A 62,425-nucleotide genomic window follows, 5' to 3' on the forward strand; every position below is an offset into this window, starting at 1 on the left:
TAAAGGTACCTGCAATCAGATTATGGAGTAATGGGATCCTTTTGAAATGTGCTTAATTTTATACTCTCGAACTTGGTGTTTTGCAAGCAACAGGTGATACATTAGTTGGGTTGTGAAATCAGTTTAGTGAATCAAGCAGCATGGAAAAAAAATGTAAAGAATAGTATAGTACCAATAATCACTTTCAATAGTTACCAATTCATATCCGATCTAATTTTATCTATATTCCTGTCCACTTGCCTCTCAAGTTATTTTTTTCCTCTCATGTTATTTTGAAGCAAATCTTCTACTTCATTTGTAAATTTTTCAGCATGTTAAAGAGCATCATTTTTAAAATTGTGAAATAGAATTTGTTATTGAATATGCACTGGGTCACAAGATAAAATGTTTATCACTGGTTTTTTTAACATCTCTCTTCAAATAAGAAAGGTAAGTAGGTACTAATGTTATGTATTCAGGTTAATAATACAGATTATCTCATGGAGGGGAAGGTGTGTCTTTGCAGAAAGACCCCACCTGTTTTTCTTCCCCACCCCAGTAAGTATATATAGACTGTATTCAGCTGCCCAAGACGTAAGGGCTTAGTTTCAGCCTCTCCTGTTTGCTCTGGAGTCCCAACTTGAGAGAACTGAGTTATTTTGTGGAAAGGGAAAGGAATAAGGAAAAGTAGCTGATAGCTATTGAGGAGCTTCTCTGAGTCTAGCACTAAGGCTCTTAACATATATAACCCTATTTAATCCTCAAAACACTTCTAACAGAAAGAAAACTTGAGTTTATAGAAAGATGGAAATAACTTAGCAATGACCACCCTCCCTGCCCCAGCCCAACCCAGTCTAGTAGAGACCATGCCAGGTTCCAGCCCAGGTGCCTTGGTTCTGAGACCTGCTTTTCCACTACCAGGCTGCCTTTTGTATGCCTGGCCTTAAAGGCAGGCCTTTGGACCTAAGTGGTAACAAAGATCAAACACAGTAAACCTGGGCCCTAAACAGAACTGATGTTCTCAAAGAAAACCCTGATTCATCACAGCTTTCTGAGAAGGTTCCTGGCCTTGTAGAAAGAATCCAGATCTCTGAGTCTTATGAACATGAGTCTAAATTCTGGCCTTATCATTTTCTGTGTGACTGTGGGTATACTTCTTAACCTCTCAGATAACAGTTTGTGAGTTTCTGTGAGGATTAAAGATGATGGATATGAAGTCTTTATTCCTTTGACATGGCAGATATTCACTAAGAGCTGTCATGTCTGTGTTTAGGAAGACAGAAAAGGTAATGATACACTTTAGGAAAAATGTGTAACCATGGTTAAATTAAAGGGAATAAACTTCAGTATAACTGAACAGTTTATTGACACAGAACACTTCATTCTTCATGGATTGTGAATAAAACTGTTACATAGTAGGAGGTGAACATAACACACACTACGTGTTTGGCACTATTCTGTTTTGTTTGCATTAACTCATTTAGTCCTCACAACAAGCCTTGTGCTAGGTGCTTTTCTTATCCCCATTTTACACAGTCCCCATTTCAGATGAGAAAACTGAAGCAGAGAGAGAGGTTAAGTAACTTTCCTGAAGCGATACTCAGCTGTCAAGTGGTGAAGCCAAAATTCTAACTCAGGCATTCTGGCTCCAGAGCAAGAGAAGGAATAAAACCTGCTCTACCTTGGGGTTGTTATGAGATTCAAAATCAGATAAGCTTTGGGAAAGTGATTCACAAATGCCGAGTGCATTCTAAGAGCTTGTATGGCAGGCCGACTGGGGCTGGGGGTTAAGATATAGACTTAAGGGTGACTGCTTGGGTTAAATCCTCACTCTGCCACCTGATTAGCCTTTTTGACTTTGAGCAGATTACTTATTACTCTGCCTCATTTTCTCAACTGTAAAAATTGGGATTGTATAAGGAAATACTTGATAGGGTTGTTCTGAGGATAAAATGAGCTGGTACATCTGAAAAGTTTAGAATAATGCCTAAGATAGTTCTAGACAACTGATGGTGATGATGACGACGATGAAGAAGATGATGATGGTGGTGGCAAAGAGGAAGAGGAAGGAAAAGGTGAAGAGGAAGCACAGGAAACAAGCCTTGAAGTTTGAGACCACTGGGATTGAATCCTAGCTCCTTGACTTGATCTCAGGAACATTTCTTAACTTCAGACTCAAATATTGTCAAAACAGAGTTGTCTGAGTTGGAGGTAGGGTATGTAAAGGCACTCAGCATAGTGCCTTCCACAGGGTAGAAACTATAAATATTAGTTCCTTCTTCATTTACTCTGCTCTGAGCACCTACTAGTGTAGCAGTGGTGCCAGCATCCATGGAACACACAGAGGTGAGATATTCTCTGTATTTTCAGCTAGAAATCTGAAGAGTAAAACTGGTCATTGATAACTAACATAAGGATTAAAAAATATGTAGTGCTAAATGCTGTGAAAGAGGTACAAATGTAACCTCCAAAAAGGAGAGGTTCCTCCACTGAGGAGATACAGGTGGGCTTCCTGGAGGAAGTAATATTGCCTGTGGGCACAGAGGCTGGGTGGGACTTTAATTCCAAATGGAATTTGACTGGGCTCTGGGCCTATTATAGGAGGCCAGGCTTTTGAGGCCTTGTGATACTCATCCTTGTGAGCCCAGAAGGAAGTTGGCCATCTGTAATTCCCAATGCTGCCAAACTGGGCAAGGCCCTGTGGGCTGAGGGATTTGGGCCTCTAGGTGGATGTAACTGGAATTTCAAGATCCGGAAGCTCTAGCTTTGTGGTCAGATAGGCAGCATTCTTTGGCCCTTGTTGATCTGCGAAGACCATGACATGAATTCTCAGAGAAAGGGGGAAAGGTCGTGTTTCCTCTTCTACCAAGGAAGATTGAGAGAAACTGCCCTGATAATCCTTGAGGCTTCTGCCCTCTGCCCAGGTCTCCCACTCCATTGCCCAGCCCACGTGCAACCACAGGTGGGGTTGGGGGGCCAGCAGCAGATAAAGCAGACAGACCTGGATGTAAGACCTAGCTCCACAGCTTAGTTTCAGGGAAGTCCATTTTCCCCTCTGAGCCCCAGTTTAATCAACTGATGGGAGTAAGTATTTAATAAGATGAAATTAAATGAGAACTTGTGTAAAAACACCTGGCTTAGGGCTTGGCACATTAGAGAAGGGCTCAGACTTGTCAGAATCAGTCACCATTTAGTAGATGCATGATTTGTGTTGCACAAGTGCCTGCAATACAAACCCAGGCCAAAGGGAGACAGAAATGGTCCCTCAGCCACCCTGCCCCATCCTGTTTTCAACCTCCATCCTCTCACAGGAAAGTCTCCAGGGACCTTTGAATCCATCCTTCATGCTGGACTTATAGTGATCCTCCTCAAGACACCCTGCTCCTAGTCCTTAGCTGAGTCTCCTGTGGAAGCCTGCTGGACTGCACTGTCAGGGGCTCACCTTGCTCCAGAGCAGATTCATCTACTGGATAAAGGGAAAATTTTGCAGGCCCCTCGCTGGCGCAGTACAGCATGCCACTTTTGATCCCAGAGTGATGAGTTCAAGCCCCACTTTGGGTGTAGAGCTTACTTTAAAAAATAAAGTGAAAATTTTAAATGCGCATAACCAAAGACAAAATACGCGGTTTCAAAGAAAGTTTGTACTGGAGACAGGCTGTGGCTCCTTCTCTTTCCCACACGTCCCACGGGGGCTCTGGGAAGCAGAAGTCTGTGCACAGCCTCCTGTCCCAGTGCCTTGCTTGCCAGCAGCCTCCACTCCCAGGCCAGGCAGCTCCTACCTACCTCCCTGCTCCCCTACCTGCCACTCCTACAGTCCCAACCCGCCCACCCCATTCACGTAGAGCCCTGGCAATGCAGACTTCTGTACTTAAGCAGAAGGGAAAGGCGTTGGTGACATCATCGCCCCTCGGTTCAGTGGACTGGCTTTAGACTGGGATTGGAGAGGTCTGGTGTATATTATGTTCTAGTGCTGTCACTGGCCCTCTATGTGGCCCTGGGCCTCAGTTTCTCCTTGTGACTAACGATGGGTCTCTACGGCTCTGGACGAGAGTGGGCTTGCCCTGGGACCCCAGGTCCGCTCAGGGAACACCGACGTCCTTGCGGGACTGGGAGGCGCTGGGCCGCGGCGGGGAGGAGCCGCCGGTCCGGCCCCGCCCGCCGGGTCCAGGTGCCGCCGCTGGAGCTGCCGCTACCGCCCACGCCGCCACGAGGGGCCGCCCGCGCCGCGGTTCTTATCCGGCCCGCGTCCATGGCCTTTCTGACCGCCTGGAAGGGGGCGGCCTCTGGGAAGAATGACCGCAGGTAGTAGGCAGGGGCGGGGACTCGGCGGGAGGCGCGCCTGGGACAGAGGGGCGGCGGGCGGCAGCCGACGGGAGGGACGGCTGTGGGGGTACAACTGGAGACCGCAACGCGCTGGCTGCTGGGCGCGGGGTAACGGCCGGAGGGCCAGGGAGGGGCAGCCCAGCGCCTCTCACACCCTCACGTGCCCGCTGCTCGCGTGTCGTGGCCCCCAGCCGGGCTGGGGCTGAACCGGGGGACTAGTGATGCGCCCCCACCCCCCACCCCGGCCGCACCCGAGCCCCGCTTCCGGTGCCGCAGTCTGCGCGCCACCTGCGAGGGTGCTCAGGTGGGCTGGCCCTCGGGCGGGCTGGGAGTCAGGTTTGGGCTGCCGAGTCTCCCCTCAGCGGTACGGCTCACGCACCTGGTCCTCCAGAGCGTTGCGAGAGGGGAGCCGTGGGCACCCTGTGTGTCCCGACAGGTGAGAGCAGGCACAGCATCCACCCCCACCCTGAGTTGTTCCTATCTGGGGGCAGCAGTGTCGGGGGAAATCTTGGGTGCCAGTGCTGGTCAATGGTGGAATTAGGTGCCCCCACAGCTCCTCCAAGGTCAGCCCTTCGGGGATGTGTCATTGTTTCCTGTGTGTCACCTCCACTTACCTAGCTGTCCCCACCTCCTGGATGAGTTGGTGTCTCCAGATGTGTTCCCTTAAGAAAGAGGAGAGGGGACAGTCCTCTCTTTTCTGAGCTTTGACACCCCCTCCCCCCAATTTCTTCCCTTTGCATACTTAAAGTTCACCCTCCTACTCCCTGGAAAAGAGCAATCCAGCTGCCCTCCCAGTGCCTCCATCTGACTGTCCTATGAGAACCTCAAACTCTGCAAGCCCCAAATCACACTTCACATCTTCACCCCTAAACCTGTTCCTCTTCCCATCTCAGTGAATGGCATAGTCATCCACCCAGTTGCCCAAGCCCGGAACCTGGAAGTCATCCCTTTCACCTCCCTCCCTCATCTCCACCCCAGTGTCCAAGTCCTGTTGATTTTCTCTCTGGTGTCTCTCAAAGCTATTCATTCCCCTTTGTACTATTGCAACATCCCCTAACTTTCCCAGTTCCTCCAGTCTTCTTTCCATGCACCCTTCAGACTGAACTTTTCTAAAGCACAGACAGACCATGTCATTTTTCTAAACTTCCATGGCTCTCTATCACTTAGAGGTTAAAGTTCAAGGCTCTTAAGAGAGGTGGTGACCTGCCTAGGCCCGTAACTCCCCAATGCTCACTCTGGTCCAGCAACACTGACTGCACTGTTCCAGGCTTCTCCAGGTTGCCTCTGCCTGGAATGCCATCCTCCGCTCCTGACATTCAGCCCATTAGGACTCAACTTAGGGTGACCTCTTTTAGAGAGCCTTTCTGACCCCAATCTTGAGTCAGACTCAGAGGCTTTCAGCTTCTATGCTTCCTTCTCATGGTTCTCATTCAGTTCTCTCCTTCTCATTTAACAAACAACTTTGAGCATGTACCATGCTCTGGGCATTGTACTAGGTGCTGTGGATATGGCATTACTACAGAGACACAACTCCTTGATCTCAGGAGACCATGTTCTAGTGGAAAAGACAAGTAACCAAATAAACAAGCAAATAAACAATGTTGTATAAAGCTTAAAATAGGGCCATGTGATGGACAATAAAATATATCATTTCCAGAGCATTCCCAGCAGTGAGGGTAGCTCATGTCAAAGTGTGATTTGTGTCTGGGGAGCAGAAAGGGAGTCCTTGAGGATCAGTGTCTGATCGGATCCAGGAGGCAGGCTGCTCCAGAACAAGGCAAGGAGTTTGGATTTCATTGTGTGTTGGGAAGCCACTAGAGGGCATCAGGGAGAGGATTTATATATTTTAAGATGACCCTGCTCCATGCTGACAGTGCAGAACTGGGTTGGGATTCTCTCTCTCTTCCTCTCTTTCTGCCCCTCCCTCGCTTGCTCGTGCGCGCTCTCTCTCTCTCTCTCTCTCTCTCTCTCTCTCTCAAAATAAATAAAAGAAAGAAAAAAAAAGGTAACCCTGCTACCCCAGGGAGAAAGGATTTGTTGAGGGACAGACCATTTCAACACTGAGTCCGTGTCATCCTTTTCTGTCTCCCCGGTACATATGGACAGAAGACAGGGTCTTAGAGTGTGCTTCAGTTTTGATGAGGACATGAGAGAATAATTTCCAAGGACGGTGAGATCTCCTGGTTGGGATAGGGAACAATGGCTATGTCCAGATGAATTTCTTGCCCAAAGCTTGCCCTGCCTATGAGAATTGGGTTCTGCTCTGTCCTGTAGGTACCAGGAACCTTCTGAGTTTCAAATGTGTGCATGCTGCTGATGTCACAGTGTGGAGGGAGGTAGGGAGACCAGAGGGGAGGCTGGCATGATGACCCAGGGTGGATTCTGGGGTGCGGATTAGGAGAATGCAGGGTGGTGAGGGGAAAGAAGCTAAGGAGGAAGAACTGCTAAGTGGTGAATAGACAGACTGGGAGGTAACACTCAGAATCACTAATGATGGGAGGGGGAAGGGAGACTGGCCGAGTAGAGGCCTCTGCATCCCTCCTTGGGCCTGGGTGAGGGAGTATATAGGAGGGCCTGAACACATGTGCCTTTATACTTCAGGTGGAACTTGCTGGACACAAATATCCAGAGAATACTCCTAGTTGTCCCCACAAAGTCTCATACCTGAGGCACAAGACCAGGTTTCCATTCTCCCAGCTGTGACTTCCCTACCCTCACTCCTCATCCACCACGCTGTCCGGTCTCCCACAGCCTGGCCAAAGGGTGAAGAGGTTGGAGGGTGCCCAGCCCCTAGGCTGCCACTTACTAGCTCTATGGCCTTGATTCAATTACTTGGTCTGTGCCTACTTAAGTTTACTCACCTATAAAATCATAGCTACTCACTGAGTGGTGGGAAGACCTAATGAAGTCCCATTGGTTAAAGACCTAACAGACAGCCACTGGGGCATATTTGGTGTTCGGTAAATGTGAGTTCACTTCCTTCTTAGCCTTCGTATGAGGGAACTAGGGAACAGAGGAGATTCTGAAAGGTTTGGTAGCCAATGGTAGGATTCCAGGCACTAGAATTGGGTAGCCAGGAAGTGTTAGGAAAGAGAAATGGTGCCCATACATCTTACAGTGGGGACTGCCAACTGCTGGCACTACAAACAGGGCCCCTTCTTAGCCATACCAGTAACCTGCCACACTCAAGACTGCTCCTGTAGGAGGCAGCACTGGGAGCAAAGGGGAAAGTGTAGCAGGCAGATTGCTTTTGAGAGAGTGATTAAGTAGCAGCGTTGCTGTGGGAGGGAGGGGCCCCTCTGAGAATGGAGGGGCCCAGCCAAAGAGGCTGGGGCTTCCTGGGACTGCCATCAACAGAATTCCTGCTGTCAGTTTGAGCCCTGAGCTCCAGGAGCTGTCAGATGCCTCCAGGCAGGCAGTTTTGAATTTGGTGACTGGATTCTTGGAGCAGCTTTGGGGGCCCTTCCTCAGGACAGCATCTGGACTGGAGACCAGTGCTGAGTGTTCACCTCTACGATTCTCAGATTCTGTGAGTTAAGGCTCGGGTGATAATTCACAGGTGAACTGTGAGACTCAGGATTTAAAACTCCAGGGTTCTACACTATTGAAGTTTCTGGTCCCAAGGTTCCCACCTACCTTCTGTTGTCAAGGACAGCCGCACAGGGTGTGAGAGGGTTTGCAGCCCTCAAATCCTCAATCTCTGGTGAGGATACCATGGGAAACTCCAGGTAACCTTTGTCCCTTTTTATCAAGGATTCTGACTTAGGACATTTTTGGTCCTGTCTTTTTTTTTTTTTTTTTTTTTTAATTTTTTTTTTTTTCAACGTTTTTTATTTATTTTTGGGACAGAGAGAGACAGAGCATGAACGGGGGAGGGACAGAGAGAGGGAGACACAGAATCGGAAACAGGCTCCAGGCTCCGAGCCATCAGCCCAGAGCCTGACGCGGGGCTCGAACTCACAGACCGCGAGATCGTGACCTGGCTGAAGTCGGACGCTTAACCGACTGCGCCACCCAGGCGCCCCTGGTCCTGTCTTGAGGTCAATTGGAAATAGATTATGTAGGTTGCAGTGTTAGCTCTGCCAGCATGCCAATTCCTGATTTATCTCCAAATCTGTGATTTGAGTTGCTTGTCCTTCTGAAAATTTCTGCTTCTCAATTCAGTTTCTCTCTGCGGTCAGCTCCATTCTCTTGTAAGTCATTCTCTTGTACTTCTCCATTCTGTGCAAGGCATGGCTACCAGCAGCTTCCAAGCTTAAGGCTTGGGACAGTAAGACAAAGCAGTGAAAAGCACCCTGGAGCCACACAGGCTGATTTTGGATCCTGACTCTGGGACTTTCTGACAGTGTAACTTTGGGCAGGTTATTTAACTTCTCTGTATTTCACCTTCCTCATCTGTAAAAGGAGGGTGATGTTAGGACTTGCGTCACAGGGTGGTTATGAGGATTGTGTGAATTAACTTATGTAAATAAAGCACTGAGAACAGTGCCTAACACATAGACAGTGTAACCAAGGAGTGTTACTGATTGTTGTCATTAGTCCCTCAGCTAGAAGGGGCTTCTCCACCAGTCTAGTTTGAAAAAGCTCAGGGAAATATCCAGTTGGCCATTCTTTCAACTAATCACTGTGCCCTGAGAGGTGGAATCAAATAAGAGGCTCTACCATTCGGCCAATGGGGCTAGAAAGGAGGGAAGGAGAAGTAGGTCCCTAAAAATAAGTTAGGGGGGCTCAGTGTTGTGAGGTAAATGTGGCCAGTGAGCAGGCCTTTAAAATAAAGTCATAGTTTCATGAAGTATCCAAAATATGATTTCCCTAGAGCACCCCTGCCCGTCGCTCTGAGAGTCTTCCAGCTCAGCCTAAGACAGCCTAAGAGCTGGGAACTAGTCCCTTGTAGCACCCTCTGGGGGCCTGTGCCACCCACCACTCTCCTGCAGTTGTGACTTTGCCAACCCCAGCCCCATTCTCAGCCTGACTACCACCACCACACTGGCCCAGGAGGGGTGGGGGGACTTAGAGAGCAATGGTCCCTGAGGCTCTTCACTGTATCACCCCATCCCAAGGGTGGGACACACCCTTCCCGATTCCTCTCCAGCTTGACCTAAAACCAGGCTGTAACTTTTTTTTTAATTTAAAATATATATATAATTTATTGTCAAGTTGGCTAACACACAGTGTGTACAGTGTGCTCTTGGTTCTGGGGGTAGATTCCCATGATTTATCACTTACATACAACACCCAGTGCTCATCCCAACAAGTGCCCTTCTCAATGCCCATCACCCATCCCATTTTCCCCTCTCCCCCACTGTCCCCCCATTAACCCTCAATTTATTCTCTCTTTTTAAGAGTCTCTTATGGTTTGCCTCCCTCCCTTTCTGTTTGTAACTATTTTTTCCCCTTCCCTTCCTCCATGGTCTTCTGTTAAATTTCTCAAGTTCCACATATGAGTGAAAACATGATATCTGTCTTCCTCTGACTTATTTCACTTAGCATAATACCCTCCAGTTCCATCCACGTTGCTGCAAATGGCAGGATTTCATTCTTTCTCATTGCCAAGTAGTATTCCATTGTATATATAAGGCTGCAACTTTTTAAAGCACCTTACGGTGGGGCGGGGGTGTGTGGGGTGGGGTGGGCACCTGGGTGGCTCATTCGGTTAAGTGACCAACTCTTGATTTTGACCCAGGTCATGATTTCATGGTTCGTGAGATCAAGCCCTGCATCAGGCTCTGCACTGGGTATACAACCTGCTTAAGATTCTATCTCTATCCCTGTGTTCCTCTCTGACTCATGCATGCGTGCACGCTCTCTCTCTGTCTCTCTCAAAAAAAAAAAAAAAAAAAAGAAACAAAAAAAAAAGACCACTTCAGGGAATCAGTAACAGAGGACTTTTATGATTCTGTGGCCCCTCATCAAGTCCCTCAACCATCCTGATAGGAGCCTGACTATAGAACTTCTACTTCTGTGATGGTGCAGTATATGTTTTCCCACATCTTCCTTCCCAGGAGAGAGGAGGAAATTTCTCTCTTAAGCCAAGATTCCCAGGCCTTCCTTGCCTTTCCCAATATCAGCCCTCTTCAGATGAACAGCAAAGAAGAAATCTATTGCTTTTAGGTAAAATCTTTCCCCCACCCTACTAAGTGGCTGGATTTGTCCCATGTCCCCCAGCAGGACAATTATATTAGGACTTATGACAGTGAGTGGGACATCAGGTGCCCCATCCAGGTAGCCCTGTGCTAGATGCTCCATACCTTTTGACTCCCTTTTTTCCTCATGGAATGAACTTTGTCCCTGCTCATTCCCTCCCACAGCCTCAGGTGTCCCTCTACTCCCTCGCAGAGTCTGCCCTGGCAAGACCCATCCCTGCAAGAATCCATCTCCAACTAATAAACACCCTCCCCCAGATAGAGTATCTAAGTCTCAGATTGAAGGTAACTCTGCTGCCTTTCCAAGTAGATGGATGGTTGGATACTTCCTTTATACGTAGGTGACTGAAGGGCACAAAAAAGCACTGTCCCTGAGCACAAGACAGGCCAGTCAAAGAAAGATGACCTCTCAGGGCACCTGGGGGGGTGGGGGGGACTCAGTTGGGTAAGCATTCCAAGCGTTCCTTGATTTTGGCTCAGAACTTGATCTCACAGTTGTGAGATTGAGCCCTGCACTGTTAGTGCAGAGCCTGCTTGGGATTCTCTCCCTCCCTGTCTCTCTGCCCCTCTCTGCTCACACATGGTCTCTCAAAATAAATAAATAAACTTAAAAAAAAAAAAAAGGGATGATCTTTCCACAGGCTCAGTGCCCAGCACTACCCTCTCCTTTCTCCCTCACTTACTACTGCTCCCTCCAACCACAGCTTCTCTCCCCTGCACCCTCTGAACTAGGCCCCTACCTCTACAACATCCCCATCCCCTGCCACCCTGCTGCCTCAGTGATCTGATAACAGCGAGATCTGTGCTTGGCTGTGCCCTGATTTGACATGCATCATCACCTTCCATTCACCTCAACTCTGACCAGGGAGGTCTTGTTGTCTGCAATTTTAATAGATGAGGAAATAGAGCCTCTGTGTGCTTTCTCAAATGCATACACACCGGGGTTTTTTTCTTTAGTACTAATTTTGTATTCTGCTTTTTAAATATTTTCCCACCTTCCAGAAAACATATTCAGGCAATAATTACTGAACATCTGTGTGCCAGGCACTGTTTTGGGCACTGGAAATATATTAGAGAACCAAAATGAAAAAAAGAAAAATACCAGCCCTGCCCTTGTGGAGTATAGAATTTAATGGGGAGAGACAGAAAATAAATGAATAAGCAAAATATTCAGGATGTCAGATAACAAGTGCTATGGAAAAAAGTATGCAGGGTAAAGGAATAGGGACCATGAGGGCAAAGGTTACATTAAATAGAATGGTCAGGGAAGGCCTCATGGAGAAGGTGACATTTGAGCTGAGATGTGAAGCAGGTGGGGGAGTAATTATATGAATATCTGCAGGAAGAGCAGAAGGAATAGCAAGTGCAAAGGGCCTGAGGTGAGAGCATGCCTGGCATATTTAGAAAAAAGCAAGGAGGCCAGAGTGGCTGAATATGAAGAGAGAGTAAAGGGAGATGATGTCAGAGAGAGATATGGGGGTGCAGGTCATTCAGGGCTTCGGGCCATGTGAAGACTTTAGCTTTTGCACTGAACACCATGGGGAGCCACTGCAGAGTTTTGAACAAACAAGTGACATGATCAGATCAAATGGGTCTGATGCTATTTGGAAAAGATAATATGCGGACCAGGGAAGGAGCAGAGAAACTACCTGGGAGACAATGTAGTAATCCAGACAAAGAAATTCTCTATAAATGGGGCACCTGGGTGGCTCAGCCAGTTGGGCATATGACTCTTGATTTCAGCTCAGGTCATGATCTCCTGGTTCGTGGGTTTGAGCCCCACAGGGCAGAGCCAGCTTGGGATTCTCTCTCTGCCCCTCCCCCATGTGTGCATGCTCTTTCCTCTCTCTCCCTCTCTCTTTCTCTCTCTTGCTCTCAAAAGTAAATAAACTTAAAAAAAAGGAAATTCTCTATAAACATAATTTAAATATCTGCAGAATATTTCACCCTACAAATTCACTATAATTCACTGAATTAATTCCTTATTGATGGGCATTTAGGTTATTTCCAGTTGTGTCCTTATTATAGAAAACACTATGATGAACATCTTTGTACCAGAAATCTTTATATCCATGACTATTTCTTAAGACATGTTTGTTGTCTGGGACACCTGGGTGGCTCAGTCAGTTGAACACTTGACTCTTGATTTTGGCTCAGGTCATGATCTCATTGTTCTTAGGATCTAGCCCCATGTCAGGCTCTGGGCCCAGGGTGGGGAGCCTGCTTGGGATTCTCTCCATCACTTTGCCCCTCCCCAGCTTTTGCATGCTCACACACTTTCTCTCTCTCTCTCTCTTTCAAAATAAACAAACTTTAAAATTTTTTTTAATGTTTATTTATTTTTGAGAGAGACAGAGACAGCACAAGCGGGGGATGGGCAGACAGAGAGGGAGACACAGAATCTGAAGCAGGCTCCAGGCTCAGAGCTGTCAGCACAGAGCCCGATGTGGGGCTCAAACTCACGAGCCATGAGATCATGACTTGAGCCTAAGTCAGACGCTTAACCAACTGAGCCACCCAGGCGCCCTTAAATAAATAAAATTCAAACAAACAAACAAAAAAGACACATTTGTTACCTAGGTGTTACTGTATCATCTTTCTAAGGTTTTCATTCAAAATTCCAGTTGCCCTTCTGAAAGATGTTGCCAGTTTCTGCTCCCTTTGGCAGTGTGTGAGGTAGCACATTTGCCGTGAAGGTATGTAGTACGTGTCCAATTGGATGTCCTTGTGGTCCTGGCCAGGCCTGTGTGCACATCTTAGAAGAAATCCCTCTTCTCTGGACAGCCTTATATGGTTCCAAAGCTCTTTTGGGTCCATTTGCTCATTTCATGTTCACAGCAATCCTGTTATCCCTGCTTTATAGGGGAGGAAACTAAAACTCAAAGATCAATAATAAGGCCCTGTTCCAAGTGTTTTATGTGTGTTACGTCATTCAGTCCTTGCAGCAGCCCATGAGGTTGGTGCTGTCATCATCCCCTTTCAGGGCTGAAGTCACTGATCCAGGGTGTCAGAGCTGGGGTGCTTACCTGCTCTCTGAATCACTCCCTGCCCTGCCTCAAGCTCATACAGTCATTTTCTTGGGGCTGGACAGCTAGGACATGGTGGGGCCAGGAATCCAGCCAGATCTTCCTGGCTCTGCAGTCCAACTTCTAACCCCCGACAGGATGCCAGTCAATGCCTGAAACACCTCATTAGAGCTCTGCCTCCTTTTTTTTTTTTTTTTAATCAAAACAGTTCTTGGTCCCTCATGAGTGACTCCTTCCTTAGATCCACTTTCAGCAGCTCCTGGAGACCAGACTTTGGTAGAAGAGCTCAGATCCCAGAACCAAGATCATCAGAGCAAGGAAGGGCTTTGAGCTCCTGGTCCATCCTTCTCTCCCCTTTATATGGGGAGAAAAGGAACCTAAGGGCTAGAGTGGGGTAGTAACTTGCCCGAGGTTACTCCCAAGCTAGCGGGAGTCAGAGTTCATGGAGAGGGAGGAGGCTGGCCCAACACGTAGGCCTAGGTCCTCCCTAAGAGTCCCTGCCAAGGAATATTTCAGAACTGTGACTGTCACAGACCTGTTCAAGGGCCCTTTCTTGATGGGCCTGTTGATTGTGAATTATTAACCTGCCCAAGCCTGTAATCTGTTGGGTGGGGCCCATTCACTTTAAGAAAACCCGCTTTACAGTCACTAGCCCGCTGGGTTGGGGGGGTGTAGCTCTGAAGTCTCACTGGCTAGTTCTGGATTGGTAGAGACAGCTAGTGGACAGGTGCTTCATGCCAGGGAAAGGCCTGGAGGAAGGGACTGAGAAGGGGGGATGAAGGGGAAGGTGCCAAGGGTCAACCCAAGGAATGTTCAGTAAGCCTCACAGCATCCCTGAAAGGCTGGCACTGTTATCTCAGGTTTACAGATGGGGAGACTGAGGATCAGAGAGAGAGAGGCAGAGCAGATTTCACAACTTAAGCTGTTTCAACAACAATGGCATCACTGTTCACATGCTCACAGCCTTATTTCTATGATACCCCCTCCCATTTCCACATACTTTTCCTACAGGATAAAGAGTCAAGACCTGATTCCAAATCACACTTGGTCCAAGCCTCAGTTTTCTCATCTGTGGGATGGGAGATAAAGCCACTGTGGAGCTTTTTGGAGCATCCTGAGGAGGTCTCATGAAACAGATATTTATTGGGGCCCTTCTTAAGCTGAGAGATGGTTCTCAGGGCCATCAGGTGTGGTGAGCCCAGTGATTTTTCTTGCACGTTAGGGAGAAAATAAGAGAGGAAGCAGGCCTGGCGGCTTGCATGCACAAAGCACTAGGAAACTCTCCCAGCAAGGAAGGAAGGGACCCAGGACTCAGGTTACTCTCCTGGTCCCCACAGCTTGGCTGTCAGCTCCAGGTGGGGATGGGCAAGTCACCTGGGTTGGGAGACAGAAATAATGATGACTCCTAGGCTGCTCAGGCTTCCGGCTGGGCCCAGAGCTCCTGGGGGCTGGGAGCTGCCTGGGTGGAGCCCTCCTGAGGGGTGGGCCACTTTGCTGCTCTGACTCATGAGGTGAGTGGCTCTAGCATCACTGCCACTGTTGTGTGGGGACAGCTCCAGCTCCAAAGGCAGCATGGCTGCTTATCTTGCTGAGCTTCAGTTTTCATCTGTAAAAGGTTGAGAATAATGGCATCCACCTCACCATCACCACCATCAGAGCACTGCATGTAACTGTGTTACACATCAGGCACCGTGCTGGGGATTTTAGATACATGAATTCTTAATCCTCACAACCACCCTTTGACACAGGCAGTATTTCCATTTTACTGATGAGGAAACTGAAGCTCAGAGAGATGGTTAAAAGGATTAAATGAGATAATCCATGTTTTACACTTAACATGTGTGTCATGTAATAAGCTTTTGGTGAACATCAGTCATTATTATAATTACCTCAGAGGGAAATGGTAAAGTGCTAGGCCTAGTGTTGGTATTTGGTGATTAATCAGACACTGATACAGAGATGTCCGACCAGACTCGACCCTCCAAAAGCTCCCAGTCTGATGGCAGAGACAGTCACATACAAACCTCACTCTACCACTCTCACACACAGATGGTGTCAGCCCAGGGTGATGAGGGCAGGTCAGAGGGGGTTGGGGCAGTGTGTGCCTAGGAAGCCCCTGACCCAGCTAGATGTAGTGCCTGAACTGAAACCTGCAGGGCCAGAAGTTTTGGCATATGTCAGGCCCTTAATAAATGTTGGTCAAATACAACAAAGATTTACCTGTAGCTAATGTAGCACAAAGCTTCAGAACCCCTCACTCGGCCCTTTCCAGGACTCTCACAGGACCCTGGAAGTTGTATGTTGGTAAATTTGTATTCTTTTTTTTTTTTTTTTTTTTTTTAAAGAAGGCTTCCAATTGTAAGTTTCTGGATCTAACCCTGATTAAATGAATGAATAATAAGTAACAAGGGAGGAAGGTGTGTCCCAGGCAGAGGGAAGAGCGTGTACACGTGCCCAGAGACTTGAAAGGACATGATGTGTGATAGGGTGCCCCAGCCTCTTTACTGAGTCTCCTCTTCATGCACATTGCTGGTCTTCTCACAAGCTTCACAAACTCCAGCTGACATCTGTGTGCCTTTGCCCACCTCCCTGCTTTCACCCATGCTGTGCTTCTATCTGGTACACCCTTTCCACGACTTTATTGTGTATAAACAATATAAACTTGAAGGCTCAACTCTGTGCCCACCTTCTCCAAGAAACCCTCACCCCACCCCTCCAGTCTATGGATGTCATTATAGTCTGCTTCTTGTATTTAATTACCTTTTCTGTGCCTGTGCCTGAGAATCAGAGAGGTAGAATGATCCTTGAAAGTGAACATCTAGCCTCTGCTCACATATGGGCAGGATAAGAATTCACTGCCTTTCCAGGAAGCCCGTCTAGATTTAACAGTAATCTCCTTAATCTCTCCCCTCTGCCGCAAGGCCCAATCTGCCTGGCTCTCCCTGAACCTAGTCTGAGCCATCTTCCTACTATGGCTGCTTCTACAGGCTCCTCCTGCTTCCTCTTCTGACATCCTGGAGCTAAGGGTTGATCCAGGGGCCTGGAGTCCCTCCTCCTCCTGTCCCCTGCCTTTGTGAAGGGACAGTTCTAATGGCAGCCACGTGCTCTGATGAGTCATGGTTAAGAGCATCTGGGGCCTGGAAGTGGTGGCTGGTTAACTCTTCATGGGCCAGTGGCTCTTTCTGTCAGAAGGCCAGGTGGGCTTCAACATTGGCCCTAGACATATGCCTCAGGGCTAAGCACACAGAATTTGAGGAGTGTTATGGATGATCCCATATACGGGTTGGGGACCCAGAGGGGAGGGCACCAAGGGGGAAAAAAGGCAAGAGTGTGTCCACCTTGGAGTCAGGAGGGCCAGGCTCCAATCACAACTAGCCACTTATTAGGTGAATTGACTTGAGCAAGTCACATAAACTCTGTGCCTCAACTTCTGTCTGTAAAATGGCAGCTGTAGGGACTATTTGAGAAGGCGAGTGTGAACTACTGACTAGTGAGTGTTAAACCACGCTATTTTCCATCTTCTTGTCCGCTGCCGCACGCACAGTCATGCAGCGGGCAAAAGGGAGTGCTAAAACCTAAGCCTGACTCCGGAGGCCGCGTGTTTCCTGGCGTGAATGCCCCCCACCAATGCAGTAGGATGACGAAGGGCTCAGGTGGGGGCCGCAGCGAGGCGGGAGCTGTGGGGGAGGGGAGAGCGGCCGGGAGGTGGACCTCGGGCCTACGAACTTTCTGGCCACAGATAGGTGGGGCTGTGTGAGGCAGGGGCGAGCTCCGGCCCCTGGGGCTGCGCACGGAGGGCACACGGCATGGGCCCGGCGGACCTGGGGTGCCCGGGCCTCTCCCCTGTGAGAGCTGAGGGCGGGGGTCGCATTCCGAGGCCGCCCCCCGCCCAGCCCCACCGTCCAGTCGGCCACAGACGGGCGGCTGCCGTGGCCCCACTGCGCGGGCGGGCAGACCGAGTCCCGGCCCGGCCCCGCCGCCTTCCCCGCCCCCGGCGCGCCCCTCCCCGGCCGCCGCGTCTGCGGCTGGGCCGCACAGCGCCCGCCTTGGGGTTCCGGCGGCAGCACCTGGGCCGCGCGGCTGGCGTCCGGCGGGGGCACGCTGCCTGCCCCCTTCCGCCATGAGCTCGGCCGGCGCCGCGGACGCCCTGCCGGCGGGGTAAGTGCGCGGTGGGGGCGGCCCCGGGGTGGGGTGGGTGGTTGGGGGCCGGGCGCGGGCCGGGCATTCCCTCTGCCACCGGCCCACCGCCCGCACTGCGGCTTCCAGCCCCTCACCCCTGCCAGGCGTCGCGTCCGGCGTCCGGGAGCCGGGGAGTGGGAGAGGGCTGCGGACACTCGCGCGAGGAGAGTGGAAGCGCCGGGGACCCAGGGGCGATCACTCAGCTCTGGGTCCCAACTTTCGCACGAAGCTGGCTGTAGTAACGGCCACGTCAGAGCCGTCTCCCTCCCCTCGTGGCGTTTACACCTGTGGGTGGGCTCTGTTATTATCATCTCCGTTACAGATGAAGAAACTGAGGCATAACTCTTGGGTGACCTGCATCCCTTCACCCGGGAGGTGAAGGGTGTACCTGGGATTTGAACCCAGCTCTCTCTGATTCCAGAGCCCCCACCTGCATGCCATACTGTTTCATCTTCTGGGATATTTGAAGGAATTGAAAAGCTAAGATATGAATCAGCTGTGCCCACTGGGTGCAGCAGGAACTGGGGTAGTAAAGGTGGGTGTTGTCACTTTCAATATGGCTCTCCTGCTCATCCCCACCCCACTGAGGAACTGTGTAGAATCCCTGCACTGCCCCTGTTAGCAGTGATAGATGTTAGGTGCTGGGAGATGTGGAGCAGCTCTCCCCTTCCTGGGCCTGGGTGGGTAGGGGGCGTCTGCTGGAAGCCCTGACTGCCAGGAGGTTGCTGGGTGGAGATCTGGCTCAGGTGAGCTGGGAGGTGCCTGCCCTACCTGGAGCCTCACCACCAGGGACAATATTTGCCAAGGGCCTCAGGACTAACACATGAACAGGAAGGTGAGGCTGGTGCCAGCTGCAGCTGCAGGCCTCCATAGGGCCTGTGTGTGCATCCTGGGTGAAGGCTTAGAAGTTGGGTCACTGGGGGACACCCCCCCCACCCAGCCTGGGGGACGGTTGCCTGGTGAGTTTTGCCATGTTTGTCCATGTTTATTGTATGATTTTGGCCACGTTCTGTATCCTCCCTAGACTTCTGGTCCCTCCTTTGGAAAATACAGGGAGTCCAGGCCTGGCTGCTCTCTTCCTGCTCTGAGTTGAAGTCTGTAAATCTGGAGTCTGGTTAGGTCCCTTCTGCCCAGCCCTGACTAAGCACCACCCTACTGGGCCCAGAAAAGAAGCTTCCAGGAGAGAAGGCGGGCATGGAACAGGGTACCTATCAAAGAATCCTGAACTCCCAGGCTAGAAGCCACATTCATCCTCTTCCTTGCACACTTATATCCCTGCCTGAGTCCACTCTACAACTCCAGGCTCCTCTGGCCCCTCCGTGGGCCTCCAGGGCAGCAAGCTCAGTCTCCTAGCACTAGTGGATCTTCCTCATACTGAACCATACCTGCCTCCACTGCATGCTCTCCAGGTCCCAATCTTCTTTGAGGCCACACAGGTCTGTCTGCCCCTGTCCCTGATCAGTGCCATCTTGGTGGGGTCTGAGCAGAGCAGAGGCAAAGCAGTTCCACCTACACCATAGACACTCATTTAGTCACTCAACAAACACTCCTGAGGCCTGCTCTGGGCCCAACCCAGTATATGAGGGTCAGTGGTAAACAAACTGAACTTTAAATCTCCACCACTTCAGAAGTTATGAAATATTTTTAAGCCTTCAGAAAAATATAACAAATAATAAAATGAACTCCATGCCCTTGTCATCCAACTTTTTAAATGTTAACATCATGCCCATTTATTTCATATTCTTCTTGTTAAGAAATAAATTATACCAGAGACTGTTGAAGACCCTGTGGACCATCCCCTCTTCCTTCTCCCACTGTCCTGAATTTTGGTTTTGTTACTTCCATTTTTTTATTTTTAAAAAATGTTTTATATTTGAGTATAGTTGACACACTGTGTTACATTAGTTTCAGGTGAACAGCATAGTGATTCAACTCTATATTATGTTGTGCTCACCACAAGTGTAGCTACCATTTGTCACCCTACAACACTGTTACAGTATTATTGGTTTTGTCATTCTATGTTTTTATTCTTTTGCTGAGTGTGTATAAATCTAAAAAAAATGTAGCCTGTTCTGACTTTAAAATTTTTATATAAATACAGCATGAATCATTCTACAGCTTGCTTTTTCTCACTCAGCTTCAGGTTTCTGAGATGTAGCCTTCTTGATTCTTGCAGCTCTCGTCCCCACTTTCCCTGATGTATGGCATACCACCCGATGTAGAGTCCCCCATTTATTTATCGGCTTTCTTTATAGACATTGAGGTAGTTCCCAGCATCTTGCTATTCAAACAGTTAATATTCTTATAGGGTTGTCCTTTGTACACATGTGAGTTATCTTTTCGGTTGTCCCACAGGAGTGGAATTGCTGGGTTATAGGATATGGACATTCAGTATTTTGAAGTTATTTGGTTTCATTATAAAAGTAGTGCTGCTGCAGAGGTGCCTGGGTGGCTCAGTCAGTTAAGTGCTCGACTCTTGGTTACGGCTTGGGTTATGATCTCCCAGTTCATGAGATGGAGTCCTGTGTTGGCTTTTGCTGACAGCATGGAGCCTGCTTGGGATTTTTCTCTCCCTCTCTCTCTACCTCTCCCCTGCTTGCTATCTCTCTCTCTCTCTCTCTCTCTCAAAAGTAAATAAATAGACATTAAAAAAAAATAATAAACGTAATGTTGCTCCAGACATGATGGAAATACATAACCGTAGAAAAAAAGTAACAACAGCTAACATTTCCTGAATACTTCTTATTGTGCTTTACATTGTCTTAGTTGTTCTTCTTAACAACACTAGGAGGTGGGTACTGCCACTCTCATTTTATTGATGAGAAAACTGAGGCTTATAGAGGTTAAAGAACCTTCCTAACTTTTTCCAACAAGTAACTGCTGAGCTATAGTTTGAGACCAGGGTTATCCACTTTCAATACTCTTGAAGGCCACACTGTACTAGGCCACGTCACATCCCTCCATGCCACATCATGCTCAATTTTATTCACAGCTAAGGGGACTCTCTGGAAGGAGAGTCACAATCATATATGCAATTTGGGAAGGTCACTTTGGGGGGCACCTGGGTGGCTCAGTCGGTTGAGCATCTGACTCTTGATTTCAGCCCAGGTCATGATCCCACAGTGGTGGGATTGAGGCCTGGGCCCTGTGTCAGGCTTTGCGCTAAGCATGGAGCTTGCTTGAGATTCATTCTCTCTCTCTCTCTCTCTCTCTCTCTCTCTCTCTCTGCCCCTTTCCTCCGGCTCCGCACCCAGCTTGTGCTCTCTAAAAAAATTTAAAAGAAGAAAGGTCACTTTGGAAGCGATAGGTCCCCATGCACAGATCATCCCCCTGCTCCCCTCAGCCACAGTTCCCCTTGAATGGTGAAGCAGGGAGGAAAAGCCAGCTGTGGTTCCATTCTGCTCCCTAAGTGACTTCCTTGCACTGCCTCTACTGCCCCCGTGGGGAATGAGAGGTTCCTCTGCTCCATCCAGCTCTGCCCATCAGATGTCAGGGTAGCAGCTTCCAGGCAGACTAAAGTGGGGAGGGGGAGGCAAAGGGAGAATGGGGTGGGGTGCCTGGGTGGCTCAGTCGGTTAAGCGTCTGACTTTGGCTCAGGTCATGATCTCACGGTCTGTGAGTTTGAGCCCCGCATCGGACTCTGTGCTGACAGCTCAGAGCCTGGAGCCTGCTTCAGATTCTGTGTCTCCCTCTCTCTCTGCCCCTCCCCTGCTCATGCTATGTCTCTCTCTGTCTCAAAAATAAATAAATAAAAAATAAAAAAAATTTTTTTTTTAAAAATCTGTTAAAAAAAGGGAGAATGGGGTGACTTCAGGCTGTCTGACACCCCTTCCCCTACTCCACCTCCCTTCTCACTCCAGCCTCAAACATTCCTCCCCTGTGATGCCAAAGCTCCTGGCATCAGTTACCAGTCCTGCTCTATGCTCCATCTAGCTCAGCGCCCCCCTCCCCACCTCCATGCCTCAGGTTCTCCAAGGCACAGTGGAAAGGCCACCATCAACCCCTCAGAAGCTCAGTAATGTGTTAATCTGGGCTTGGCAAGGTGACTTGGAGCATAGAGGTCTTGAAGAAATGGGGACAGCCTGCAGAGAGGTGGGGACCTCAGTCACAGTCAGGGGAAGAAAAATGTTTTTGGCCAGTTTGTTTTTATGGAAAGCATTTCTGCCTTCTCCTAGGTTCCTGGGTGGAGGAGACTAGGCCCCTGCCCTCACTATCTTTATCTCCTTATCTGTCAAATGCAGATAAGCGTGTCTGCCTCTGGGCTGGTGGGAGGATTGAGAACTTGGAGTGATATTCTCAGTGGTGGTGAATTAATGCAGTCATTAAGTCAAATGGGGTCAGTGTCCCCAGCCTTCCTGAGCTCCCCAGCCAGCCAGGACACCCCTGCCTCACCCCTCCAGAGGAAGATTTCTAGAGCCTGTCTTGCCACCTTGCCCCTATAGCTTGTGCTTCCTTGTCGCTGTGGTATCATGACTCTAGCTCCTTGCTCGGCTTTTTCCCTTTCATGGACTTCTTTCTCCATCTTGTCCTCAGTTCAGTGCCATCTTTTCCAGAAAGCTTCTGTTGAGTGCTCCCCTTCCACTTCTGGGCGTCCTTAGCCTTCAGTGATTCCCATGATGCAGCCTTGATGATTCTGGCTGTCAATGCCTCTGTCTGCCTCTGTCTCTCTGCTAGACTGTGAAGTCTTCAAGGGCAGGGCCAGGGCTGGGCCAGAACCAGAGATTAGAGGGTATTTGTGGGAGAAAAGGAAGGTGAAAATCAGCCCCAGGGCCACCCCAAAGCAGCTCCCAGTCTGGAGAGTCACCTCAGAATCACCTCACTATGGTTCAGCAGAAGAGGTGCTAGCGTTGCCAAGGGAGGGAATTCACCTCTGTGCTCTATGTCCATCTGTCTGTGCATCTTTCTCTCCATGTGGACCAAGCAGGCAGAACCTCTTTCTTTTTTTCTTTTTTAAAAATTTTTTAATGTTTATTTATTTTTGAGAGCAGAGAGAGAGAGAGAGAGAGAGAGAGAGAGAGACAGAGCATGAGTGGGGGAGGGGCAGAGAGAGAGGGAGACACAGAATCCAAAGCAGGCTCCAGGCTTCGAGCTGTCAGCACAGAGCCTGACGTGGGGCTCGAAATCATGAACTGCGAGGTCATGACCTGAGCTGAAGTCGGATGCTTAACGGACTGAGCCACCCAGGTGCCCCCAGAACCTCTTTCTTGATGGGAGGTGGATGTGGTGGTGGTAGTGGTGGTGGTGTTTATACAGAAATGGGAGGTAGGCTCTTGGCTCTGGAATTGTTTAGAGGTAGTCATAAGCCAGGACAACAGACTTGTCTTCCTGGGGCTGAGCTGAAGGGCACTGGCTCAGGCAGAAACTTGTTTAGGACCCATGCTTGGGCATGTGATCTTGGCCTAGTCACCTCTCCTCGGTGCCTCATCTACCGTGGGGATAATAATCCTACTTCACAGGCTTTGTGAAGACTCAAGGAGAGAATGCCAGTTAAACACCCAGGGCAGTAAGTGCTCACAGAATAGGCAGACTGAACACCAGTCACTAGGCTAAGCCCTGGGCACAAAGGAAGACACTGTGCCCTTCTCATGAAGAGAGGGGCAGGGGCTGTTTCTGATGGGGCCTTTTTGGCCATGGAAAGAAACTTGGTCTTTACCTAAGAGAATTGGAAGCCAGTGAAGGATTTCAAGTTCAGAAGTGACATGGTCAGATTCAGGTTTTAAAAAGAGAACTTTGGCTGTTATGAGAGGGATGGGTTAGAGGCAATAATGCTTCCAATATTCTCCCTTATAAAAACTACCTAGAGGCTGGATGGGTTACTCCAAACATGCTTTAAAATACATTCCTGAGTTTCCACAAAGTAACAAATCTTCTAAAGCCAAGAATAAAAAGCTGAAATCATGCTGATAAATGAGATGAAGCCATAGCAATGTGAAGGTATTTATAAATTCCAGAAATCTAAAACCTGGAGGACTTCGTTTTTGTTTTTGTTTTTGTTTTTAATTAAAAAGAAAAATTAACATGTATTTCTTTTGAGAGAGGAAGATACAGGGCACGAGTGGGGAGGGGCAGAGAGAGAGGGAGACACAGAATACAAAGCAGGCTCCAGGCTCTGAGCTGTTAGCACAGAGCCAGATGTGGGGCTTGAACTCCTGGACTGCGAGATCATGACCTGAGCTGAAGTTGGTAGAGCCTGGAGTTTTAATGACCATTCAAGGGATGGACCAGCCCAGTGATAGTGTGAGGAGTTGAAACTTGTCCCCCTTATACCACCACATGAATCTGGGACCTCCAAAGAGCTATCCCCCCAGCAAATAGGAATATTGACCAGAAAGAGGTAGACACCCTTTCATAAAGGGGGACGACAGGTCTAGTGGAGAAAAAAGGCTCCCTAGAAACTTATAAATTTTAATCTGCCCTCACACAAATTTTGGGTTTGAAAACCTATTCCTTTTGTGGTCCTAGAAATACTAACCTAAAAAAGTAACTTAAGTATCATAGGATGGTAGTAGCCCAGGGAATCTGGCCAAAGTAAATGAAAATCCTCTCTGGAGGAATAGATCCTTCTCCTAAGATCCCTTTGGGATCAGCCAAATAGGAACTCATGGTTAAATTACAAAACACACAAGGAAACAAGTCATTGTGAGTAGTAGACACCAAAAGCAAGAAACAACAGAATTTGTTTCACTGAGAGTCTAAAGATGCTAGAATTATGAGATCTAGAATATAAATGTTTTTAAAACAAGTAAAGGAGTCAAGATGGACTTGAAATAATAAGCAGGGAACAAAATACTGCCCAAAACGACCAAGCAGATTTGAAAAGGAAGCAAATGGAATTTCTGGAAATGTAAAATATAATCATTGAAATTAAAAACTCAGTAGACAGGAAAAATAGCAAATCACACATGCCTTATAGAGAATTAGTGAAATGAAAGATCTGAAGAAATCACTTAGACTGTAACAGATTCAAAGAGATTGCAAAGAAGAGAGTTGAGAGACCTGAAATACTGAGCAGAACGATTTAACAGAGAGAGAACAGGGGCAGGAGGAGTGAGAGTGGAAGGGCCAGTCTTCCATCAGCCCTGGGTGAAGGTGCTGGTGGCCTTCACTGGGCACAGAAGGGGCTGGGCTAAGAGATTTTCCAGAGGCGGAACTGATAGGGCTTAGTGATGGGGTAGACGTATCAAGGCTGACTGTCAGATTTCTGGCCTGAGAAACTGGGTAGAGGGATGTCATTTATTAAGATGGCAAAGACTGGGGGAGAACAGGCTTGAGAGAATGAACAAGAGTTCAATTTTGAACAAGGTACATGTTTCAATTTGTTTCATTTTGCCAGGAAGATCTGCTGCTGCATCAGAGAGGAAGAGACATTAGAACTGGGAAAGTTATGTGTAGATGTTTGCCAGGTGGAAAGGGACTCTCTTAACTAACTTTGGGGGAAAGGATCTCCTTTCAGTGAGGTCATCAAGGCCCCTTTTGGAACCTTCTCTCACTCAGAAGAGACTCCTTGAGAAGAGACATCCTCAAGATAGGACTCTGGGGATTTCATAGTTTAATCTCTCATTTTTCAGTTGGGGAAGCTGAGACCCAGACAGCTCAGGGATTTGTTCCAGCCTGAGACTCTTCATTCAATCAGTTTTCATTCACTTAACAGATACTTATCAAAAGCCCACTTTGTACCAGATGCTAGATTCTGGGGATGCAGCACTGAACAGAAGAAGGAATCCTGCCCTCAGGAAGCTTATTTTTAGTGGAGGGAGACAGACAAAATAAAATAAAATTAAAAATAAAGAAAGAAAGAAATATATATGTGTATGTCAGAGAGTGATAAAAGCTATAGAGAAATTTAAGGGCTGGAAGAGGGTCAGGTACAGGGAAGGTGGCCTTTGAGAGGCCTGCACACCACAGCCCATTGTGACAGTGTCTCTGGAGTTCTAGAGTGCGGGCTCAAGATGGGCAGGAGAAGTCCTGGAGAAGGAGGAAGAGGAAAAGGACTGAAGTGGGATTTAGAGGGTGGGCTGTGCCCCCCTGGGAGGCGGGGCAAAAAAGCCTGATGGGTCAGAAGGGCCATAAAGACTCCCTTTAACCTTGTGAGGGGTAAGATAAATTTGTTCCTGAGGCTTCCTTGCTCTCCATCCTCTGCTCCTCCCCAAACCCCTCCACCAGATCTCAGATGACACCCCCATTCTTTTCTCCCACCTTTAGGAACACTTAGAGGTATGTCCAAATTGTCTTTGTGTCCCCAAACCCCTCCACCAGATCTCAGATGACACCCCCATTCTTCTTTTCTCCCACCTTTAGGAACACTTAGAGGTATGTCCAAATTGTCTTTGTGTCTTTGTGTCTCCTCCCCTGGAGGAGCTTTTGACAGGCATCCAAGGCTGGCAGGGAGGTTGCATGGGCCCTGTGGGGCTTTGTTCTAGCCTGGACAGGGGTTGAGGGCTCTTGGTCACTTCCGTGTCTCTCCCAGCAGGACTCCTGTGAGCAGCCTCCATGAGGCCCTGGACCAGTGTATGACTGCCCTGGACCTCTTCCTCACCAATCAGTTCTCAGAAGCACTCAGCTACCTCAAGCCCAGGTGAGGCTTAAGCCCAGATTGGGGGTGGGGGCGGGTGTGTGTGTGTGCACACGCGTGTGCACATACACGGGAGCCTACGTGTAGTGTCTGGTCATGGAGAACCAGAGGTCTTATGTAAGAGGAACTCCATGTAACTGAATCTCTTCAGCCTTCTGGGTCACCATGACCCCTGGGAGTCCCATAAAAATAGGGGCTCTCGGGCTCCCCATTCTACAGCCCTGAGCAGCCCAGTCCTCCCCAAGGTCACTGTGACTTCCTTACTTTTGGGTTCTTATGGCCTTTCCCAGTTTGATTTCTTGTTCCCACTGAATCCACTCGGGGTTTTTCCCCTGTCAGCTGTAACACAGCTGCTTTTCTTCATTTTTCCCCAGAATACCCAAGATTTGAGTTGCTTTTACTCAAGTCTTTTAGCCATTTCTTCTAGTGTTTGCTGCCTTATTTCTAAATAATATGCTTATATTGCTCTTTATCACTTTTTTCTACTTTTTAAAAACATTAAGAATTTATACTCCATAAAATTCTTTTTTTCCTTTTCATTTTTAATTTTTTTACCTTTTACTTTTAAACATTTATTGGTAGACAAGAATTTAGCTTTCTTACACCCCTGCTCTACCTCCCTTCCCCTTCCCTCATCCTTTCTGTTATCTTTATATTACAGTGTCTGGAAAAATTTATAGTATTTACATTATTATAATTAGGTAACTAATGCTCATCACAGAGATGAGTCATACATTGTAAGATTACATTTCTTTTTTGGAGTTAATTGTCTTTCTTTTTAAGATTTTTTATTTTTATTTTTAAATAATCTCTACACCCTATGTGGGGCTCAAACTCACAACCCTGAGATCAAGAGTCATATGCTCCACTGGCTGAGACATTCAGGTACCCCTGCCTTGTCTTTTCATTGGCCTAATTTACTGTACATTCATCCTGAACTCTTTATAACGTTTTTCCTGGAAACCTGTCCCCTGGAGGATAGTTGTGTCTACTGGGCATCTCCCAGCCATCTCCTGGAACTTCTCTCTTATTTACTTCTTTACTTCTCTCTTGTTTCTTTGACCTGGCTTTTTCTCTGGTACCCTCCCTCATTTTATCAGAGCATATGCTTTAGAAACTTCCTAGGAAGGAGTTACATGAATATAATTCTCCCCCCTCAGAATTTTGAAGGCATTGCATCCCTGTTTTCTAGCATCTACTATAGCCACAGGAACCCTAATTTTTTCTAACTTTGCACGTGATCATTTTTCCTTCCCCAGAAATGTTTAGAATCGTCTCTTTTATCCTTGCAAATCTGAAATTTCATGATAATGTGCTGAAATGTAGGTATTTTTAAAAATAATTTGGAGACTGCCTTTTGGTTCTAGGACATTGTCTAGCACAACCCCTCCATGTTCTGTCTCCCTTTCTCAGGCTTTCTTTAAGTCAAACATTGGACTTCCTGGGCTAGTCCTCTTCTAAGCCTCCTACCTTCTGCTCAGTTTTGCATTTCTTTCTCTTTTTGTTTTCTCTTAGTTTGGGGGTGATTTCCTCAACCTTATCATTAAATCCTTCTATTGAGTTAGAAGAGATCCTTCTATTTTCTTTTTTTCTGAGATCATATGATTAATTTCCTCAGACTCATTGTTTTCTGAATGTTCTTTTTTTCCCTACAACATCTTATTCTTGGTTTCTGGGTGCATTCTGTTCTTTATATCTATATTTGGAGTATGAGAGTCCTTAGGACAGGGCCTGGCATATAGTGAGCACTCTAGTAAGTATTTGTTGTTATTTTTATCACAGAATATGTTTCTCTTTTAAATGCTTTATTATTTTCCTGTATAATCTCCATTTTTTTCCAGGCTCCCTTTTTCTGTGTAATGGGAGAATCTTCTGGTGGGGGCTTTCCTCAAATGCCTGATGGTCCCTGACTGTCTGGTCATATTTAAGAGCCAGTTCTTAGCCTTGTAATTGGTGGGATTGGCTTTTGGATATTGGGGGAGGTGGGCAAGGAAGGTGGCAGGGAGGAGGGACAGGTAATGACCAGAAGGGAAGCACCTGGCTCCTTGACCTTGTAATTGCTGGGATTGGCTTTTGGATGACCTGGCCCCAGATGTCAGCTTCTCCAGAGAAGCTGTTCCGCAGCCTGGTCAGAGTACCCCTGGCTGCCTGAATTCTGGGATTGGGGTAGGGGTGAGGGGCCTGGGGGCTAATCACGTGTGCTGCCTACTTGCCTAACGCCTTCTTTTCAGCTCTAGGTTGTGGTTGTCCTCTGCCACATCTGGTTCCCTCAAGTTCTGAGGGAAGGCAAATGCTGACTCGGGGACTGCTTCCCCTGAGTTCACAAGCCTGACCTGTTCAATTTCTGTAGACTTGACTGACCCATTGTTGTCCTGTTTGGAGTTAATGGCCCAGTTTCTGGGGGCAGTGGGGATTCCAGCATGTGATGATCATGAGTCTTATAATGATCCCTCTGCAGCAGTCCCCGCACCTCATCCCCACCCTCTGAGGGGATCTGGGCTTGAGGTGGGGTAGGGGTTGGGTCTGCAGCAAGAGTGTGGCCACAGTCTGAGGCAGGCCAAGCTCTGTCTTGCTCCATCCCTGAACATCTAGGTTCCCCTCCCAGTATTTTGGAAGACTCCCCAGCTCCACTTCCCTTCTGGTCATTACCTGTCCCTAAGCAGGCTCTTCCCTGCCACCTTCCTTGCCGACCTTCCCCCACATGTTCTACACCCCCTCCCCACAGCCACTGCATGTTGAGGGGCTGCCTCATCCTCCCTCACCTCAGTAGGGCATTCATTCCCTCACCTCAGGAGTCCTACACCTCAGGCCCTACAATTCAGGCCTCAGAGAGGAAATGCTTGCCCTGAAGGAGGCACCATGGAGAAAACCAGTTTTTCCATGAGGGTATCTTTTAACTTCACACTTAAGGTAGTGAAGCTACTCTTTATCTTAGCTCTTGTCCCATTCCAGAAAAGAATCTTTTCTTTCTTTTTCAGTTTAAGAGTGTTGTTCCCAAACAGTAGATGTTATTAACACACTTCTCACCCACACCCACCTTGTGACAACCAAAACATGTTTTGAGAAATTTGGCAGATGCTAGAGGTTGGGATGGAGGCTTGGGGTGAGGAGGACAGGAAAAATATCTCCCCATTTTTATTAAGAACCATTGGTCTAGGGGAAATAATTTTTTTTAATTATTTATTTATTTTGAGAGACAGAGCAAGTCAGGGAGGGGAAGAGAGAGAGGGAGAGAATCCTAGGTAGGCTCCACACTGTCAGCACAGAGCCCGACAGGGGCTTAAACTCATGAAACATGAGATCATGACCTGAGCCAAAACCAAGAGTTGGACACAACCGACTGAGCCACCCAGGTGCCCCTAGGGGAAATAATTCTTGCTAAAAAATGACCTTTCCTCTCCATTTGTAGCCATTGAAGCTTCAAAAAATGTTGGGGTCCAGTTTCATTCACTGTTCCTCATTGTGCATGCAGTGTCTCATTTAATTGTTATTCATACTTTGCCCTCAGAGAATAATGGGCTCATCAAGCTCCAGCCCCACCACCCACTCCTCCCCAGCCTGGGCATTTGTTTTCTGTGTTTGTCACTTCTTTGAGTAGCTTTATTTTACTTTGTCTTTGGTAGAGGAGGGAAGAGCTGGAGGCCCCAAGGCTTAGCTGATCTCCACATGGCCAAGGAGTCCCCAGGTCCCAACACTGTGCTTTTCTGATGGCTCTTCCAGTGCCCTCTCCAGTTTGACAGCTGGTCTGGGCCCAGAAAGTGGGACCCCAATGGGCATCATGTCCCAGATTTGGGTTTAGCTCAGAGGTGAGGGACTCTTATTTTCAGGGGTCAGGATTTTGTAAGCAAACAAGAACTTTGGATTATAAACTAAACTTGGGGTGTCTGAGGTTTGGGGAGTTGTCCTACCTCTGTAAAGGCATACCACATTGAAATTATGCCAATTAATAATCCTACAATGGCCTCTGAGTATTCAAGTAAGAGGAAGAGTTGCATGTCCCTTCTTTAAATCAAAAGCTAGAAATGACTAGGCTTAGTAAGGAAGATGTGTTGAAAGCCAGGACAGATCAAAAGGGAGGCCTCTTGCACCAAACAGCCACGTTATGAAAGCAAAGGAAAAGTTCTTGAATGAAATTAAAAGTGCTCTTTAGTGAATATACAGAATGATAACAAAGTGATTGCTGACCACATTGCTGATATGGAGAAAGTCTGAGTGGTCTGGATAGAAGATCAAATCAGCCACAACATTCCCTTAAGCCAAAACCTAATCCAAAGTAAGGCCCTAACTCTCTTCAGTTCTGTGAAGGCTGAGAGAGGTGAGGAAGCTGAAGAAGAAAAGTTGGAAGCTAGCAGAGGTGGGTTTGTGAGGTGCGTTTTCCTTCTTTTTTTTATTTTTTTTTTTTTATTTATTTTTGGGACACAGAGAGACAGAGCATGAACGGGGGAGGGGCAGAGAGAGAGGGAGACACAGAATCGGAAACAGGCTCCAGGCTCCGAGCCATCAGCCCAGAGCCCGACGCGGGGCTCGAACTCACGGACCGCGAGATCGTGACCTGGCTGAAGTCGGATGCTTAACCGACTGCGCCACCCAGGCGCCCCGGGTTTGTGAGGTTTAAGGAAAGAAGCTGTCTCCATGACATGATAGTGCAAGGTGAAGTGACAGGATGTAGAAGCTGCAGCAGGTCACCCAGGAGCTCTACTGAGACCATTAATGAAGGTGGCTACACTAAACAACAGATTTTCAGTGTAGATGGGACAGCCTTATACTGGAAGAAGATGCCATCTGGGACTTTCATAGCTAGAGAGGAGAAGTCAGGACCTGGCTTCAAAGATCAGGCTGGCTCTTGTAAGGGGCTAATGCAGCTGGTGACTCTAAGTTGAAGCTAGTGCTCCTTCACCATTCTGAAAATCCTAGGGCCTTTAGGAATTATGCTAAATCTAGTTTTCCTGTGCTCTTTAAATTGAAGAACAAAGCCTAGATGACAGATGTCTGTTTCCAACATGGTTTACTGAATATTTTATCCCCATTGTTGAGACCTGCTCAGAAAAAAAAGATTTCTTTCAAAATACTACTGATCATTTACAATGCACCTCATCACCCAAGAGTTCTAATGGAGATGTACAATGAGATTAATGTTGTTTTCATGCCTGCTAACTCAGTATCCATTCTGTGGCCCATGGTTCAAGGAGTCATTTCAACTTTCAGGTCTCACCACATAAGAAATCTATTTCATAACGCTAGAGCTGCCATAGGTAGTGATTCCTCCGATGGATCTTGGCAAAGTAAGTTGCAAACCTCTAGAAAGGATTCACCATGCTAGATGCCATTAAGAACTTTGTGATTCATGAGAAGAGGTCAAAATATCAACATGAGCAGGAGTTTGAAAGAAGTTGATTCCAACCCTCATGGATGACTTTGGGGGGTTTAAGACTTGAGGGGAGGAAGTTAACTGCACATGTGGCAGAAAGAGCAAGAGAACTTGAATTAAAAGTGGAGCCTGGGGGCGCCTGGGTGGCTCAGTCGGTTAAGCGTCCGACTTCAGCTCAGGTCACGATCTCGTGGTTCGTGAGTTCGAGCCCCGCGTCGGGCTCTGGGCTGATGGCTCAGAGCCTGGAGCCTGCTTCCGATTCTGTGTCTCTCTCTCTCTCTCTCTGCCCCTCCCCCGTTCATGCTCTGTCTCTCTGTCTCAAAAATAAATAAACATTAAAAAAAAAAATCAAAAAAAAAAAAGTGGAACCTGAAGATGTGATTGAGGTGCTGCAATCTCATGATAAAACGTGAACGGATGAGGAGTTGCATCTTGTGGATGAGCAAAGAAAGATCTTGATTTCTTGAGATTGAATCTATTCCTGGTAGAGATTGTTGAAATTACAACAAAGGATTTAGAATATTGCATAAACTTAGTTGATAAAACAGCAGGGTTTGAGAAGATTGACTCCAATTTGGAAAGAAGTTCTGCTGTGGGTAAAATGCTATCAAACAGCATCACATGTGCAGAGAAATTGTGAAATTGTGAAATCAAGCGTCCACCAGTGCAGCAAAACTTCATTGTCATCTTTTTTTTTAATGTTTTATTTATTTATTTTTTTGAGAGAGACAGAGTATGAGTGGGGGAGGGACAGAGACAAGGAGACATAGAATCTGAAGCAGGCTCCAGGCTTGGAGCTGTCAGCACAGAGCCCAGTGTGGAGATCAAATCCACGAACCATGAGATCATGACCTGAGCTGAAGTCAGATGCTTAACTGACTGAGCCACCCAGGCACCCGGTGTCTTATTTAAAGAAATTGCCACAGCCAACCCATCCTTCTGCAACCACCACCCTCATCAGTCAGAAGCAATGAACATCAGGGCAAGATCCTTCACCAGCAAAACTATTACAGCTCAATGAAATGTTAATAATGATTAACATTTTTTTAGCAGTAAAGTATTTTTTATTTATTTTTTAATTTTTGAGAGAGCGGGGAAGGGGCAGAGATAGAAGGGGAAGAGAGGATCTAAAGCGGGCTTTGTGCTGACAGCAGAGAGCCCGACATGGGGCTCGAACTCATGAACTGTGAGATCATGACCTGAGCTGAAGCTGGACACTTAACTGACTGAGCCACCCAATAACCCAGCAATAAAGTATTTTTTAATTAAGTTTTGTATTTTTTTTTTAGACATAATGCTGTTACATACTTAATTAAACTTTTATGTGCACAGGGAAACAAAAAAATTTATTTGACTTGCTTCACTTTATTGCAGTGGTCTGGAACCAAACCTTCAGTACCTTCCATGTATGCCTGTACCACAAGTCCTAGTCCAGAACGCAGTTGAGGGCCTTCCAGTGGTAGGCTGGGGAAGAGCCAGGATTCCTAGCTGCAGGTGCATATTGGGCACTTGGCCTCAGACTAGAAATTCCACTTTGCCTGCCAGCTGCCCACGTGGGGCTGCCCCTCCTTCTGGACCCAGTATCAGACTGGGTGCTTAGGGCTAAGTCCCAGGTCTCACTGGTGTGGAAAGAGGAAGAGAGGGGCAGGGGCTTGAGAACTCAAGAGGCCTGGGGTGGGAGGGGATTATCTGGAGGGGTGGGTCTGGGTACTGCCAGGGAAATGTCTGCTGAAGGGGAGAGTTTCTCTCTAGGGCAGTGACCCTTGACCCTGGCAGACTCACGTTTATTGAGCATCAATGATGTGGCTCTGGCCTGGGTGTCCTATTTAAGCAACCCAGAGCCCTGGGAGCAAATGATTATTGTATCCATTTTACAGAGGAGAAACTTGAGGCTCAGAGAGTTTATAAGATTCACCAGGATCACACAACTGGTAACTGGCAAAGCCAAGATTCCAGCCTGTGTCTCAGGGACGCTGAAGCCTGAGTTCTGTCTCCACTTCAGGCTGTGGCCTCTTTTCCACAAGCCACTGCCTTCAGATTAAGGAGTTCTAGCAAAGACCTGGGACAGCTGCCAGGGCTGGTGAGGGGTGGGCCAGCCTTTGGTTTCCTTTAAAAACCTTTGGCTCCCCAGGATAATATTACCTGGGCAGAGAGGTCACCCAGAATTTACACTTAATTTACAAAGCGTTTTTAATTTTACAGTTTTATGAATGAGAAAGGTATGAAAAGGGGTGAAGTCATGTGATTTTACAATAGAACAGTCATCTCTTTCCCCTGAAGTTCCCAGCATAAGCCTGGCACTGAGGAGTTTTGTAAATAATTAATGAGGGATGTGTAGGGAAGGGAGTGAAAACTGCTGTAGCTCCTACCATGTGACGAGCAAGAGTGATCCCCTGCCAATCCCATAGGGACCTGGACAGGCCAGAATTATTGTCCCCATTTTGCAGAAGTATAAATCAAGGCTGAGACACGTTGTAACTTCCCCAAGTGCAGAGGGAAACTGGCATTTTTCTTGTCCCTCCCTTCCTGCTTTTCTTTCCATGTGTTAGACTAAAAGCCCCTGCCATATGCTTTTCTGTTGAGAGGTCTGGGCTGTGAAGAAGCAAGATGGCAGGAGGAGAAGGCTTCCTGAGGCTGCTCACAAAGGGCCTGTGGCGCTGGTACTGAGGACAGAGATGAGTTCCATACAAGCTCTGTCCTTGAGGTGCCCACAGTTCAGTCTGAGGAGAGAGCTAAGCCTCTGCTGATATAAATTCAGTATGACCTGTGCTTCATTATAGACACATGCGCCCCGAGGAGGGAGCCTTGGATGCCCAGTGGCCTTGGAGGCAGTTGAGAGCCTTGATAGATGAGTCAGGGAGGGCAGGTCATGGGGCAGAAACAGAAGTGACAAGAGGGCTGGGCTGGAGAGGTCAGCAGAACCTGTGTTGTGTGGAGCCTTGGGCCCAGGCATTATATCATGGGACATGAAAGCCATGGGAGAACTTAAGCAGAAAGCCACATGGTCAGATGATGGGATGGGGAAAGGCAGGAGGGGATGAGGCCAATAAGGCCCAGGGAACAAGGATAGGGCAAGCTCAGGGGGCAGGGTGGGGAAGGGGAGCTTGAGGATAGAAGGGACTTGGGCTCTGCTCTAGGAGGTGTGGCAGAAGGTGAGAGGCAGGCCCTGGGCACTGGGCATACGGTCTCAGGCCAACAGGTTGCTGAAGCCCTACTTTAGTCCACACAACATTCTTGCTGCTGCCATTCCTACAGAATGGATGAGAAACAGGCTCAGAGTTGGAAAGTCACTTGGTGCCACTAGCAGGAAGGAGAGGAGCTGGGATCTGAGGCCTTTTGAGCAGCAATGGGAGGGTCAGACCTTGGGAGAGTCTCTTCCGCTCTCTGAATCTCTGTTTCCCTGCCATGCTGGGTGGGTAGTTTATGGCGGTGATCGGCACAGGCCAGCTACCTCTGGAGGTCTGGGGGTTGGCGCTCTCATGTCCCTTCTCTCTGGCAGAACCAAGGAGAGCATGTACCACTCGCTGACATATGCCACCATCCTGGAGATGCAGGCCATGATGACTTTTGACCCTCAGGACATCCTGCTTGCTGGCAACATGATGAAGGAGGCGCAGACGCTGTGTCAGAGGTCCGGGCCATGGGGCGGGCAGGGACGAGGGGTCATGAGGTCTGTCCTTCTGTCTTCTTGGCCTATCCCAGTGCCTAAATGCCACTATTAATGCTGCTCCTTTTGGCTAAGAGGATGTGTCCCCAAGCGCTAGGAGCTATCCCTGTCAGCTCTGCCTCAGGAGTCTTATGATCTGAGCCAGTCTCTAAGCAGCTTCCAGGGGCCAGGCCTGATTTTAAGGAGATGAATTCTGGCTCTGTCAAGTGGTAACTCTTTGATCTTGGGCAAGTCTCTCTCTGGACTCAACTTTCTTCATATGTAAAATAGGTATGAAGGTAGGGCTGTTGTGGGGACTGAATGAAGACACAGGTCACAGGGCCTGGTGCATAATTGGTATTCAGTACACATAAACCACTTGAGTGAATGAATGAACAAATGGACCCTCAGTGTTTATGCACAGCTGGAATCGTCTTTCACTAGGCACACCCCTGGGCCAGGCCCTGTGCTGGGTGGGCACTGGCCACCTCTGACACCTGAACTGCCTGGTCAGGGGCTGTAGGGTTCTTGTCAGAGGAGCAGGAAAGGCTTCCTGGAGGAGGTTATGCCGAAGCTGCTTCCTGAAAGGTTGACTGGAAACTGGCCAGGGCAGAGGAAGGAGGGGAGGGGGCTCCAAGAAGGGGTAACAACAGAAACAAGAGTGTGAGAAAGCCTGGATTTGGGAGAGTTGCCAGTTCAGTGTGTGTGGAGTCCATGGGAAGGGTGGGAGATGCATCTGAGCCCACCTGGGCCCCTGGCTCACCCTCACTGAATGACTTGAGGCCCCTTTTTCCTCTTCAGGCACCGGAAGAAGTCCTCTGTAACAGATTCCTTTAGCAACCTGGTGCATCGCCCCACTATGGACCAATTCACGGAAGGTGTGGCATCTCAATGTCCTCTCAACCCCGCTGACCCCAGGCAGCCCTGTCCCCAGCCCAGGAATGGGTGGGGAAAGGGGCGGTTAATCTCCCAGTTTCACAGAGTGGGCTGGGCCCTTTTGAGAAGTTGCTCTCAGGTGAGCTGGGGAGCAGGGGAGGCTCACTTACCTGATGGCATTACCTGCTGAGGACCTGGAAGCTGGGGAGAGAAAATGCCATCACGAGGTCATTAGCTTTGCTTTTCAGGCTAGGGTGGGCTTAGAATTGTGTGTCTGGTTAGGTTTACTGGCCTGATGATCATAGTGATCACAAGTGCCCTGGAGGGGAATATGGTTTTGGAGCCTGCACTGGGATCAGATAGCTGAAGGCAGTGGGAGAGATGGTCTAGGCTGCCAGAGCCTGTGTGCAGCGACCCCATGCAGCAGTCGCGGAAGTAGCAGCAGCCAGCTGGAGCAAGGTAGGGCTCTTCAGTGCAGGAGCAAATGGTGTTCTCTAGCCTCAAGAGCCCTTGAAGTTTTTAACATAAGACAATGAACCTGACAAGACCATTCCTCCTTCTTGCCTTCCATAGCTCCCTGATACCCACAGGGCCAAATCTGCACCCCCTCTCCCATGTATAAGGCCCTTTGCAGTCAGACCTCTGCCCCTCATCTTTACCTGTCCCCTAAGTCTCTCCCTACCTTAACCCCATTTCGACCTTCTGTGGCTTGGCTGTCCCCAAACATCAGAGTTTTTTGGTTCTCCCAGGCCTCTGCCTAGAACGCTCTTCTTGCCTCGCCTTTCCATTCCTTTTCAATTCAAATGTCCTTTCTTCTGGAAGTCTCTCCTGACTCCCTGGGCTGTGTGAGTTCTCCTTCCCTTACTCCTACAGCCTGTGGGCTTCCCTGGATTAGGATCTTCTTTGTTTATCCGTTCAACCCAGCACCTTCTCCTTGCCGGGCACTGTGATGCGTGGAGAACAAGAGAACAAGGTCTAGGGCCCTATGTTGACATTCTGGATGGTGGGATGGGGGAACCAGGTGGAAGGCAAGTGCAAGGAGTGAGAAAATTCTAGACAGTGCTGATAGCTGTGAAGGAACCAGACCACCTCCCAGAGTGGGGAGGATTTGGCCTGTGCTGCCTGCTGAGAGTCCCAGGAGGCCTCAGGGCTGGTTTTCTCCCCGCAGAGGAAATCCATGCTGAAGTCTGCTATGCAGAGTGCCTGCTGCAGAGAGCAGCTCTGACCTTTCTACAGGTAGGAACCCTCTTCTTGTACAAGCAGCCTGGGGATTTCAGAAGATCAGTCACCAAATCCAAGCCAGAGGGTCTATAAGCAGCCACAGTCTGCCTCCTTATGGTTCGGGAGAAGACTGAGGCTCAGTCACCCCAACACTCCCAACCCTAGCCAGGCTCAGTGACAGAGGTGATGGGCTTTACCCCCTCCACACTCAGCACACATGTTTCTGTCCACTACTAGGATGTGCTTCCACCTCACGACTGCTGTTTTCCTGCTGAGGGTCACGTGGGGTGACCAGCATCAGCACAAAGCCTGCTTTGTACTTGATTCATTCAACAAACAAGTTTGAATGAATCAAACTTGATTCTACGACATACCAGGCTTTATGCGTATATTATACGTATGTAGTTTTTACATACCTTACACACATTGCATGTTGTTTTTACATAAATGTACATATATTGTTAAATCTTCACCATAGGCTTGTAAAGGGGAGGATTAGAGGGGAGTAGCCACTTTCACAGAGTCACGTGATCAGCAAATGGCAGAGCTGGGATTTGAATACAGGTCTGGTTGACTTGGAGCCTGTGCTCCTCACCACACAGTGGTAATTATGAGAACCATCATTTCATGATTTCACCAGAAAATCTGGGTTATAACATAACAATCATCATGTAAATACGTGTGTTGGGGTATACAGGCACATAAGAATTTTATTGGGGTACTGTTTACTTTTGTTAGCTGTCCTCCCTTTTTGTACCTCACATAATTAGAATTAGATAATCCTAATTCTTCATTAGGATCACTGTTAATAATTGCATTGTGTATGGTCTTTTTTATTCTATTATTACACATAATAAACACCCATGAATTCCCCCACCCAATTAGAGAACAGAATACTGCTGGCGAGTCTTCTACCCACCCTGTCCCCTGTTTCCTTCATGGGGAAACCATTGGCTAGAGTTTTATTATCCCCCAACCTATTTTTTAAAAAACAGTTTTCTCAGCTTCCTATTCATGTGTGAGGAGCATACTGTTACATTTTAGTTAGCTTCAAGCTTCTTAAGGCCTCAAGCTGTGTGGGACTTGCTTTCTTTACCCAACCTTATGTAGTTGTATAATATTCCCTTCTATGGGTATAGCAGTTTGTTCATCCAGTCTCCTGCTGAAGGGCATTGGGGTTTTTTCTGGTTCTGTACTCTGTGAAGAGTAGTGCAGTGAACATTCTTGAAGGTAACTCCTGTAGCCCATGTTTGTTCGTTTCTCTAGGGCATACTCATGTACTCCCAGGAGTGGAACTACAAGTGGGCTGTAGGTATTAGTGCTTTAAATTACAAATGTGACAAATAGATGCTTGTTGTAGAAAACACAAATAGTCCAAAACTGAGTGTCCTTCTTGCTCTCCCACAACTCCTCTACCTGGAGGAGGCACTGTTAACCACCGGGAGTGCCTCCTCCAGGCCCTGGACATTTTAGAGGTCTTGTTTGGCAAGCAGATCCTCATCTCAAGTCCCAGGGGTTACAGAGGACTGGATTGGCTAACCTCTGAGTGCCACCCAGAACCCCTCATAGAGCTGGGCCCAAGGTGGGGCAGGCCGGGCCCAGAGCCTTGTATGATCCCTCTCAAGCCTGTGGCTACCCATCCAGCCTGACTCTTAGCGTCTCTCCCTCTTGCAGGATGAGAACATGGTGAGCTTCATCAAGGGCGGCATCAAAGTTCGAAACAGCTACCAGACCTACAAGTGAGTGGGGCTGGTCTGGGGGAGCCTGGGGCCACAGCATCTACTACCCTGTGCCTCTTAGGCTGCTTTGTGGGAGGTAGCACTGGCTGGATGCTGGATGCCTAGAATGCCATGTAACCTCAGGCAGATTTCTTCACCCTCGGGACCTCAGTTTTCCAGAATATTATTTACGTGGTTTCCTGGGTATATCTGTTCATTTGGTTCCCCTGAGTCTATGCCTGACCCTGGGGAAAATAAGACAGATTCTGCACAAATAGCTTGATGAGGTAGAGGCTAGGAGACAGACACAGGAACAGTAATTTTGAGAACATCAGCAGAACCCCTGTGTATCCACTAAGGCCCAATCCAAATGCCACCTTCCCCATGAAGCCTTCCTTGGACCCCTCTAGTACACAGGGATGGTGTCCACACACACAGCCTCCCCAAGCTGGGAGCTCCCTGAGGGCCAGATCATTTCCATGCCATCTCGGCACTGGGCCAAGCACCGGCTTTGTCTAGGGATGAAAGAAATAAGACTCAGTCCAGAACACTTCTACTCAACATGGCACCACAATTCTTGTCTCTAATTCTAAAATTAAGGGGCGCCTGGGTGGCGCAGTCGGTTAAGCGTCCGACTTCAGCCAGGTCACGATCTCGCGGTCCGTGAGTTCGAGCCCCGTGTCAGGCTCTGGGCTGATGGCTCGGAGCCTGGAGCCTGTTTCCGATTCTGTGTCTCCCTCTCTCTCTGCCCCTCCCCCATTCATGCTATGTCTCTCTCTGTCCCAAAAATAAATAAAAAGTTGAAAAAATAAAATTAAAAAAAAAAATAAAATTAAAAAAAAAAAAAAAAAAGCTTTGAAAGCCCAGTTTCTTCCCCCAAGTTTGGCATTAAAACTCACTTTCTATTAAAAGTTGAATTGACTTGAGACTACTTATCATCTTTATTTTCTCCATCTAATGTGACTGTTTCCCTGGAGAGAGATTGTGAGTGTGATTTCAAGGTACCACTGGGATATAACACACCATGTAGTATATGGACACTGCATGGCCTTGTGGGTCTGTGCTGGAATTGTGCTCTGCCCCCTCCAGTCTCTTCAGCTACCAAAGCGATGTTTCCAAAGCACAAACCTTGTCAGGTCACCCCCTTACCAGTTCCCGACACTCCTCTTGCTTTTAGGATAAAGTCCCGAGTCATTCCGGGAGCTCCTCCTAGCCCTCCTAGCAACAGCTTCCACCCCACTCTGCCTCAAACATTTGTGCCTTCCCTCAGTTTTTCAGACATGCTGAGCTCATTCCTACTTCAGGGATTTTGGACATGCTTGTATCTCTGCTAGGAACACTCTTTCTGTGCCAGGCTAACCATCCCATCCCTAGGGTTTCAGCTCAAGTGTCGGCTTCTCAGGGAAACCTTCCCTGAACCCCAGACTGGGTAAAACCCCAGGAGTCTTCTCCTTTGAAGCCCCCCTGCATCCCCACAGTGACTTGATGGTGGGGGTGGGGGAGGATCTGTTCCCTAGAGTGGGAGAGTTGTGACGGCAGCCACTTGGTGGCTTTGCTTCTAGCTGTCGTCCAGTGCCTGACACAGGGAGCCCTCAGTCAGTGTTTGATGATTGAAAGGCTTCAAGATGCTCATGGCCTGGGAAAGAGGCATGCACATCTTTAAAGCTTCTGTCCTGCCCAAGACGGGCTGGGATATGGACTCTGTGCAATTGATGACCAGGAAAAAGAAGGGTGGATTTCAACCAAGAGACCCCAGGTAGACTTCCTGAAGGAGGGGGTGTTATAGTTAGCCCAGTGGCTCTTCACTGGGACATTTGGCAATATTCAGAGACATTTTGGTTGTGACAACCTGGGGGGAGGTTGTGTCTGGCATCTAGTGGGTGGAGGCCAAGGATGCTGCCAAACATCCTATGATATACAGATAGCCCCCTCCTTACCTGAAGAAAGAATTTATCCAGCCTAAAATGTCAGTAGTGCCAAAGTTGAGAAATTGTTCTAGACAGAATGAAGAGCATGTGAAAATGCTTAGATGCTGGACAAGGCAAGTGTGCTGGGGCTGATAAAGCTGACGCTCAGGGGCAAAGACTATGTTATTAGGCAGACGGGGTCAGAAATTCCTTGAATGTCAGCTCTCTGATTGCCAGAACTGTTATCAGTCTACCACCAGGGAGTTCTGAGATCAGCTGGGAGTGGGGGACAACCTTAGTCCCAGCTGGAATGGGACCTAGCCGCTGTTATGTGGTTGAAAAGGACTTTGCCTGTCTCCACAGGGAGCTGGACAGCCTCGTGCAGTCCTCACAATACTGTAAGGGAGAGAACCACAGGCATTTTGAAGGAGGGGTGAAGCTCGGCGTGGGAGCCTTCAACCTGGTGAGTGGGAATTCACCTTCACATGGTCTCTGCTGGCCTACCGTGCTGGGCGCTGAGCTGATCCTGGGACCTAGTGATAAAGCAGACGCATTGCCAATGTCATGGGGAGCTCAGAGCTGGGATGGAGGTGGGGTGGAGGTGCTTCAGAGTCTCTCTGTGCATTTCTTCCCAAGTCAAGTTGAAAGCTTGAAATGCACCATGGTGGCAGTATTTATAGGACCAGAAAAAGACAAACACAATAAATCAGGGCCTTTTCCATCCTGGAGAGCTGGTGGTTAAACATTGACCAGTAGTGGGGAGGGAGACAGGCCTGGAAGCAGCAGGCAACCTGCAGGGACAGAGCCAAGACCCCTTCCTGGAGGAGCTGGGGAAGGTTTCAAGGAGCGAGGAGTATCTGAGCTGGATCTTGAAGGATCTATAGGTGGGGAAGGGCATCCTAGGCAGAAGGAATGTGAGAGAGGCTCTGAGCCTACTCCTGGGAGGAGGAGTTGCTCATTGAAAATTTAGACTCTTGGCCCTGGGTGTCCACAGACCTGTCCAGAAGTGTGTGTGGCAGGGGATGGCTCTCTCCCCTCTAGGCAAAGCCTGTTCCAAGAGCAGGCCTTGGGTGGTGGGGTGTCCCTGCCCCACTCTGGGTTCCAGTTTCCTTGTATGTAAAATGAGAACGGGGATCTTGGCCCAAGTGGTGAGAAGTACAAACGGCAGAGTTCATTGGATGCTTTAGCATGTTACAGCTGGACTGTCCTGGGTTTAAGAACTGGCTTCCCCTCTGATGAGCTGTGGGGCCTTAGACATGTCCTGTCACTTATTCATGCCTCTATTTTTCCATCTGTCAAAAGGGGCAGTAATCTTTCTTTGCAGGACTGTTCTGAGGATCAAATGCAATGATGGAGCCCTGGTGCAGAGCAGGGATTCTTTGTAACAACAATAATGGCTAACTATTATGTGCAGGCTCCATTATATGCTTTACATATATTAATTTGATCCATCTTCACAGGACCCCGAGGAGGTAGGGGGCATTATTATTCCCAGATGAGGAAACTGAGTCATAGAGGGGATATGTAGCTAGCCCAGGGTGACCCAGTGGGCATGGTGAGATTAGGATTTAGACACAGTCTGCTTCTAATTGTCACACTGTAGTGCTTCTCTATCTAGGGAAGTTGGCTTTATGGGAAACCTAGGGCTTTCTTGTGGGCATTCTGGAGATAGGTTCTACTCCCCCAGGATTACCCCCAGGACTCTGGGGGCTTGGGGAGTAGGAGGGACAGCTCCAGCCCCTCCACAGGCCCACCTGCCTCTGTTCCTGCAGACGCTGTCCATGCTTCCTACCAGGATCCTGCGGCTGCTGGAGTTTGTGGGGTTTTCAGGAAACAAGGTAACCACCTGACTTCTGGGACCTCTGAGTGGCTCAGCTGAACAGGGTGAGGCTGAGGGGCTGCAGGATCTGTGTGCCAGTAATGGCACAGCACCCCTCAGTATGTGGCCCTGGACAAGGCCCAGGCCTTTCTGAGCTTCAGTCTCCTTTCCAATCAGATGGGGCCAGTGATACCTGCCTGGCCTCACACAGAGTGAAGAGGCTCTAGGGTAAGGGTGGGTATGAAGGGCAGCTTCGTGCAGTGGTCTGGAATCATGTTCTCAGCCTGACCGGTGTCAGGATCCTGGTCCACCTCCCTTTGGAAGACCTTAAGCAGGTTCTTTCCCTTGGGACCATTTTCTTGTGTGGGAAATGCCTGAGGGAAGCCCTGCAGACCTTGAGGGCAGAAACCAGAGGACTGAAGCACCCAGAGGCTCTGCTAAGGGCAGGAGTCTAAGTACTAGGTAGCAGATCAGGGGGAGCTCCCTGGTGGAGCAGGCCCCATGTGGCAGAAGGAACAGTGGCCTGGAAGTTAGGAGCCTTGGGTCATTCCAGACTCATCTCCTTCTCCTTGTGATTTAGAGCAAAAGCCAACCTCCTCTGGGCCTTTTTTGGGTGTAACAAGGGACTTTTTTTTTTTTTTTTGACTGATCACTGCCTCTCAACTTGAACTTCCTCTGACCTTTCCTGATTTTTGCCATGTCTGCAGACCTCTGTATTATTATTTATGTATTATTCTTCCCAAAAATGGTTCATATTTTTTATGTAAGTTTATCTAAAGGAAACATTACTACATAGAAAACCCACATTATTTGGCACGATAAGAACATAATCATAGATATGGTGAGGGCCAAGCAATCTTGCAAAAGCAGGTTGTATGATCTGTAGAGGCTGTTTTCCTGTGAGAAGAGGTTTTTAGAGCGACAGGGATGTTGAACGCACACCAGCACGGGACTGAGGCTTTCTCCCTGATGCCATGAAGATAGAGAATTGAGAGGGGAAGACCCTTACTTGGGACTCCATGCCTCATGTCTGTCTGGAGACCTTTAAAATCTTGGTTGCCATCTGTGGTCCATGGCCCTGGTCCGGGGAAACAGCAGCCAGAGGCTCTGAAGGTCCCTTTTAGTTTTCTTTTCTTAAGAAGGCCATTGGGTCACGAGAAGGATTTCAGGATGATGACAGGAGGGAAGAGGATGAGAAAGGCCAAGAGGTGGGATAATGTGGCCTGCCTGGCCAGGAGGAGAGGGAGGCAGTGTCAGAGTGTGAGGGCCCTCAGGCACCAGCTCTGGCTTTGTCTTATCCTAAAGGCAAGGAAGCTTTGGAGGGTTTGAGGTAAGGGTGAGGTAAGTCAGATTTGTGTATTAGAAAGAACAAGAACACCCTGGAGAACAGACAGGATGGGCAGAGACTACAGGAAGGGATACAAGTGGAATCTGGCTTCTCCTCTTCCCCAGCCAGGCTCTAGAGTCTTCTTGTCCAGGAAGCCTTCCCAGACTGCAGTCATCTTGGCCCCATCTATGCCCTGAGACTGTGGTTAGGATTATTTGCCTAAATGGAATCTGGCCTCCTCCTCCTCCCCCACCAGGGGCTGCTCAGGGGCTCAGTACCCACCATGGGGGCAAGCAGGTGAACAAAGGCAGGAACAGGGAAGGGGCTGTTGCAGAAATAGGGAACACCTAGACCCAGGCCTCTGCCCTGGCCTTGGCAGCAGTGTCCCCTGCCCCCCAGGAAGGCTGCTGAGGCCCCTAGAGGAGGCCTGGCCATCAGGATTCCAGATGTGTCTGGAGTCCAGCGCTGTCCCCTCCCACTACCCCCCCACCCCCGTTCCAGCAGCACTGCTCTCAAGGCTGTCCAGCCACCTCCCAGGCCCCTGCCCACGCTGGGGCTGGCCTCAGCCTGTCGGTCTCTTCCCTCAGGACTACGGGCTGCTGCAGCTGGAGGAGGGCGCATCCGGGCACAGCTTCCGTGCTGTGCTCTGTGTCATGCTGCTGCTCTGCTACCACACCTTCCTCACCTTTGTGCTCGGTAGGTGCGCCTCCTGGGCAAAAGCTGGGGCTTCTGGGATTTGGTTGGCTCTAAGGGCAGGGGATGAGATGGCAAGGGATTGCAGACCCTGCTTGGGTCCACAAGACTGGGGATGGGGCGCTGACACCAGAATCAACAGAGCCGCATCAGCTGTCTTCGGGCCTGGCTTGCTGACCACTCACTTCCTCACAATGTGACCAGGTTCCAACTTCATTTTTCTCATCTGTGAAATGGGGATGGCCATGCCCACCTTGTGCAGGGGGTGAGGGCACTGTAGTTAGGTCCTTGGGGTTCTGGGCACCACCTTGGCAGGCATGGCTCTTTGTTATTGAATCTTGTGATGTCCCAGGATGATATCTGTATCATCTTATTTAATGCTCACATCATCCTGGAGGTAGAAGAATTATCATCCCCATTTCACAGAGAGGGAAATAGAGGCCCTGAGAAGCTCCTAGTGGGTTGCTGGAGGGATTACAAGAGCCGGTGGTGGTGATGTGTGTTGTCCCTTCACCTCCTTTAGGTACTGGGAATGTGAACATTGAGGAGGCAGAGAAGCTCCTGAACCCCTACCTGAAGCGATATCCTAAGGTGAGCCCCTGCTTCCTGCTGCAACACCCCCAGCCAATGTGTGCCTTGTGGACCCACACAGACCCACGTGCGTGTCATTGCAGGGCGCCATCTTCCTGTTCTTTGCGGGGCGGATTGAAGCCATTAAAGGCAATGTTGACACAGTGAGTAATGGGGGTCTGGGCCAGTGCTGGCGACTCCTTGGGGTCTCCCAGACCAGTAAGCAGACAGACACAGACACACTAGAGACAGGGCAGACTGGGAGGAGTGCTCCAAGGGAGAACCAACAAGACAGCAGGGTAGGAGAAGCAATTCTGAATCAGACAGTCTAGGAAGATGAGGGAGGAGGTGGCATTTGTGGTGAGTAGGATCTGGCAAGGAGCTGTAAGACTGCAGCTCCCTGCAGAGGGAGGTCCTTGAGTGAGGCAGAGTGGTGGGAAGGCCTACTCAGGGCATGACGATGGGCACTGTGAATGGCACAGTAGTGGTGCCAGGGTGTGAGATTGGCACCTTGGTGGCCTGGCTAAGGAGTCTGGACTCCATAGGTGGGATGGAGCCAATGAAGGGATTAGAGGGGGAGGGTCATGGGTCTGGCAGAATACCCAGGATGGACTGTTACAGTGTGGCGTTCTGGGGTCTCCAGCTGGCCCTGGATCTGATTCCTCAAGCAGAAGGACAGATGCCCTAGGTCCAGTTCCTTTCATGAGAGCTACTGGAAACTTTGGAGTCTGCTCTGAGGCGCAGACATTATTATGCTGCTTTAATATTAATAACTTTCCACTGTCTCCTATCCTTCCATTATAGCTCTATCCCATCCTTTCATTTTGTGCTGAAAGACTAGAGTCCCAGAGTTGGGCAGGAAGTGAGACTTAGTGGGTAGAACCAGGACTGGAGCCCAGAATTGTCCCATCTCCCCAGTGCTGCGGCCTGCCCTCCCTCCCTAAGCCTGGCACAGGGCTAGACTAGACCTGTGGAAAAGGCTGGGTCTTCTATGCGATGTGGTGGGGTGGTGGGGCTATGAGGCTGACCAGCAGGTGCCCACAGGCCATCCAGCGGTTCGAGGAGTGCTGTGAGGCCCAGCAGCACTGGAAGCAGTTCCACCACATGTGCTACTGGGAGCTGATGTGGTGCTTCACCTACAAGGGCCAGTGGAAGATGGCCTACTTCTATGCCGACCTGCTCAGCAAGGAGAACTCCTGGTCTAAGGTGGGCTGACACCAAGTGTTGGGGTCATTGGGGGACCGGGCCAACACAGCCTGGCCATAAGACTCCAGACCATAAGAGCCACACCCTTAACTGAAACCTGAAAATCAGCTGGAATTTTAAATAGAACCATAAATTCTAATAGGTTGGAAGGAACTAAAGACCATGAGGAGCAGATAAAGTTTAGAATTACAAAGCATCAGTCAACAGTTTTAGTCATAAGGGACAGAAGCATGGCTCACACTGTCTAGGTGAGTGCTGTCCAACAGAACGTTGACATTATGATGGAAATGTTCTATTTCTGCTCTGTCCACTGTGGTAGCCACCAGCCACATGGGCACACTGAGCACCTGCAGTGTGCTAGTGCAACTGGGAAACTGGATGTTTTCAATTTTATTTAATTTTAATTAGTTCAAATTTAAATTTAAAATGTCACATGGGTTTAGTAGCCACTGTATTGGACTATGCAGGTAAAAAACACAAAAGGTTCTTTGGTTCATAGAACTAAACATTCTAGGCACATCTGATTTCAGGTACAGCTGGATCCAGGAATTCAAATTATGTCATTTCAGCTTGGCGTTTTTCCATCTGTGGCTGTCCTCTGCTCTGTGACATCTTTGCTATGCAGGCAGGTTCTCTCCATGTGATAGGCAGGGTGGCCAAGGACTGCCTGCTCCTAACTCAACATCTTCCCTTCAGTTTCAACCATAGTCCCACAACAGAGGCTCTTGGGTCTAGCATAGATCACATTTCAGTGCCTGGAAACAGGGGTGGGAAGACTCCTCATGGATCAAGAGTAGAAGGGTGGTTCTCTGGAAAAAAATGAGGTGATGTCCCTATAAAAAGTGTTGGTTTGGGGGGAAGCATTAAAAAGATACCATGAAGGCAAAGTAAAGCAAAGCAGATAGATGTCTACCATAGGTGAAAACTTACATTAGTGTAAGTGGTAAAATAAGTACTAGGTATTACCATCATAGTAACGATAGCACAGAATTCTGAACCAAGAGTCAGAATCATAGAGATCATCAGAGAGCGTCCAATCTGGTATTGGCAAATATATAGAATTTGTGTCTCAGTGACCTTAAATCCCTGTCTCTCATCCCTCCCCACCTCTGCATGGAAGTCCCTTTTCAGTACCCCTGCCTGGAGACCAAGCTGAAAGGAAATTATCTAGGTCCAGGGCAGGCAGAGCTGGAGGAGGGAGCAGGTTTTCACTGAGCTCTGTGTGCCCAGCATTTGCCATTCCCTCCACACTACACCCACTGAGGTAGAAGTTATCTGCATTGGACGCACAAGGGACCTGGAGGCCAAGAGAGGGTATGTGACTTTCCTGGCCCACACAGCTGTTGGTGACAGACACTGGATTTGAAGACAGTTCTGTGTGATTCAGAGGCCTTTGCTTTTCCCTTGTTCCTTAAGTCCCACGGAGGAGGCCCCTCCTGCCTTGAGACCACCCTGCTGTTGAAGGTGTACTCTCAGACCCAGCCTTTGTGGGCCTGACATTCATTCCTCTTCACCTCCCACTCCCAATGAGAAAAACAACATCAGGGAAGGAACCTTGTTGAACTGAAGTGACCTAGAAGCTTTCCTATGGTGGAAGGCAGGCAGCTGGGTTCACCTACACAGGGAAGAGGCCTGGGGTGGCCTCACAGCTGCTGTGAGGAGCAGAGAGAGCGCCAGCCTCCCAGGTGTCAGGAAATCTGGACATGAGTCAGCTCCATCTCCAGCCTGCTGTGTGACTTTGAGGTGGTTGGTCCCCTTCCCTCTCCAGTGCTTCCCTCAGAAGTGTTTTCTGGGAGTGGGGGTTGTAGCGCCTCGAGTTCGGGGCCTCATTCATTCCTAATCTGCAGCATTTGGCCATCAGAGTCCACCAACTTCCAGCTTTAGGTACTTAAGCTTATGGTCACTGCCATATGCACCTGCCCCTCTGCTCTGCATTCCTCTGCCTGAACTGTGCCAAGTCATCCCTGTGGAGCCTTCACTCCTGTGCTCTGTGACAGTGGTGTGCTTAGGGCTGTAGTGGGGGAATCCAAGGGGAACTCACAGGCAGCCCTGGGTAGCCCAGCCAAGAGGACAGAGGAGGAGGAATTAGGGTGGCAGAGTGGAGGAAGTGGAGCCAAGAGAACAGCAAGGACAGAGGCTCAGGAGCTAGGGTGCTGCCAAGAGGTTCTGTGTCACCAGGTGAAGGGGTTTGTGGGTGGGAGTGCAGGCGGCTGCAAAGGGATCTCCCCCAGGCCACTGGCTGTAAGCTTCTTGAGGACAAGTACTGTCTGTTTACACAGACCCTGGTAGAGTAATGCAGCAAAATAAATGTGTGGAGTCACTGGGCAGTCAGATAAGCCTGGGAGACAGGACTCCCAGCAGGCGAGGCGGCGGTGTGGCTGTATAGCATCCTTTGATAACTTGGATGTCTGTGGGTCTCAGAACTCTAGGTTACTTTATCCATCCTAACTTCTGGTGATTCAGTGAGGGTAAGCTGTTTTGGGTGGCTGAGGGGTAGGAGAAGGCTCTTGGAGGAAGCCCGCGGCTGAGCCTGGTGAGAAGAGAGAGTGGCTTCCCAGGCAGAGAGATGGCACAGGACTGATGGGGAAGGAATGGCACAAGAGGAGCCAGACAAGCAGAGGGCCTTAAGTGGCTGTTAGGCCTTTAGTCTAACAGTGGGGGAGCCCCTGATGTGTGTGGCTTGGATCTGTGCTCTAAGAATCCCTCCTGCAGTTGCTGGCACCCCATGTGCCAGGTCGAAGACATCCAGCAGTGAACAGAGCAAAGACCCCTCCATCTCAAGGCTCATATTCTAATGGGAAGAGGGACAAGAAACATACAAATAGATGTGCAGTGTAATATGTCAGGCTGGTATGTGTAGTAAAGAAAAATCAGGCAAGGCCTGTCTGAGAAGACACCAGAATGAAGTGCAGGAGAAAGCTATGTGGGTATCTTAATGAGGAGCATTCCAGGCCAAGGACACTGAAAATGCAAGCGTGAGGGAGGGGGAAGCTGAGTGTGTTTGATATGTTCTGGAAACAGCCCCGGGGCCATTGTGGCTAGTGATGTGTGTGAGGGGGAAACAACAGGAGATAAAGTTGGAGAGGAAACTGAGGAAGACAGGGTGAGGGCTCATAGTCCATTGACAGGGAGTCTGGATTTTATCCTAAGCATGATGGGATATGAAGATTTCAAAGAGGGACTGACATGATCTGGCTTTAAAATATCAGAGTGGCAATGGGGTGGACATGGCTTGCAGGGACAGGGGTGGGAGCAAGGAGATGGGTTAGGAGACCGTATGGACAAGGGCAGTAGAAAGACATCCCTGGTGGCCTGGAGCAGGGACCCAAGGTGGAGGCTGGTTGCAGTAAGTGGGATTCAAGAGCTATAGGAGGTAAGATCATCATGACTTGGTGACTCAGTTCCAGGGCAGAGAGGGAGAAGGTAGGGATGACACCAGGCTAAAGACAGGATGGGCAACAGTTTCAGAGGGGGTAGATTCTTCCCATACCCCCTCAAAGGCCAGCTTTTCCTCATTTTTTGAAGGGTGGATGAAAGTGTGGAGGGCAGAGTGCAACTGGGAGTAACCCTGGCTTCAGCCTGGGAGGTGCCCCTGGTGGAGGCTGCTTTCTGCCTTCTCCTGAGACTAGACTCCAGGATCTTCTGCTCCCTTTCCTTCTCCACCCCCTACACTTCTTTGTAGACCACCCGCAGGTACTTCCTCAACAGCCCCAGCTAGCAGGAGCTGAGGTTCAAGGCTTGGCCACTGGAGGGCAGTACAGAACCAGGTTCCTCTGGTGTTAGACTTCTGGGGAAGGGATGTATCTGGAGGTGGGGATAGGGGTCTCTGCACAACTGCATCTTCCCTGTCTGGGTTGGCTGTGGATCCAGTGGGCAAGGCCCTTAAAGCCACACACACTTAGCGTCATTTCCAGCTCTGCTGCTGCCCCCCCCCCCCCCCATAAGTTCTGCAGTCCCAGGAAGCAGAGGCGAGGTGCAGATTCCTTTCTAACATGGTCTTTTGAATCCTGTAGGGTGGTGTATGTACAGTGCCTGGCACACAGAAAGGCAGGGACCCTGAGCCGACCCCTGACACACTCTTGCAGCCTCACATCTCTTTCACACATTCTATGATTTATGCTATGATTTATGCTTCTTACTACACATCTCTGCCCCTCCCTGGCTTTGCTGAGGCTGTTGCCCTTGCCTGAAAGGTCCTTTTTCAGATCTCTGTGAATCTTCCCATGGTTCTCAGGGGTCCAATCTAAAGTAATTGCTTCCCCAAAGCTCTTACTGTCCTCTTTGTATATCTATCCTTGCCTCAGCACTGCCCTGCCCTGCCCTGCACATCCACTAGTTGCTTGAGTCCTTCTCTCCACTGCTTCAGAGGGAGGGCAGCTACTTTAAGTAGACATGGGCCTTTCCTGGACTTAGCTCCCAGCTCAAGTCCTCAAGGTACTTCAGCTTCCTTACCCTCAGTTTCTCCCCTGGGGCTTGGCTACTGTGCTGGCCTAGTGAGGTCTGAATGAGGTATCTGTGCCAATCTGGGGCTGACTGGAAGGCCGGCTGCTCACACCTGTTGCTCTGCCTTGCACAGGCCACCTACATCTACATGAAGGCCGCCTACCTCAGCATGTTTGGGAAGGAGGATTACAAGCCGTTCGGGGATGATGAAGTGGAGTTGTTTAGGTGGGTCCTACCAACGCACTCTATCCTACGCCTCAGCCACATCTGCCCACAGCTGCCCTGAGCTGTAGGCACTAGGGAGGGTGGTGGTGGACTTCTTAATTCCCCTGGCTCTGGGCTCCCTGACCCTCACTCAGGATTCTCCCATGTGCCCCATTCCCTTCCATAACCACCATCTCCTGCTGCTGCTTGTTCCAGCTCTTTGAATCTGTTCGGAGGCCTTTCCCCCCACTTCATGAAAGTGGTTTGTCAACATCTTTTCCACTGAGTCTCTTTCTTCTGGTCAATGGGACAGATGTGGACACTGCTGTCCAAAGAGGTCAAACAGGATGAAATCCACCGTCTGCCATTTCTTAGCTGTCACTGTGAACCATTTCAGCAGCTATAAAATGGGAATAACAACTTCTGCCTTGCAGAGTTGTTTTGTGAATAAAATAGAGACTATATTTAAGACCTTGGTGTAAGGTCTGGAGCCACTAAATGTTGGCTGTTTTTCTTAGTCTGTATTGCTGTTTGCCTTCTGCAAAGTGTCTAGAGCAGGGCTCAGCCTCAGCAGGCTGAGGATGGAGCCTAGGGCCTTCCTCTGGCCATGGGTGAGGGTTGACCCTAATTTGCAGACCTGGAAGTTGTGGTAACCTGAGCTTTCAGCTACTGTTGTCACAGTCGTAGGGTGTTTATCATTTATCCAGTGCCTCCACTTCTCAATCTCATAACTCTTCCAGAAAGCCTGTGAGGTTAAGTATCTGTGGGGAGGAAGGATCATTTTTTTACCCTCTACTTTTTTAGGTTCTTAGCTAGAGACTGGCTGAGACCACCGCCCCCCCCCGCCCCCCATTAATAAAAGATTAACAAGAGAAAAATAAACCAGAGTTTAATAACATGTATACCTCCTATACACATGGAGAGACCCAGTTTTTCTGGAAAAACAGTAACTGAAATCACCCAAACCATCTCCAGCTAAAGATAAAAGATGTTGGAGACAGGGAGCCAGTTATGGGAGGTTTCCAGGCAAAGCACAGTAAAGGAGGGATAAGGTTGTTATGCAGATTTAAGTCTCTGCCTCCTTTAAGAGTTTCTAGGGCTTTTCCTCCTCTTCCAGGTACAGAGGAGATGCCCCTACAAATGGAGGTCTCCCTTATAAATGTTATTGTCTCGGGCCCCTGGATGGCTCACTAGGTTGAACATCCAAGTGTCCGACTTCAGCTCAGGTCATGATCTTATGGTTTGTGAGTTTGAGCCCAGCCCCATGCCTGGCTCTGTGCTGACAGCTCAGATCCTAGAACCTGCTTCAGATAGTGTCTCCCTCTTCTTTGCTCCTCTCCCCACTCACTCATGCATGTGCTTTCTCTCAAAAATAAACATTAAAATTAAAAAAAAAAAATGTCTCTTACAAAAGAGAAATTTCTACTCGGTTTTCAGAGCTTTTCCTATATCTGCTGTCTCTTAATCAGCCTAAAATAATCCTTATGTCACACAGGCATATTCTGGGGTAACAAATTCTACTCCCCTTCATATCATTATCTCCAATTAGAGATGAGAAAACTGGGGCCCAGAGAGGTTCCATAGTGAATAAGCAGGGGAGGTGTTTGGCAGGGAAGTCACAACTAGATCCAGCTGTTTCCTGGGCCTGGATGGCTGAAGCCTGAGGGTCACAGCCACGCCCAGTGCCTGTGGCACAAATCAGGAGTGTGGGATGGAGCTGAATGGGTGAGGTTTCCCCCAGCCCCCCCATGTGGAGGCTTGCCCAGCTGCACACATTTTATTCTGCCTTTGGAAACAGCTGAGGGCACAACTCACGTGGCAGGACTTAATTAAAGGTTTGAGCTGTGTGGTCTTGGGCAGGTCCTTCCCTTTCTCTGGGTATTAGTCTTCCCTGTGAAACTGGGGTCAGGCTTCTCTGGCGTTCTGGAAATGAGGCCTGGGAGTGGTGAGACAACTAGCAAAGCAGGCCTGGGGAGTTTGCTGACATTCTCATGTCTGCCAGCTGATGTGGAGGAGGCCCCTTGCCTAGCCTCAGGAAGTGGGCAGGCCATAGCCACAGGCTGAGTCCAACACTATCCTATAAACTTGGGGAACCAAAGCCCAGAGAGGAGCGAAGCAGAGGCTGGACAGGTTGAGGATCTCGGTCCTTAGTTTTTTCTCACCCTCCTCATCTCTTTCACAGAGCAGTGCCAGGCTTGAAGCTCAAGATTGCTGGGAAATCTCTACCTACAGAGAAGTTTGCCATCCGGAAGTCCAGACGCTACCTCTCTCCCCAACCAATCTCGTTGCCAATCCCTGCTCTGGTAAGTAGGAAGGTCTTGACTGTCTCTGCACTTGTTTGGGATTGTGGGGATTATCTGAGAGCCAGAGATACAGCTATGACAAGGGGGAAGTGGATGAGGAAGCAAGACCTTCATACCTCAGGGGCCTGGAAAGGATTTCAGTTTATCTGAGACTGTTCGGGAAGCATACAAATGAGTCTGAGCCATCCCCTGCCTGAGAAAGTACTGGTCTGGTGGGGCTAGGGAAACAGGTGAGCAGGCTTCAGATGCCTCAAGATGAAAGAGCAGGCTCACACCCCTGTGCCCAGGCAGGGGCATCACTCAGCTGTTTCTGTTCCCACCCAGTCTGTTTCAGTCTTGTCACATGATTATAATTGTTTACACTGTCCCCCTCACTGGACCAAGCTTTTGAGGCCTGGGACCGTGTTCTGTTCGCCTCTGAAATAACAATAGCTGACAGTATTATTGGGCACTTGCTGTGTGATCAAGGCTCTTTACACCCCTTGCCTCATTTGGTCCTTAAAACAACTCAGAGTAGGTGCTGGTGTTATCCTCATTTTAGAAATGGGGATAATAATGCCTAATAGATAAATAGAAAGATGTCTAATAAATAGATATAAATATAAAAATAACTTGTCCAGGTCACACACAGCTAGTGAGTTGGGAATTAGAATTTAAATCTAGAATGGTTCCAGAGCCCATATTCTGAACCAGTGTTGTATGATGCTAATTCCATGCATGATCTGAGCTGGCATCAGAAGTTTCCAGCTTGTTAAGAGTGTTGTTTAAATACTAAGGTAACCCGAAAAGTAGAAAGGGCACTGCTTTTTTCTGGTCCTGGCTCCACTATTCACTAACAGTGTGACCTTGGATAGGGTTCCCTTTCCCTTAATGTAAAATATATACCTTGCCCATTTCATAGAGCAGTTAAGAGAATTAGCTGATAAAATGTGTTAAGTACTTTATAAATAAAAAAAACTGAATATTAATACAGAACTTCTGTATCCTGGATATCTTTAAACAAATTTTGAAACTGCTTATAGTTTGAAATGCATAATAAAACTATCATATGGGGGGGTATGGGAAGGAAAGGAATGGGGAAGCAACTATACCAAAAATTTAGAATTTCCCAAACTGTAATCTGCAAAATGTTTATTTATGCCTAAAATAGTTTTGTGTATTAAATGTATTCAAGACAGTCTAAAAAAGTTTATTTGCTGTATATACCTTTTGGAGCCTTTATGTAATAATATGTTGTAAGTCTTCAAGAATAAGCATGAAGATGATTTTTTCCCTAACTTAACTGGCCACAGGCCTCTTTTTTTAATGGAATATTTGCTAACTTGGGACCATATAAACCTTTTGAGGAATACTGGTTCTAAACTTAAATTCCATCCCTGGAGTATAACAAGAAACATAATAACATCTTTATAGAACTTTTTGTATACAAATCACTTCCACATCTATTCCCTGGTTTCATAGTTTAGGAAATGCTAACACATTTACTATAAATGAATATTTAATTTAGTATTCTGAGCTTCCTGAGAGTTGAGGCAAAGAAAGGAATCCAGATGTGTTTCATAGTATTTATGAGGGTAACTCAAGCCCAGTGCCTTGGGGGAAAAGAGAAGGTGACACAGTCTTAAGAGCTATTGGAAATCCTGAAGTGCTTAAGTAAGTATGGTTCCTCCAATATTTATCCTGCCAGCTGGAACAGGGAGGACTTCCTGGAGAGTGTGGGTCAAGGCCTGGTCCTCAAAGTATGGGGAAAGAGTTTTGACAGAGAGGTTTGGGAAAGAGCTGAACACCCAGGGAAGCTATGAACAGAAGAGTAATTGAAACCTATGTGCAGCTGTGAGCAGAACATCAAGGATATGGGCCCATCTTAAATCCACACTGGTGTAAGGTGAGATCCCAAAAAGTGATGAGGCTCCCTGCCATGATCCCTTCAAGTCCACAACTACATAGGCTGGGCTGAGACTTGGCATAAAAGATTAAAACTATAAGGGCTTTTAATCTGAGCTGCCCATTTTACAGCTGGGGAAACCAAGGCTCCACTGGGGAGGAAACCTGACTGACTTGCTCCCCTACCCTCAGGAAATGATGTACATTTGGAATGGCTACGCTGTGATTGGGAAGCAGCCTGAACTCACAGATGGGATACTTGAGATTATCACCAAAGCTGAAGAGACGCTGGAAAAGGGCCCAGGTGACTACCCACAGGCCCTTGAATTTGCTAGGCTGAGTCAGACCACAGGTCTTTAAAGTTTCCCTCTACCAAAAATGTCCTTCCTCCTCTACCCAGGTAATGAACCTTTGCCTTTCTAGACTGAGCTTCAGTGGCAGTTTCTCTGAGCTGTCCCTTGTCCCCCAGGTAGGGTCAAGGCCTCCTCTGGGCTCCCACAACCCCTGGGCCTCCTTCAGTCAATCCTAATCTCACTGTACGGTCATTGTCTCAGTATCTGTCTTTACTTCCCAGATGTGAGCTTGCTGAGGACAGGGACCATGTGTGAGTTAACTTTCTGTCCCCAAGGCCCAGCAGAGTAGGGGCTCCATGCAGGAACTGTTGCAGAAATAAACAAGCCTGTCTTCCCTCACTCCCCTGTTCTTAGAGAATGAGTACTCAGTGGATGATGAATGCTTGGTGAAGTTGCTGAAAGGCCTCTGTCTGAAATACCTCGGCCGTGTTCAGGAGGCTGAGGAGAACTTCAGGAGCATTTCTTCCAAGTAAGTGCTTCTGAGGCTGCTCCCACTCCAGATGGCCTACTGCTGGGCCCACATCTCCTGGGTAGAATTGGGTTTCTCCTTCCTCACATGCATTCCAGTGCTTGACCCTAGCCTACCCCCATTCACTACACTTTTACTAGTGTCTCTTCTATGCCAGGATCCTTGCTGGGCAGAGATCATTCAGACCTCATCCCCTAGGGCCACCAGATTGCCCAACTACAGGGGTGCATCCACACAAAAGTTTCAGGTGAATGGTGCCTCCTGGAGTTTGTAATTCAATTCCACCTTTGAGGAGCACAAATGTTACAGATAGACAGCTATAGGCAACTCAATCTGGTATGACCAGGGCTATTACAGGAAAGCAGAGAGGACAGCAGGTGCCCTGAGGAGGGACCTATACGTAAAGTAAGATACCAAGAAAGGCTTTTCAGGGATGCCATTTTAACTGGGAAGTTCCATCAGGCAGAGAAAGAAAGGCAGGAGTTTTAAGTAGAGTAGGTACAGCATTCTGCAAAAAAGCCTGGACACAGGAAAAATACCTGAGGTTGGGGTGACAGTGATTAGGTCCTCTGCTGCCTCGGTGAAGTTATAGAGGGAAAAGGTACAGATGAAATAAGGGGGACTAGACTGAGAAAGTCCTGGATGTTTTGCTTACATGGCTGAACTTAATCCTGTAGACAGAAAAGATCCAGGAAGGTGACTGGGCAGGGCAGATTTGGGCTTCAAAAGGATATCTCTGGCAGACCAAAGAGAGTGAGTCAGAAGGGCCGGAATGGAGACCATAGACTTCCGAATTTAGTAAATCATTTAACCTGGACAAAGGGCATTGGGGACAGAGGCAGGCATGGGCAATACATGGCATGAGCCAGAAGTTGTTAGGGAATTGGGGGCTCTAGGTGCAGAGGACTGGAAGCCTCTGCAGTGAATCTTAAGCCTTTCTGTGGCTATGAAGGGAAACCTTCTCCAACCAGAATTCATTATCAGGAACTCCACTTGAGGGCATGGATTAGATCCTCCCTCTGGGGGAAGGCTCAAGAACCTATAGGATGTCTCAAGGGCAGAGCCTATAAGACATGTCCTCCTCTGTCCCACAGTGAAAAGAAGATTAAGTATGACCACTACTTGATCCCAAATGCCCTGCTGGAGCTGGCCCTGCTATTCATGGAGCAAGGCAGAAACGAAGAGGCTGTCAAACTCTTGGAAACTGCCAAGTAAGGCTGGAGGCTTGAATAGCCTTGGTCTTCCTACCCCCTCAGGAGCTTCACCCTGGTTGGTGGCAGAGGAGCACAGGACGCAGGAAGAGAGGGTGCTGGCAAGGGGTCCCTTGTCCCTGGGTACCCAGCTCTCACCTGGTGTAGAAGGCAATTCCCTCATTATCTGCCAGTGAGAATTAGAATCCCAGAAGTAGGGAGTGAATTACCCAGGGTCACAGCACAACTACCTGGTCACACCCAGGTCTCCTGCCTTCCAGCCTCATGGATTTACTTCTTCAAATCATTCCCTCAAGCTTGGGGACTCAACAGGAATAAGACTGGTTCCAGAGGGTGAGGGACTACCCATCCTTTCTGTTAATCCCTACTGGGCAAGGCCCAACTCTTTTAGACAGACCAGGATTTAAGCTTCTAAAAATCTTCCTTGCCCTAGTAGGTTCCTATAGTTCAGATTGAAGGAAAAGTACTTCCTCGAGCAGCCTTTTATGTTTGATTCTCTGGTCTCTTCCAGGCAAAACTACAAGAATTACTCCATGGAGTCAAGGACACATTTTAGAATCCAGGCAGCCATACTCCAAGCCAAGTCTTCCCTAGAGAATGGCAACAGATCCATGGTCTCATCAGTGTCCTTATAGTTTTATGCAGCATTCCCAGGCTGGAAGACAGCTGGACAGAGCTGGAAACATTTCAAAAAGATCCCCTCCCCCTGCCCTGCCTTCGGGGTCCACCGGTGCTCCAGTGGGATGGCACAACATTTGTATTCATGCAGAAGAGAAGTCGGCATTTTCACCAGTGTGGCCAAGGGCCTTTACCAAGGACAGAGCAGGTGGAGCCCTCTGCCTGCCCTATCACACATACGGGTACTTGTTTTTCACTGTGATGTTTAAAAGAATGTATGAAGAGTTTACATGTTAGAAATACAGTAATGGTATCACAGTTGGCTTAAAAAAAAGTAACCAACCACCTGTAAATCTGTTTTAACCCATTCTAATCTGGAGGTAAATCTATGATGTCCAGGACCAAATTGCTTTTCAAAATTCAGCAAGGTCTCAGCTTCCAGGGCTGAAAGGACCCTTCGGAGGGTCTGTACCTCAAAAGCTTCAAGGCTTCTGAGGGGTGGGCATAGAGGTTGCATACAGACACCCTCTACCTTACGTCTTACACTTCATTTTCATTCCCTCAGTAACTCTCCAATTAAAAAAAATGAAAGTTGTCTCACTAAAAAGACATGTGAGTCCATCTGTAGGAAAAAAATATATTAATATTCACCAGTAAGAAATAGGGGTTGCCTGGGGGGATGGAAGGGGAGTTGTGTGGCCCTTCTGTTGGGGGGAGGTTCTCAGACACAAGTCTGCATCCTCACTGTATGCCAAACTGAAACAACTGGGAATAATTTACGAAACAAAAATCTTCTGTATTTCACTCCAAGGTACATTTATTTACTGACAGCATTTTTCTTAGAATGGTTATTCTTGGCCTGTTGTATATGTTTTAGATTTTTTTAGTAAGAGAAAAAAAGATATTTAATAAAACTTACACAACTTAAGAGATCATGCAACATCTATTTCAGTAAAATATGTTGCTTGAATTCTTGGGCAAGGCAGAAAGTCTCGATCAGAAGCCATGTGGCCCAGGTCTGTCTTATTTAGACAACATGTCTAAAATGTTTTAGAGTAAGTTATTAACATTTAAGAATGGGGAGATTTCACTAAAAATCTGGTTTCTGGCCTCTTATTTAAAAAGAAAATCCAATCTAGCAACACTGGGCTCATCCCTATAAGAAAATAAGGCAACAATCAGTTGGAACTGAGTAGGGACTGCTTTAAACACTTATATTACCCTTCTGGCCCCTAAAAGCATCCGAATTTTCAAACTCTGGGACTGTTACAGGGAGAATTCAAGTTTAGTGACCAACACCAAGTTTTACTATTCACAAGCTAATGACAGCATACTTCAACTTAACCATTTCCCTGGAGGGAAAAATCATGTACACAGTAAAAATATTCATCTGTGAAACGTGACTCCTCAAATACATGATGAATGCAATTTCTGTAAGGGAGAAACCACAGAGCTTTTCCAATCTTCCAGCATTGCTGGATTTTTAGTAAACACTTAACACTTGCCAGGGGCAGGTTAACATACAGCCAACCAGTCTTCTGTGACTAATACGAATGAAGTCCCAGGTTTTAAGCAAAGCAGACTGTCGTTAGAAAAACAAAGCGGAAAACCCTCATTCAGGATCATCTTGCAGCACTTAGTACTGTCAAAGCAGAAATGTCATGAAAGAAAACTCTCTTTTTGTTAGAACTAGACACAAGAATGCTCTACACCAAGAGCAAGTCCTTTGTAGGTTCTCTCTCCTCCACAGCCTGGATTCTGGGAGATCAGCCTATTTCTAGGTTGTTAGGGTAGTGTGAGAGGGGTGACTACAACCAGGCTACTGAATGAGGGTGGCCTTTTGTGGTTCCCTCACATATTAGAACACTAATACTACTGTATAAAAAGAAAACAGCACTGGTCACAGAATACCAAGCACAGTTGGCAAAAACTGCAGTTAAAAACAAAACAAAAACTTTTCATTTTAGGCACTTTTATTTTTTAAAAAAATTATGCCAGGATGTTTTTCTTGTCAATGTTATTACTGATTTCCTGCTGAGCTTCATTAATTAGCCTACATCACCTTATCTCTGTTGCCACGGCTGCAGTCTGACTAGTAAGTGAAATCAGTGGGTTTTGTCTCCCTTATGCCCCCTGCGGCTTGAGATAGTCTATTAAAAACATGTTTGGGAAGTAGGGTGAAAACATCAGGTGTCTAATCCCATATCCTTGTACAGAGGCTTTGAAGGTGAAAATTCTGTCCTGGGCATCTCATTCTGTCTTATTTGAGCCATTTCTGGTTGGTGTTTCTCTAAGTAGTGCAGCTTTCCAGCACATCTGCCCTGGAGAGGCAGACATCAGGTGGAGAATTCTGGCCGAGAAGGAGACCTCAAGTCTAGTCCCTGGATTGCTACCAATTTTCAGAGTGACCTTGGGAAGTCATGGATCCTCTAAAAATTAGTAATTTGCACTAGATTAAGGCTCTTTCCTGCTGTCAACAGTACTCTGGTCAAGTACATTTCTGGCTTTTCATCTCCAAAATGAGGCAAGATATATACCTCCCCATCCTTTGCCAAAGCCTTGTATCCCCAAGCAACTTAACCAGGAATGACTGGCTTTCTCAATCAAAGACCTCTGTAATAGCCCAGCACACTTGGAGAGCAAATAATCTTTATTTTGGGAAAACCTAAATCCTGTTACACAAAGGAACTCCATTGTTAGGAAGTAGTAACTGTTTAATATGATCTAAACAGGCCCCTGGGAATGGAAAGTCTACCTCTGCCTCTCACTGGTCATAGGCCCTTGGACTGGCAAAGTGGCTTCCAGCAGTATGCTGGTCCCTATCAGCTCTCCCATGTGTTGGCAGGATTCCTTAATCCTTATCTCTCAAGTCCGAATGGGAATGTTTCCAAGACAGCTTTCGTCATTCACAGCAAAAAGTCATAACCTGACAGCAAAGCCAGGACCCTTAAAAAGCCAATGCCAACCCAAGACTTGGCTGAGGCCCAGGTGGAAGAGTCCCAGCAACTGAAGAATAGCACCCAGGAGGTTTTCAGAAAGCCTCGGCCTGCTGAGTGCTAGAATCAAAGAAAAAAACATCCAGAGAGTTCTCTGGAGTTACTCCTAAGTTTCTTAGATCATGGTGAGTAGACAAGTCTTTTCCTTTGCTTTAAATTTAAAGCGTTAATAGTGTGCCTTTTCAACAACTGTCTATATCCTTAGCACCATCATACTAATTCACTGTAAATGAGAGGTACCTGGATACCAGGCAAAAAAGGGAACTTCTCTCACACACACACCTCTCAGATGCAGCTTTCCAAGGTTGGAAAACGCCTTTCTGTTTAGGTTAGCAAAGCTCTTTTGAAATCTAGGCCTTGAGAAATTCATTTCTAAATGAGCAATCTATGAATTGCTTCTACTGTATAAAGCCAACTGTTAAGTGACAAAATACAGTAGAGCCCTTCCTTTGGGAAGACAGTTATTGAAGGTTGCTATGGACTTCTAAAAGTTGACATTCAAGTTTAATCAGACAAACCACAGGCAATACCTCACAATTCACTGGATTGGGTTTTGTTTTCCTCACATCATTAGCAAACTGGTCAGAACACCAGATACCATATGCTCTGGGAAGAATAACAGCTAATATCAAGTGCTCGCTATTTACCAGTTGCTAGTCTAAGCACTTTACGTGTATCTGATCCTCATAACCACCCTATGATAAGGGGCTATTGCTGCCATTTTACAGATGGGAAAATTGAGACACAGATTAAATAGCTTGCCCACAATCACACAGGTATTATACAACAGAAAGATCTAAAGCCAGGCAGTTGAATTCTAAAGCCCATCCTTTGCTGAACTGCTGGTCAAACTGTAAAATTATCAGTTTAAAGCTGGGTCTGACTTATATTGGCCCCTGGGCCACTATTAAGGGTGGAAAAAGTACTGGATAATAGCTCAAACACCAGAATCCTTGGCTTGAACACATGGAGCATTTTGTCTATGTGACATGGTTCTGGAACTGGCAGAATGTAGCCTATTACCACACCTCTAGAATGGACAGTGCCAGAGGCCAATCTCAATGGTTTCTTTTTCCTATGTCTTTCTGATAGCATAATCCAGGTTTCCGAATTTACACAATGCCTAAAACTTGCTTTTGGAAGGCCTAGATTAAGTACTATGAGGCCGATTGAGAAATGGGGTTCATTACTTTTTCAAAATCAACCAAATCTCACGGTTCATCACTAGGACCAGACTCTTAAGACAAACCCTCAGTTACCTTTTCAACTTTTTCTCAAGGCCAAGCAATCTGGAGCCTACAAGCCCTGATGTTACAGAAGGGGTCCAAACCAAACAGGTCCTGTTCCCCCTTTGATCACAATCAGTTTCAG

At 48.1% G+C, this 62,425-nt stretch overlaps 1 protein-coding gene across 4 annotated transcripts; it reads left to right on the forward strand.

The window, feature by feature from the left end:
- The first annotated feature begins 3,827 nt into the window (after positions 1–3,827).
- TTC39A (tetratricopeptide repeat domain 39A) lies at positions 3,828–58,986 on the forward strand. Of its 4 annotated transcripts, none has more exons than XM_049617208.1 (18): positions 3,828–4,281; positions 26,121–26,225; positions 35,090–35,221; positions 36,038–36,114; positions 37,281–37,348; positions 39,008–39,072; positions 41,322–41,421; positions 42,731–42,796; positions 44,692–44,800; positions 45,321–45,388; positions 45,472–45,531; positions 46,412–46,573; positions 51,150–51,241; positions 53,403–53,523; positions 55,600–55,711; positions 56,115–56,229; positions 57,324–57,440; positions 57,952–58,986. In XM_049617208.1, the coding sequence occupies exons 1-18, from the start codon at positions 4,004–4,006 to the stop codon at positions 58,073–58,075; spliced, it is 1,971 nt and encodes a 656-aa protein (XP_049473165.1). In that variant the 5' UTR covers positions 3,828–4,003; the 3' UTR covers positions 58,076–58,986. The 4 variants fall into 4 exon arrangements, with proteins under 4 accessions (XP_049473165.1, XP_049473166.1, XP_049473168.1 ...); XM_049617209.1 differs by lacking the exon at positions 3,828–4,281 and adding an exon at positions 17,499–17,629; XM_049617211.1 differs by lacking the exon at positions 3,828–4,281 and adding an exon at positions 25,500–25,744 and having other exon boundaries at positions 26,118–26,225.
- Positions 58,987–62,425: the final 3,439 nt, after the last annotated feature.

The sequence above is a fragment of the Panthera uncia genome (assembly GCF_023721935.1).
Source record: "Panthera uncia isolate 11264 chromosome C1 unlocalized genomic scaffold, Puncia_PCG_1.0 HiC_scaffold_4, whole genome shotgun sequence".
NCBI classification, from domain to species: Eukaryota; Metazoa; Chordata; class Mammalia; order Carnivora; family Felidae; genus Panthera; species Panthera uncia.

Excerpts from the sequence above, each read along its gene's own strand:
- TTC39A (XM_049617208.1), top strand. The coding sequence starts at position 4,004 with ATGGGTCTCTACGGCTCTGGACGAGAGTGGGCTTGCCCTGGGACCCCA. Across the intron at positions 44,801-45,320 it reads CTTCCTCACCTTTGTGCTCG|GTACTGGGAATGTGAACATT; the intron begins GTAGGTGCGCCT and ends CACCTCCTTTAG. Across the intron at positions 46,574-51,149 it reads AGGAGAACTCCTGGTCTAAG|GCCACCTACATCTACATGAA; the intron begins GTGGGCTGACAC and ends TGCCTTGCACAG.